Below are 64,418 nucleotides of genomic sequence, written 5' to 3' on the forward strand. Positions count from 1 at the left end.
CTGCTTGGTACATTTTAATTTTTTTTTTTGGCAAACTTAGTTTTCAAATTTCTATATTGTTTCCTAAACACAGAACTTGGGAAATATCAGTTCACTTAATTACCCCAGGAGTTCAATTAAAAACAGAAGCTGGTTTGAACAAAAATCTGCAGCCACCAGGGGTCCCCAGGACCAAGTTTTGGAAACACCGATTTAGGGGAAGACGGGAACCTGGGAAATAAAAACAGTTATAAAGGAATGTAATGAATAGTGAAGACCCCTTAAGACAGGGGTGTCAAACTCCAGGCCTAGTGGGCCTCAGTGGCTACAGGTTTTCATTCTGACCCTTTTCCTAATCAGTGACCAGTTTTCACTGCTAATTTACTTCTTTTCCCTTTATTTTAATAGCTTTATTTTATAAGGAATCAGTCCTCTGAATTGATTCTTTTCTTCATTAAATGATAGCCAAACAGAAATGAGATGTGAAGCGACGCGACAGATGACCAGCTAAATTGATGCTTCAAACTCCAACCAATTTCTTAATGAGAAGCCAATTCTTTCTGTTAATTAAGCCTGTTATTTAATTCCATGGCCCGTTGCTGATCTCATTCGGCCACGGCAGACATTTCCAAAACTGTTGATTTTCTGTTTTTTCTAAGAACATCGTCAAAATGTTTTGGTGACCTGAGAGATCAACCTTACCGAAACCATCACCTTTCTTTATTTTCAGATATTGTGTGATGGGCGCAAGTGAGTTGGTCATGTGGCAGCTTTTTTCGTGTCTCATTATTGTTTGGCTGCTAATTATGGAAAAAGAAACAACTTAAGGGGCCTGAGTCGAGTTAATTAAAACTGAAGCATAAGAATTTAATTAGCAGCAAAAACTGGTCACTAATTAAGAAAATGGTTAGAAAGAAAAACTGTAGCCACTGTGGCCCTCGAGGACTGGAGTCTGACACCCCTTCCTTAAGACAATTAATCTATCCTGGTGAAATGGAGCCTGGCGATATAATTAAACTCATTCCCACACCCACATGGAGCCATTTTGGAATTCTTTGTGTATTTTTGGGAAGTGGCAAGGAAAACCACTGTACCTGGAGAAGAAGCCCACAGGGGAACATACCCACTCCACACAGACAACGACTGGAGGTAAGGTTTGAACCCGGGGATTTGGGATCCATGAAAAAGAAATACTAACCAATTTATCACCCATATTCTTCAGGAATATGAGGCTCATAAGAAGTTTGCATCCACCATCATGCTGGATATGAAAATGATAAGACATATTTAAGAACCTGCTTAGCATGAAAAGACCTGAAAGAAAAATAAATAAATAAATACAATTACTGTCCCAGGGACATTCCCAGAACGGAGTGTGACACTTCCTGCTTGGGGAACATTTCATGAAAAAGACTCTCATTAACATAAAATGTGCATAAAAATGTGGAAGAATGATGAATAAATAGCACGGCTGCAAGAAGTTCTAACAAACACATTCCTCTTTCTTGATTCAATCTACAACTTAATTGTTAAATCTGCATCGTCGGAGCTGTCGATCCATTCCAGGAGTATCAGACACAAGACAGGAACCCACCAGAGGGGGCGCCAGAGGAGTCATTAGTAGAGAATGAACTAGTGACTCAATTAAATTGCCACTAGGAGACGCACAACCTGTACACATTTGATTGCTCATTTTTACTACCCACTCTTTCAATTCAAGAGCTTATCCTGGCAATATAAAACCGTAGACGGGACGCTGCAATCCACATCCGCTCGTACCCACGCACAAATGTAAGGACGAAATAACTTAATCCATGTATCTGTAGGATACCGGAAGAAAGCTAAACTACATAGATAAAAAAAAATAAACTCTGGCATGGGAAGAACATGAAAATTCCCATTTAGATATTAAATTGTGTGTAACGTCCCCGAGGTACGAGAGACAGACATCCAGCAAAATATCACACATACTGTTGTGATGTAAGATTTTGCATATAACTTGATAAATATTTTGTATGTCTTTGTTTGTAATTTAGGCAAAGCAATGTGATTTAGTGTTACATTAGTAAGTGTGTACCCCCCCCCCCCCCTTTAGGAATGGGTCGCTCTGAATTTTATGACAGAGTTGGGGGAGGGTGTGCCTTAAACCAGTTTGGCGAGTGTTTCTCTGCTAAAGTCTTTCAACCCCCCCAAGAAAGCCATAAAGATATATGGTCTTGGGGGTGGCAGGTTTTAAGATGTTGTATTCCCCCATTGGTCTGAAGTCTGGCAGTTTGGAATTGGCTTGGATCAGAAGCTTTTAAGTATCATGATGTCCTATTGGCTGTAGGGGCTGGACAGAGAATCTATAAATCTGCTTGTTCAAACACATTCTCTCTCTCTTACTAACCAACATATGATGAAGAAGTATCTCTCTTACCAAACTGAAGTACTAGGGTGTTGTACCGTGTTAGCCATTATGAATGTAGAGAAAAGCCAAGCAAAATGACACCTTTTATTGGCTAACTAGAAAGATTACAATATGCAAGCTTTCGAGGCAACTCAGGCCCCTTCTTCAGGCAAGATGTAATCAACCTCTTGCCTGAAGAAGGGGCCTGAGTTGCCTCGAAAGCTTGCATATTGTAATCTTTCTAGTTAGCCAATAAAAGGTGTCATTTTGCATGGCTTTTCTTTACCAAACTGATGAAGACCATCACACCATGAACTGAAAGAACGACACAATGGAGACCACAGCTTAGCAGCCATATTGGAACAGGCATGCGGCCTGTTCTGAAGAAAGCTCAGCACCAATGATGCCTTAACTAGAGACATTTTAAGTAACTACAAGTCTGTGTGCCGCCTGAAACTACACATCGCCATTTAATCAGGTTGTATAGTTGCCAGTATTCACTTGTACTTTTCATATTGTTATTATTTATGAATATTATCAATAATACATTATTTTATGTGTAACTTAACTCCTGCTTGTCTTTTTACTAGATCTAATTGCCTGAGGTTATAGATACAGAAGAGAAGGTGCGGATAAGTTATATACTTTAATACCTTATAAACAGTGGTAAGTCTGTGGGATTAGGCATTCTGGCAAAAGCTACTTATTAATAATACAATAGGGGAAAGTAGAGCAATATATTACTCTACCAAGATAAAACATATACAGTAAGTTCAGAAAGTGTGAGCAGACATCAACAGCACAGTGTGACATTCTCAAACCCACTGGGAAGTCTCACAGAAGAGGCATCATGGGTTTGAATTTTGTACCTGGTTGTTTGGTTCCCCTTAGGCCGGGTTTATACTTCATGTGACGCAATGCATGCGCCTGTGGACTCTGCTGCTATGCAAACAGTGTACTGTTTATACTTGCATGCATACTTTATGTAAATCTGGAAGATTCCACCAGGAGGCAGTGTGAGATATCATCACGGTGAGAAAAAGTTTGGCTTCCCTGTGTTGTGAATTGCCGGAAATATCCATTAAATTCTGAGGACACCTTGCCACAGTATCTCTTGTGACTTGTGAGTCCCTGTCTTGCACCCCAAAGCACGAGGCTGACTCTCAGTACTTTAGAAAAACCAACTTAATTCACTTGAAAAAAGCACAGCACGGTTATTTATTGTGGCGGGATCTACCACTCTCCTGTACACAGACACAGCAATCAGGAAGGGTCGTGGCCCGGTTAGTGGCCAAGTAATCCTGTTCCCTACATTTATAATGTTCCTCGCATCACCCATGGATGGCAAGCGCTTATAGCGCGACCGCGATCAACTCGGATCTGCTTTAGCTGCGAGCTGCTGCTGCGTTGGGAGCCTGCGGTTGCCCTGGCAACTGATAAACTGTCTTCCACAGACCCGACGATGACGCTTCGGGACACTCTTCGGAGTGTCATCCCATTAGGGGGGGCGTCCCAAAAGAGTTTTGAAACCTCAAACTCTGAAAAGGATGGATGTTTAATGATTATATTTATCAATCCAGGGATGTGCCCATTCCAGCAAGCATCGGGCGTTAGATAGAAATAAAAACGTGGACGGGGCATCAGCTGAACACAAGCACACACACACTGGCGTCATTTTAGCGTCACCAAATCCCCAAACCTTCATGTCTTTGGAAGGAAACTGGAGCACACTGTGGAAACACACCAGGAAAACATGCAAACTCCAGGCAGGGAACACCAGGGACATGACTCCATACTGCGGGGCAGCAGCTCTACTGCACCGCCACTGTACTGCCCCCACATGTAGAATTATTAACAATATTATTTAAATGAAGTTAACGATTTATATGTAAAACATAATATAAATACAGTTAGGTCTATAAATATTTGGACATAGACAACTTTCTTCTAATTTTGGTTCTGTACATTATCACAATGAATTTTAAATGAAACAACTCAGATGCAGTTGAAGTGCAGACTTTCAGTTTTAATTCAGTGGGGTGAACAAAACAATTACATAAAAATGTGAGGCAACTAAAGCATTTTTTGAACACAATCCCTTCATTTCAGGGGCTCAAAAGTAATTGGACAATTGACTCAAAGGCTATTTCACGGGCAGGTGTGGGCAAGTCGGTCGTTATGTCATTATCAATTAAGCAGATAAAAGGCATGGAGTTGATTTGAGGTGTGCTGCTTGCATGTGGAAGATTTTGCTGTGAACAGACAACATGCGGTCAAAGGAGCTCTCCATGCAAGTGAAAGAAGCCATCCTTAAGCTGCGAAAACAGAAAAAACACATTGGAAAAATTGCTACAATATTATGAGTGGCAAAATCTACAGTTTGGTACATCGTGAGAAAGAAAGCAAGCACTGATGAACTCAGCAACGCAAAAAGACCTGGACGTCCACGGAAGACAACAGTGGTGGATGATCGCAGAATCCTTTCCATGGTGAAGAGAAACCCCTTCACAACAGCCAACCAAGTGAACAGCACTCTCCAGGGGGTAGGCGTATCGATATCCAAGTCTACCATAAAGAGAAGACTGCATGAAAGTAAATACAGAGGGTGCACTGCAAGGTGCAAGCCACTCACAAGCCTCAAGAATAGAAAGGCTAGATTGGACTTTGCTAAAGAACATCTAAAAAAGCCAGCACAGTTCTGGAAAAACATTCTTTGGACAGATGAAACCAAGATCAACCTCTACCAGAATGATGGCAAGAAAAAAGTATGGAGAAGGTGTGGAACAGCTCATTATCCAAAGCATAGCACATCATCTGTAAAACACGGTAGAGGGAGGCAGTGTGATGGCTTGGGTGTGCATGGCTGCCAGTGGCACTGGGACACTCGTGTTTAGTGATGATGTGACACAGGACAGAAGCAGCCGAATGAATTCTGAGGTGTTCAGAGACATACTGTCTGCTCAAATCCAGCTAAATGCAGTCAAATTGATTCATGATACAGATGGACAATGACCCAAACCATACAGCCAAAGCAACCCAGGAGTTTATTAAAGTAAAGAAGTGGAAAATTCTTGAATGACCAAGTCAGTCACCTGATCTTAACCCAACTGAGCAGGCATTTCACTTGTTGAAGACTAAACTTCAGACAGAAAGGCCCACAAACAAACAGCAACTGAAAGCCGCTGCAGTAAAGGCCTGGCAGAGCATTAAAAAGGAGGAAACCCAACATCTGGTGATGTCCAGGAGTTCAAGACTTCAGGCTGTCATTGCCAGCAAAGGGTTTTCAACCAAGTATTAGAAATGAACATTTGATTTCCAGTTATTTAATTTCTCCAATTACTTTTGAGCCCCTGAAATGAAGGGATTGTGTTCAGAAAATGTTTTAGTTGCCTCACATTTTTAAGCAATCGTTTTGTTCACCTCACTGAATTAAAGCTGAAAGTCTGCACTTCAACTGCATCTGAGTTGTTTCATTTAAAATTCATTGTGGTAATGTACAGAACCAAAATTAGAAAAAAGTTGTCTCTGTCCAAATATTTATGGACCTAACTGTACTTTAATGCATTTCATCATGAAAGTGATATCAAGTATAAATCTAAGGATTCTAAATCGGCAGAGAGCTGGAATATCAGAAATGTAACGTGTTCTGTGTGGCGATCACCACCTGCTGCTGCTGTCAGTTCAGGAGGAAGCTCCAGAAGCAACTGGGTTCATTTTAAGATGACATTTATGATGTTCTACTTTAATGACAAAATAAACTATGAGATTAAAGTGGACATTTCTAGATTTAAGCCAAAAATTTCCACTCTAATCACAAAATAGATCTTTTCACCGTGTCCCTAATTTTTTTTCTCTGTGGCTCAAATACACCGCTGTACGCTCTGATGCTGTTGTGAAGGTGCAAAAAAAAAAAGAAAAAATGGTATGCAAGACTTTTAAAATGTATTGTGTCATTACGTTGGGTAATATGCAACGCTTGAATATAAAAGCCCCACGAATGCATTTGTTTGTCGGCATCTTTCTTCACCACATCTAACCATTCATCAAACATCTAAGAAGGCACATTGATCCTGTAGGATGCGCAAAGTACCTTTCTGTGACATTTTGATTTTAAACGGAGACTCTGATATCACATTCTGACTTGATCACACTGCATACCCCCCAACCCCACGATTTTAAGCTGGTATTACAACTCCTGCATGAGTCACGTTAAGTTTTGAGGACGTCCTCAGAGAATGCGTCAAATGAATGCGTGGCAGCCATGATGTGTGTACGTACGCGTTCTGAGCATGAAGTATAAACCGGCCCTTGTGCTAAACTGCGCAATCAGGGAGAAGAGCCTCATGGTAGGAGTGGTGACCAGGAGCCTAATGGTCATTCTGATTGAGCTCCTGAGGATCTATGTGGAAATGGGAGAAACTTCTAGAAGCACAACCATCACTGCAACATTCCACCAATCTGGCCTTTATCGAAGAGTGACTGAACCACACATGAAAGGCTGCTCAGAGAAACAAGATTTGTTCAGTCTTTGAAAACCAGATTGAACTATATGATATCAACTCCAAGTGTCATGGCAGAAGGATACCTGGCATCTCCTATCACCTGGGCAATACTAGTTGTCACACACGTGTGATTAGGAGGAAGCTGAGTGGACTGAGTGAAGGTAATTACCCACCAGGCCAGGGGGTGGCAGGGTGCACTAAACCTACTTCTGTTGTCTCTGCAGGCCAAATACGGGAAAACCTACCTGATTCAACATCAACAATGTCACTTCCGGTTCTGACCCTGGATGACATCACTTCTGGTTTTGGCTTTTAAAGCCACCATCTTTTCTCTGTTCAAACAGTTCAATTTTGGAACTCAAACAGATCACATTGCTACTTATTTCAATACCCTTTTGCAGCCAGGGGCAATATAAGGGTGGCTGCCCCAAACATTTTTCGTGTGTTGAGACTGATTCTTTCACACAATCCAATGGTGAAGCATGGTGGTGGCAGCAACACGGGCTGGGAGACTCGTCACGGTTAAAGGAAAGGTGAACGGACCAAAATACAGAGATATTCTTAATGAAAACCTTCTCCAGAGCACTGAGGACCCCAGACTGGGCTGAAGATTCACCTGTCCAACAAGAAGGTGATCCTAGGCACAACAACACAGAGACAGCACTAGGGCGGCTTAGAGACAACTCTAGGGATGTCCTTGAGTGGCTCAGCCAGAGTCTTGACTTGAACCTAATTGAACATCTCTGAGCTCTGAAAATAGCTGTTGTCACACACGTGCGCTTAGGAGGCAGTCAACAAGCCCGAAGGTGAGTGAAACATCGCGAGACAGAGGTATGATTTGTAGTACTAACGCCTCTCTCTCTCTAATCAGACAAAAAGAAGAGAAATAATAGGTACCGTACTTCCAGGTTCCAAGATGGCCACCCAGACGCCACTTCCGGCTCCATCCGATGACGATACTTCTGGCTCCATCCGATGACATCACTTCCTGTTATTACATCACTTCCAGTCTCTCTTTGATGATGATGTATCCGTCCAACAGTTTCAACATCATCTCCTGCCAACTCATTTCCATCCTCCATTTTGTTCCTGTATAAAACGCCAACTTTCTGTCACATGATGTCAATTTCTGTAAATGCTTTTTGATCATTATTCAAGTCTATTGCGTTTTTCTTTTGTCCAATGGACATTATATGGAGATGGTCCCCAACTCTTTTCCGTTTGTGGAAGTGCTTTCTTTTTCCACTTATTACTTCGTCCACTGATGAACACCATCCGGCCTGAGAGAACTTGGCAGGATCTGAAGAGAAGAAGGGCAGAAAAATCCCCAAATCCAGGTGTGCCAAGCTCTCCGTGTCAATCCCAAGAAGACTCCTGGCTGCGATGGCTGCCAAAGGAGCTTCAATGAAGCATGGCGTAAAGGTTCTGAATACTTGGATTAATGTCAGATTTCACTTTTCTTATGTTTTATTAAGTTTGAAAAAAATTCTACAGTCCTGTTTTTGCTTTCATTCTGGGGTATTGAGTGGTGCTTGCTGAGGGGTAACAAATGAATTTAAGTGATTTTAGCATAAGGATGTAACAAAACAAAATGTAACATAAGTGAAGGGATCTGAATACTTTCTGAAGGCAGCGTAGTTCAGTTCCTCTCCAAGTAGTCACATTTTTCTATGACATTGCCAAAAAATGCCTGTCCACTGGTACTGTGAGTGCTGTGCAGAGTGGAGGCAGGACCTCTGTGTTTTTCCGAGTTGATTCTGGGGTCCATCAGGTGTGTGTGTTCTGCTCCTACTCTGTTCAATGCTTGCATGGATTGAGTGTTAGTCAGGGCCGTGGGGTCCAGCGGCTGTGGGGCATCTGTTGATGAAGAAAGATTCACAGATCTTGACTTTGCTGATGATGCTGTGATCTTCACAGAGTCAATGGAGGCTCTGATGGGGGCTCTCTGGGAGACTGAGTGAGGAGTTTGAGGGTCTGGGCTTGTGAGTGTCCTCATAAAAACCAAGAGCCAGGCCTTTAATGACCTCTTGGGCACGGCCATCAGCAGTGTGTCTGTCTGCGGAGAGAGTGTCGACCTTGTTGAGATGTTTACTTACATCGGCAATGACATTCATGTCTCTGGTGACTCTTCCTATGAAGTCAGTAGACGGCTTGGGAGAGCATGGGGGGGTCATGAGGTCACTGGAAAGGGGTGTTTGCCGCTTCCGATATCTCTACAAAAGGATGAAGGTCCAAGTCTTTAGAGTCCTGGTGCTTCCTGTTTTGCTATATGGTTGTGAGACATGGACGCTATCCTGTGACCTGAGATGAAGCCTGGATTCCTTCGGTATTGTGTTTCTTTGGGGAAACCTTGGTTTGACTTTGTGTTGCTCACGGAGTCCCGAATGAGTCACATTACCTGCATTGTAAGGGAGTGTCAGTTACGGCACTATGGCCACGTGATGCGATTACCCGAGGGTGATCCGCCTCACAGGATCCTCATTTTTGAGGGTCCGAGTGGCTGGACCAGGCCAAGGGGATGCCCACATAACACCTGGCTGTGGCAAATAGATGATATTTTTCAGAAAATTGGGCTGGACCATGTGTCTGCCTTTCCTTTGCCAACGAGGATCCTGAGCTGTTTCGTCATGTGGTGGGTGTGACAATACGCTGTACCAGTGTATGCTCCCCAGCCTTACCTGACCTGATTCCCAAAGACATGCAGATTGCGATCAGGTGATTCCCAATTGTCATAAGTGTGAATGAACCCTGCTGTGACAAACTGGCATCCTATCCAGAACTGTTCACCATGGACTGCTAGAATGAGTTCTCACTTCATGATCACAAAAACAACTTACAATTAAGGTATAGCTCTATAATGAGACATCTAGCTTTAGGTATAAAATACTCATTAAGAAGCCGTGATGGTTTTTGAAATACAGTCTATTAATGTCATTCAAAATGCACCAATGTGCTTGTCAGCTCTAAAATTACTGTTGTAGCCACCTCTGGAGACATTTTGGCTAGTCTGAAAAATTCTCAACAGTTCAGTCTTTGAGAACATAGAATGGTCAACAAAAATTAGAGACAGTCAAAGGGAACAAGAGATGATCTCAGAAACTGGTGCAATATGTAAATAAATTGGGTGTAAATTTCAAAATATGGGCCAAGTGAAGCTTTTCTGAATGTGAAATGCCTCTACTGTAATACACAGAAGGCACAGTAAACACTAGAGGACAAAAGAACAGCGACTGGAGCTCAGATGAACACAGAAGCCTTCAATACTCTAAAATGATGGATGAACTGCAACACGACCCTTCTATAATGAGACATCACAACAGCAGGAGCTTTTCTCAGTCCAACAAAGCTCCCCAGTCCTATCCATTTAATCATTTTAAATGTAGCATCAAGTTGAGTTTGGAAAGTCCCTGAAGTCCTCCTGTCGACCACACTACTTATTCCAAGTATCTGTGGTTCTCTGTGTGAAGAATAACTTTCTAATGTTTAGGTGAAACTGCCCTTAACAAGTTTCCAACTGTGTCCCTGTGTTCTTGAACTCATTTTAAAGTCACAGTCTCAATCCACTGGACTAATTCCCTTCATAATTTGAAACACTTCAGTCAGGTCTCCTCTTAATCTCCTTTGTCTTAAACTGTAAAAGCTCAGCTCTTTTAATCTTTCCTCATAACTTATCCCCTGTAGCCCTGGAATCAGCCTAGTTGTTCTTCTCTGGACTTTTCTAGTGCTGCTATGTCCTTTGTGTAGTCTGGAGACCAAAACTGCACCCAGTACTCCAAATGAGGCCTCACCTGTGTATTATAAAGCTTGAGCAGAACCTCCTGTGACTTGTACTCCACACATCAGGGAGCTATGTAACCTGACATTCTGTTAGCCTTCTTAATGGCTTCTGAACACTGTCTGGCAGCTGATACTGTTGCGTCCACTTTAATTCTTAAGTTCTTCTCATAAGGTGTACTTTTGATTTTCAGACCTCCCATTGTGTGTTCAATCTAATATGTTTACTTCCTACCTTTAATACTTCACATTTACTTAAATTAAATTTTATCTGCCACAAATCTGCACAAGCCTGTATGCTGTCCATGTCCCTCTGTGGTGATTCAATGGATTCTAGATTATCTCCCAATCCACCTATATTGGTGTCATCTGCAAAGTTAACCATCTTGTTACTTAAATTCCTTTCCAAATTATTTATAGATATTAAAAATAGCAGCAGCCCCAACACTGGCCCCTGCTGGACAACACTCTTAACATCACCCAATTCTGATGAGGTTCCTTGCAGCATCAGCCTCTGGTTCCTGTGTCTGATCCAATTTTGTTCCCTGGCCTGGACTGACACTTCTTTTATTTTGGTGCCCTATAGATAGATAGATAGATAGATAGATAGATAGATAGATAGATAGATAGATAGATAGATAGATAGATAGATAGATAGATAGATAGATAGATAGATAGATAGATAGATAGATAGATAGATAGATAGATAGATAGATAGATATGAAAGGTACTATATGATAGATAGATAGATAGATAGATAGATAGATAGATAGATAGATAGATAGATAGATAGATAGATAGATAGATAGATAGATAGATAGATAGATAGATAGATTTAATTTAAATTTTCAAAATGTGTATACACCAGTCATTCACAACATTCAAAACCCCTGCCTAATATTGTGCAGGTCCCCCTCATGTGACCAAAACAGCTCTGACCTGTCGAGGCGTACACTCCACAAGACCTCTGAAGGTGTCCTGTAACACCTGGGATGAAGATGTTAGCAGCAGATTGTTTAACATCTGTAAGTTGCAAGGTCCCCACCTTGAACTCTTTGTCATGTTCTTCAAAACACTCCTGAACATTTTTGTAGTGTAGAAGGACATGTTATCCTGCAGAAATAGACCATTGCCATCAAGGGATACTATTGCTGTGACTAGGGTGTAGGTGGTCTGAAACAATCTTTAGGTAGGTGGTACATGCCAAAGTAACATCTACATGAATGCCAGGACCCATGGTTTCCCAGCAGAACATTTCTCAGAGCATCACCCTGCCTCTACCGTCTTACCTTTTTCCCATAATACATCCTGCTGCCACCTGTCTGTATGATTTAAAAGAAAATGTGATTCATCATACCAGACCACCTTCTTCCATTGCTTCATAGTCCAGTTTTGTTGCTCCTGTGCCCATTGTAGATTGTATACAGTATAGTATACAGCATATCATATAAAGAAAAAGTATTTAGTTACTTACATAGTACTTCTGATACATTTTTTATAAAATGCATTGTATTTGTCATTCCAACAGATGGTACATCACAAACATTTTTTTTAAATGAATTGCATTTGTCATTCCAATAGATGGCACATCAGAAACATTAACAGTGATGTTATGAATCCCATACCAAATGAAATAAAACAGAGACAGGTACATTGTATTTGTCATTCCGACATATGGCACACCATAACCATTTTTAATAATAAAATGCTTTTCTTTTGCCATTCCAATAGATGGCACATCACAAACATTTAACACTTCAAATGGCATGTAACAGAGACATATATATTGCATGGTGCACTGCAAATGTTAAAGGTCTAAGTTGATTATTTAAATTTCAGCTCATCTTAGACGAGAAGCATAGCCAGTACTTTATAATGCGGCTTCTCTGAAAAACGTTGCTTTATATAACACAATTACAGTTCATACAGCATAAGGACAGGTCATATTGATTTTTGAAATTCAACCAATTTGCCAATGTATTCCATTTCTTCATGTTCTCTACTAGTCATTAATTTATTGTAAATTAATTGAATAAGTATTGATCAAAGATCTAATGCTTGATTGTTCCATAAAGGAGAGCGTAGTGACACAGTGGCTATTCGTTTCATTTCTTTTTATCTTCTAATGATCATTTCATTTATAGTAGATCATTTTTTAAATATACATATTTCTCAAATCTCTCTTGATTAATTATGCTTATTTATAGGTGAAGTGCGGTGACACAGTGGTGAGCGATGCTGCCTCACAGCCCAACATTGAGTTTAAATCCCGCTCAGAGTCTCTGAGTACTCTGTTCTTAAACGTGCACGCGTGTGTTTCTCATCCAGTTTTCCTTCCACATTATAAAAGAACAAATGTTGTGTTCAATGGACTGGCCCTGCTAATGACATTTTAAGTTACAGGCTCCGTTCCTGCCCGAAACTCACTGTGTGACTGGAGCAATTACCTCAACTGGCTCTCCTCAAAACGTAAATTGGTGCGTGGTTAAGGCTCAAACAATGAGGTTGTGGGTTCAAATCCCACCCCTGACACTGTGTGTCCCTGAGCAAGTCACTTTAACCACCTGTGCTCCAATTGGAAAAGAAAATAAATGTAACCAATTGTAACTCAAATGTTGTAATTCATTTTGGAAGAAAAGCGTAGGCCAAATAAATGTAATCTAGTAAGTGTGTGCGATATTAATAAAAATAAATAAATGTAATAATTTGTATCCAATCGCCTTGGGTAAAGGCGTCAGTTATACACAATACAGGAAAACAACAAGGCAGAGAACACCAGGCCATCTACATCTGCGGCATAGAAGTTGAAAGGGTTAACAGCTTCAAGTTCCTCGGAGTAAACATCACCAAGGATCTCTCGTGGACCCTTCACATAGACACTGTGGTCAAGAAAGCTCGCCAGAGGCTCTATTTCCTGAGGAGGCTGAGGAAGTTTGGCATGAATGCCAACATCACCTCAAACTTTTACAGGAGTGTGGTCGAGAGTCTGCTGACGGGCTGCATTACCGTCTGGTATGGGAGCTGCTCTGCCAGCAGCCGGAAATCACTACAGAGAGTGGTGAAGGCAGCAGAGCACATCACGGGCAAGAGTCTTCCTGCCATTGAAGACATTTACCTCCATCGGTGCTTGCGTAAGACAAGCAGCATCATAAAGGACCACAGCCATCCAGCACGCCAGCTGTTCTCCTTGTTACCATCTGGCAGACGATACAGGAGTCTGGCTGCTCGGACTACAAGACTTAAGAATAGTTTTTACCACCAGGCCATTCGACTCCTCAACAGCAACACCTGAACACTTACATTCACTTACATTACATCTACATTGCATTACATCTACATTGCACTACTCACACACACACTGTACCTGCACACACTCTGAATACTGACTGGAACATGCATCTGCACTTTATAACTTATAACTTCTTTTAAAACATACACATTTTATTTTATATGGCTTGTCTATTTTTAACTTGTAATCTTTTTTTTAAGCTTTATTGGATCTAGGCTGAGTGACTTGTTTTTTCTCGTCATACACATTTCATTGTATGTTGACCCTGTGTTAACCTATATATGACAAATAAACCTAAACCTAACCTAAACCTAATACCTGCTGATGAAACGCGGGCTGGAGCAGCTCTCAATGCGTAGCACAGCGCGCCTTTAGTAAACGACTCCTCCTTAACCCCGCCCTCTGACGTCAAATGAGCCTTCCTCGCGTTCCTATTTCTCCCCCACGCCGCCGGCGCTGCTTCTAGTTTATAGAAGGATGGTGTACTGAACGCCTGTTTTACAGAACTCGGCCACTCCAAACACTTCGGGACCTTTTCTTTCTTCGGTTTACATACTGACTTTTAGTTATGGCTGATATCGCAGACGAAGGCTTCAACAAGGCACAATCCAACGGTGAAATTCACCCTGAAGCCAACGGCGCGCCGACTTCTCCGAAGTCGGGTAAAATGGGGTGCTCTGTGGAAAGAGTCAAGAGGATCATAAAGGCCAACCTGCTGGTCATCCTGACCGTGGCCGGGGTCATCCTTGGTGTGCTGATTGGACTCGGAGTGCGGAACCTAGAACTGACCAAAGCCCAGGTCATATACTTCGGTTTCCCCGGGGAACTCCTGATCCGCTTGCTAAAAATGATTATCATTCCTTTAGTGGTGTGCAGTTTAGTATCGGGGGCAGCCAGTCTGGACCCTAAGGCTCTGGGCAAACTCGGCGGTTGGGCAATGCTGTTCTTTCTGGTCACCACGCTTATCGCTTCGGCTATCGGCGTGTCAATGGCTTTCATCGTCGGCCCGGGCAGTGGAGCCAGCGCCAAACCGACGCTGTCAGGATTGGACGGAGGGATCCCACAGTCCAAGGATGTGGTGGATTCATTTCTGGACCTTATTAGGTGAGTTCGTGTTTAATCTCTTAGTAGGTTCGGGGTTGGCTGTCGCCGCGTTCAGCTTCATAGGAGAAAGCGCGTGCGAGACACGTTATGAAAGCTGCAAGTAAATTGCATCATCTTGTGCTTCCTGATGGATTCCTGGATACCAGCTTCCCGACAACTGGCCTAAATTAAAATTATATCGTGGAAGCGTTTACATAAATCAGCATGTATTACGTGTGCATTTAATTAAACGCTTTTTAATAAATAGTTTTCTGACAAGGGTAAATTTTTACTTTCGGCACGTGGATCAGTCGCTGTTCCACCCTGCACCATGGCGAGGACTGAAATTGAAGTGAAAAGTGGCGAATCAGAGAAGGGTAGCGATCTATTGCTTCACTAACTTATTTTTTCGTAAATTTTATAAACCTGTCTGGCTTTCCTAAACCTCACAAATAGTGCATCTGTCACTAAGGTGTCGTGAAGTGGCAGTATTGCCAACTGTCACTATACTCTCGTGTCTTAAAAAAAATACCCATTGACATCTCAAGGATTCGAAATATTCTGAACTATTGGGAATAGTTTATCCCGTAACTTGAATTTCATTACGCCAGCAGAAAAGACTTGTGTGTTTAGCAGTCGTTTATTAAGGAAATGAAACGTTTAATACAGCGCCTTGACGATTTTGATAATGGTGATGTTTCTGTATTTAGTAGACTCCCTTAAATAAAACGACGGAAATAACCCATCAGAACACACAGTCTGAAGGATGACAATTAATACATATAAAGTTAGAGTACTTTGTGATTTAATACTAGTGTCAAATAATAGCCTATAAACCTCCATACGCAAATGCAACTCCTGTTGCTGCGTGTACTAAGTGGATTATTGAAATTAATCGTTTCGTACAAAGCCATACAACATTGCGATGATTATGATTAAGTTTTTAGTAGCTATCCAATACAAAGCGACGGAAATAAACCGTTATAGATACTGTTTGAGTAATAAGAATTAAAGTAGAATATTATGTGATTAAGTATTGTGGTCAAATGAGCCGCATGTACAAAAGCTTTTAATTAGATCAGCCGCCAAAAGCGACGTGGAGGCGCAAACAGACGTCGCATATCCGGGTTTGGTGTGCTGGGTGGCGGGGATTTGCTTTGTGATGTGGACAAAATCCTTGTCGTGGCGACTCTCTTTAGCTACATTGGGATATTAGACTGAAGTCATTCATAATTCAAATCGTACTTTTGCTTTAAAATACAGGGAAATGTGTATTCTTACCGAGCAACGGATACAAAACGTGAATGACTTGGTTACATACTCTTTTTGGCAGAAGAGTAGATGATCTGATAGTGTTTTTTTTTTTTTTTGTTACCTCTCACCTTCTCGGTGAAGGTTACAAGTAACCAGACACCGGCTACTCGCAGGCGAGCCCCCTCTGAGCCAGGCGAGTCGCGTTCCCCCGTCTTGCGCTCTGGTTTGCCGTTTCACGCAACGTCCACGTCAGACGACCACATGTGCTATGCTTGTGCTGCTCAGGGAATATGATATATAGATCTAGAGAGAGAGATGTATGTGTGTGTGTATATATATATATATATATATATATATATATATATATATATATATATATATATATATATAATAGAGAGAGAGAGAGAAAATACACACACTGCACTTGCTGCTTACGTCATGCCATCAACTGAGAGGAATATGTCTTAACTCCTGGCGTATCCGTCACATGTAATCAGTAGTGCAATTTGTTCTTATAAAGTGTGTTTGGCATTTAGATCTGCTTGGCACACCGCGAGGGCACGCATCTAACGATGACAGCTGCGTATGTGTTTTATTTTGTGCGCTTTGCTTTTAAACAGACGATCATTATACAACTAAAAGCTGCCTCCGATGACCTGATGTCCCACGGGATTGACTCCCTTGTGGCAGACGGATGCGCGTGTCTGCGTTCAAGAGGCTCAGATCCGCCTCTCAAGGATTTTGAAGCAACCGAAATGACGTTTTAGAATTTTCTCTGACTTATTTTTAGGCAAAAACGGAGATGTGCCACCTAAATGTTTCCTCATTCTCCAACTACCAAGGAAAGCATCGCCTACTTCTACAATGACATATTTGTGACGTTTCTGTGACACTGTGTGTAAACCTCCACTGAAGTTGCATCAGCACATTTGACCTCGACAGAGAGGGGATCATTGGCGACCTGGGATGGGCGGGGGCGAAGTGGAAGATATGCAGGGAGGGGGCTTTGTTTTATTGGGTCACTGGCAATCCTGTATGTTTTAAGTGTCTGCTTTTGCGTTGAATCTGTAAGAAGTGGCGCGTGTAGAAAGACTGACACACATTTGTACTAATTTAAAATACGAGTGATCTATGGGAGTATACAAAGTGATCTATAGGAGTATACAAGTGTATATAATTATCTCACTATTTTCATATATTTGCATATTTATGTTAGAGGTTATATATAATAAGAGGCCTGTGTTTATATGTACTGTATGTATGTATATTTGGGTATTGAGAGCAAAATAGATAGAACCTCAATGATTTGTGATTACCTTTCTTTATGTGTGTATGTCATATAATGTGTATATATTGGTACAGTGTGTACGTATGTATAAATATGTACATAACTGACAAGTGTCTTTTTTTTCCTCAAACTGTCTAAGCTTTAGGTCTACATACAACATGGATATACTGTATATGAATTGCATTCCTCGTTCCAACATAAGGCACACACATGCACTTTTAGCAATAAAATGCATTGTATTTTTCATTCATCAGAAACATTAACAGAGCTTTTATGAATCCCATACTAAATGGCATATAACAGAGACACATGCATTGCATTTGTCATTACAACAGATTGTGCATCACATTTTTTTAAATGTATTGCATTTGTCTTTGACATTTTTTTTTAAATGTATTGCATTTGTCTTTGCAATAAGTGGCACACCACAAACATTAACACTGCATTTACAAATCCCATACCAAATGGCATATAACGGACACATGCATTGCATTTGTCGTTCCAACAGATGGTGCATCACAAACTTTTTTTAAATTCATGCGATTGATCATTGCATTAGATGGCACATCTGCTTTTGCATTGAGTCTGTAAGATGTTCTGTGTGTGTGTGTGTATATATATATATATATATATATATATATATATATATATATATATATATATATATATATATATATATATATATATATATATATATATATATATATATTGAGGAATGCGCCCCGGACACAGACAGGCAGACATGTTCTTTTGCACCACCACACATTTATTTACATTATTACTATTATGTACAATGTCCAAAAGTGCTCCATAAACCCCAAAGTCCAGGCCAACCACACTGCCTCTTCTTTGGACTGCCTTCTTCTCTGTCTCTCTCTGACCTCGTCCTGCTTCCACCCAACTCATGCCTCGAATGAAGGGAGACGGCCCGTATTATCCATACCTGGATGTGCTCCAGGTGTGCACCAGCAATAATAATAATAATAATAATAATTCATTACATTTATATAGCACTTTTCTCAGTACTCAAAGTACTATCCACACAGGGAGGAACCGGGAAGCGAACCCACAATCTTCTGGTTTCCTCCCACAGTCCAAAGACATGCAGGTTAGGTGGATTGGCGATTCTAAATTGGCCTTGGTGTGTGGTTGTGTTTGTGTATGTGTGTGTCCTGCAGTGGGTTGGCACCCTGCCTGGGATTGGTTCCAGCAGACCCCCGTGACCCTGTGTTTGGATTCAGTGGGTTGGAAAATGGATGGATGGATGGAAGATACAATGAAGGGAGCAAACTGCACAGAGAAAGGGCAAAATATAATGAAATCAACTAAAGAGAGTTAAGCATTTAAATCTATAGCAAAAATATTTCTGAATGTCTTATAAATGTAAAAATCGTGCTGCTGTGCTTTTCTGAATGTAGAATAAAAGAAAAATAATACCAGCTAATTAAGCAAGATCAATGTTATCAGGTGTTGTCACTGATTAGGAATCTGGTTGGAACAAAGACCTGTAGCTACAGGTGGTCCCCAGGACCGAGGTTGAGAAACACTGTTCTAGATTGCCCCTTGCACGATTTGGCTGAAAAAAAATGTATCTGCACATCATTATCTCATAACAGGCTTATTTTTCCATCCAGTTGTTTTAACTCTAGGCAGTCCTCAAGAAGCTGTGACACACACCCATCATCGAGATTCCAATGTTTTCGGTATCGGGGGGATTTTAAAATGTCAAAAACCGGAGATCAAACCTTTTTGACTAATCTAAACCTTTTGCTTCTCCCCTACCATACCATACCATACCATAGACAGTAGGTTATAGTAGAGGACAGCACAAAGTAAAAAAGCTGAAATCTTTAATGTATGGTAGGCTAACTAACAGGACACTAACAGATTAAGAAGACCTGAACTTGACCCGTTTCATTGTATGCAGCGAGTGTCCTTTCAAAAATCAAGAGCTATTGGTGTTCCCATCTCTTCATGCTTATTTACTTGCCCGTTCTTTCTGGAATCTTCATGTAAGATGGAATGGTTCCCATATGGCATTGCCCTGAAGAACCACTCTGGGGCGTTTATTTGTGAGTCCATTTGGATTTGCTCCTGGGTCAGGGGCTCGTCTCCATTTGCGTCAAGGACACAGTCCTAGAGGTCCATCTTGTGTGTTAATACTCGGCCATCCCCTTTACTACATCCTTTTTACCAAAAAATCTGTTGCACATATTTTCCATCACTTTTATCAATTTCTCCTTTTTCAGATTGTTTTGCCCCTTATGGCTCATTTCCTTCTGCCCATAAAGTCCCCCTGCTGTTGACTTCATGCTATATATTATTGTCTTTCCTCACCCTCCCACATATTACGCTGGTGTCTGACATAACCCCGCTATGGCACTGTCATGCTAATTAAATGGGACCCTGTCCCCTATAGCTTGGGAGGTGGTGGTGGGTCTGAACTGAATCAATAAAAAGAGCTTTAGGTTTTCTCTGTCACTGCACTTGAATGAAAGTTGACTTGTCTCTAGTGCCACCACTGCCAGTGCCGGTGTCTGACGCAGCCCAGCTATGGCAATGCCACACCAACACACAAGATTTAGGGTGAACCCTTTGAAGTGAAACCATAAAGGAGTGCAGGCTTTCTCTGCCACTGCAGCTGGGTGACTTGGGTGAAAAGTTCACTATTGCCAGTGCTGGTGTCTGACAAAACTCTGCAGTGGTACTGCCGTACCCACTCACGAGAGAGGGAAATCGAAAGAGAACCCTGTCCCCAAAACCTTGGTGGTACTCTCTGAGCTGAATCCATAAAGGAGTTGTTGGCTTTCCCTGCTACTGCACTTGGATGACCTTGGTCGGGAGTTCAATGGCCGTCAGTGCCACTTGAATATTTATGAATTGCGGTGGTTTAATTTTATTCTTAGCCCAGCTCTGCCAACCCTGTCTTCTCTCGCTTGTTATTCCTGGTGATTGGAATGTGGTAGAAGGTTAAAAGCGGGAGTGAGAACTGGAGAGTCTGGTTTCACTTAATGGTCACTGCCCGACATGCACCTTTACTGCAGTAATGTAGTGGCCGTGGTCATTGGGCTTCCTCTTATTATATTTTTTTTAATTTTTTGTGGTGGTTTCATTGACACGCCCAATGTGCCAGGTCACCGTTGGCCTGGTGCCCATCCTGCCAGCTGGCTTGTTTTGCCAAAGCAGAGGAGTCACGTTGCCCTGGCTGAAGTGATCTGATCCAGCTGGACTCTGCCAGTGCCGACTGGTTGGCTGTTTTAGTGTTGCGTAAAATGAGAAGATGGCATTTCTTCATAAACTGTAGGAACAGACTGTTCCATTTAGCGCTGAGGCCTTAGGTGGGGTCTGAATGTCAAGGAGCTGTAAATATTTAGAATGATTTCATTGGCTTGAAGCTTTTTTTTTTTTTTTTTAAACCTAAAACAAGACCATTTAATGCTTCTAAACTAAGTTTAAATAGAGAGAGAGGCCACATGCCCATTATCTGCACCCTAGTGTCCAGTTTTGTTTTCTGCAGTGGGTAGCTCCTGAATTTAATCTCATTAGCTTTGCCCCCATAATGGTGGAATTTGTTCTGCTAGTTTTACTGCATGTGGGTGCTGCTGTGAGAGAGTGTCCTTGTGTAACCCATTATCAGCGCCATCTAGTGGTGTCCTTGTATCTCCCAACATGAAGTGTTGTCTGCAGTGGAACAGCACCTTCATTTAATCCAGCTGTGCCCCCCTAGTGCTGGGTGGGTCTTTTCTTTATTTACACATTTTCTGCAGTCGGGCCTTTCCTTATCTATCAGTGGTGTGTATTCTCTTCTAGTTTTATTATTCCTACAGTAGAGCAGAAACCTCTTATTTACACAAAGAGCTACACCCTCTAGGGGTGGGATTGTGCTTTCATTGTTGTGCATTTTCTTCAGTGGGGTTTCTCATTTTTACCCATTAACTGCTCATTTTAGAGGTGGGATTGCCCTTTCAATTTCTCACATCCATTAGATATGGCATCTAGTGGTGGGATTGTTTCTTCAGTTTTAATGTGTTGTTGTTCTGCTTTGGGTATTCAATCGTTTAATTCATAAACTGCACACTCTAGTGGTGGGATTGGGCTTTCAATTTTAGGCATTTTCTGCTTCAGGTCCTTTCATTAACCCATTAGTGGTGCCCTCTAGTGGTGGGATTGTCTGTCTTTCCATTTTTCTGCCGTAAGAGTTTTCCCATGTATTCCATTAAATGCTCACTCTAATGGTGGGATTGGGTTTTCAATTTTAGGCATTTTCTGCTTGAGCTACGTTGTTTGTATGAAAATGTGCTATATAAATACATGTTGTTGTTCAGGTGCTCCTTCATTTAATCCAGGCATCGGCAAGACCACCGTGGCTGCAGGTTTTCATTCTAACCTTTCTAAGTGGCGGAGTGGTGGCTCTGAGGCTAGGGATCTGCACTGGCAATCGGAAGGTTGCCGGTTCGAATCCCGTAAATGCCAATAGGGACTCTGCTCTGTTGGGCCCTTCAGCAAGGTCCTTAACCTGCAATTGCTGAGCGCTTTGAGTAGTGAGAAAAGCGCTATATAAATGCAAAGAATTATTATTATTAACCTTTATTCTTTTTTTTAAAAAAAAGTGCCTTGTTTGTGCTGTTAATTAACTTCTTGTGAATTCGTTTTAATTGAATTGCTTTTTTAAGATTTGTTCCCATGAATTTCTGCATCATTCCTCTGAGTTTCTTAATTTCTTTCCTTAAATGGCACCCAAACAGAAATTTTAATGTGAAGTGAGTGAGCCGACAGAAGACCAGCTAAGTCAGGGCCTCAAACTCCAACCAGTTTCACTCCAACCAGCTGCTTAATAAGGCGTTGATTCTTGTTATTAATTAAACTCGTTCTTTAATTCCATTGCTTGTTGCTGCTCTCATTGTGCAACGGCTGACATTTCAGAAATTTTGGATTTTCTCTTTTCTGTTGAAATGTTTTGTGGTCCTGAGCAGATCAACATTCCTGAGACCTTCATCTTTCTTCATTTTCAGATATTGTATGATGGACACCAGTTGTTTTGGCTCATTTTGGATCTCGTTATAGTTTGTCTGCTAATTAAGGAAAAGAAAAATTAAGGTGTCTGAGTCTTCAAGAACAAGTTAATTAAAATTAGTTCAAAAGAAGTTTAATTAGCAGTAAAAACAGGTCAGTCATTAAGTAAAGGGTTAGAATGAAAACCAGCAGCCACTTTGGTCCTCTAGGACCGGACTTGGCGACCCCTGATTTAATCATTTAGTGGTGCCCTCTATTGGTGGGATTGTGTTTACAATTTTTTGCATTTTCTGCTTTGGGTAGCTCCCTCATTTAACTTAACCCACTTTTTTCTGCAGTAAGAGTTTCCCCATGCATTCCATTAAATGCTCACTCTAGTGGTGGGGCTGTCTTTTTAATGTTTTGACTCTTCTTCTTTGGGCATCTCCTTTAATCCATTAGCTACACCACCTTGTGCTGGGATTGTTTTTTCAATTCTAGTCATTTTCTGCTTAAGAGAGCCCCCACTGTAGTGGTGGGATTGCCCTTGTAGTATCCTGAGTTTCCTGTGTTGGACATCTTGTTTAATCCATTAGCTATGCCATCATGTGTCGTGTTTTCTACTTAAGTGGCTTTGCTTATTTAATTCATTAGGTGTGCCCTCTAGTGGTGGGATTGTTTTTCCAATTTTCAGCATTATCTTCAGTGGGGTTTCTCATTTTACTCATTAACTGCTCACTCTCAATTTCATGAGTTTTCATGTCCTTTAATCCATTTGATATGCCATCTAGTGGTGGGATTGTGCTTCCAATTATCTGCATTTTTGGGCAGTGGGTTTCCCATTTATTCACTTATCTGCACAATGTAGTGGTGGGTTTGCCCTTTTAATATTCTGAGTTTTCTGCTTTGGGCATCTTCTTTCATCCATTAGCTACACCATCTTTCAATTTCACGAGTTTTCATATCCTTTAATCCGTTGGATATGCCATCTAGTGGTGGGATTGTTTCATCAGTTGTATGCGTTGTTGTTCTGCTTTGTGTATTCAATCATTTAATTCATAAATTGCATCCTCTAGTGGTGGGAGTGGGCTTTCAATTTTAGGCATTTTCCGCTTCAGGTTCTCTTTCATTAGCCCATTAGTGGTGCCCTCTAGTGGTGGGATTGTCTGTCTTTCCATTTTTCTGCCGTAAGAGTTTTTCCATGTATTTCATTAAATGCTCACTCTAGTGGTGGGATTGTCTTTTTAATGTTTTGACTAATCTCCTTTAAACCATTAGCTACACCATCTTGTGGTGGGATTGTTCTTTCAATTCTAGTCACTTTCTGCTTAGGAGAGCCCCCTTTAATTCATAAGCTGTGCCTTCTCTAGTGGAGAGATGTTTCTTTCGATTCTATGCGTTTTCTGCTTTGGGTAGCTCCCTCATGTAATCCATTAGCTGTGCCCTCTAGTGGTGGGATTGTGCTTCCAATTTTCTGCATTTTTGAGCAGTGAGTTGCCCATTTATCTCATTAGCTGCACACTGTAATGGTGGGGTTGCCTTTTTAATATCCTCGGTTCTCTGCTTTGGACATCTTCAGTCCATTAGCTTTGCCATCTAGTGGTGTGATCTTTCAATGCGTCGTGGGTTGCCTTATTTAATCCATTAGCTGTGCCCCCTAGTGGTGGGTTTGTTATTCCAATTTTATGTGCTTTCTCCAGTACGTTTATTCATTTATCCCAATAACTGCTCCATCCTATCGGTGGGGTTTGTCTTTTTTAAATGTTGAGTTTCCTGCTTTTGAGTATTTTCTTGACTCCATTAATTACGCCATGTAGTGGTGGGATTGTTCTTCCAATTTGATGTGTTTTCTGCTTTTGTGCCTTTCCCTTATTTAGCCCTTTTGGCTGCAGCATCTAGTGGGGGGGCCGGGGAGCTGTTCTTTCAATTTGTTTTTGCTGCAGGGGGACGACTTTCATATTGATTCCAGTAGAGGCGGCCCCTCTAGTTGGTGGGATTATCCTTGCAATTCTATGTATTTTCTACAGTGACACTCTCTTTATTTAATCCAGCATTTAGGCCCTTTGTTAGTGGGATTGTGCTTCTAATTTTTTTTTAGCTTTTTGTAGTGAACTCTGAATTTTGAATTTCTTGTTGCATTACAGAGGCCTGACGTATTCTAACCTGCATGTCTGACCAACATGCAACACCTTACCAGTGAAAGTCGATAACAGAAAGGACCACTGGACAAATCCTCTGGAAAACGTTGAACTCGGCGTATCCCAAATGGCACTTTTACACAAACGTTTGGCATGTTGAGTGCCTTCCATTTACTTTGTTTGCCTGTAAGTAGCCCCCAAATGCCCTCCAGGGTGACTGTCTACATGGCCCAGAAGTAATCCATTCAGAAACAGAAACCCAATTCCTTGCAGCAGAGACATAGCGTCACTAACCGCTGCCCCACCATGACTACCGTCCATATTCCAGAGATTCATTTTCCTACAAACTTCTCCAGGTTAATAGGGAGCCGGGAGCCCAGCAGAACTGAAATGGGTCCTGCTGCAGACCTCCACGGCTCTGTGATTCAGTAGCTCTGCTGGACAGCCAATCAGATTGCAGGTTTTTGTCACATGGTTCACTCGAGTTGAATCAGATTACTCCTCCCCTTCAGCCCTAATCTTAACCACAGTGTAACCTAACCGGGTGTTGTCATTGTGATGTGTAACCTAAAGTGACCACCTCCTCGATGGAGTGGAGCTGTGGAGGTCGGCAGCTACAGTTGTGGCCAAAAGTTTTAAGAATGACACAAATAGGAATTTTTACAAAGTTTGCTTCCTCCATTTTTATGATGGCATATTTCCATTTACTCCAGAATGTTCTGAAGAGTGGTCAGGTGAATTACAATTAATTCATTGCAAAGTCCCTCTTTGTCATGAAAATGAACTTCATGCCAAAAAACCCATGTCAGCCCTGCCACAAAAGGACCTGCTGATGTCATCTCCGTGATCATCTTGTTAACACAGGTGAGAGTGTCGACAAGGCTGGAGGTCACCCTGTCCTGCTGATTGAGTTTGAATAGCAGAGTGGATGCCCTAAAAGGAGGCTGGTGCTTGAAATCCTTGTTCTTCCTCTGTTAGCCAAGCTTACCTGCAAGGAAACGCGTGCAGTCATCATGGCTTTACACAAAAAGGGCTTCACCGGCCAGGCTATTGTTGCTAGTAAGACTGCACCTAAATCAACCATTTATCAGATCATCAAGAACAGAGGTTCAAATGTTGTGAAGAAGACTTCAGGGCACCCAAGAAAGTCCACCAAGTGCCAGGACCATCTCCTAAAGTTGATTGGGCAGTGGGCACCACCAGTGCAGAGCTGGCTCAGGAATGGCAGCAGGCAGGTGTGAATGAGGCAAAGACTTGTGGAGGATAGCCTGGTGGGTGTCAAGAAGGGAAGCAAAGAAGTCAAGAAAAACTTTAGAGATGGACTGATATTCTGGGATTGGACTGCTGGGGTCCAGTCATTCTCTTTCTCTCTGATGAATCCCCTTTCCGATTGAGATCTGTCACAGAGAGGTCTAGCACTTCGAATTGGGTTAAAGGTTCACCTGCTAAAGCAAGAATAAAAGAGGAAATGGCTTGGGGACAACTCTGAGAACGTCCTTAAGTTGTCCAGCCATATTTGAGAAGAAAAGGTGAGTGCTTCCATCATCAGTCCTGTGTCATGCCAACAGTAAAGCATCCTGAGACCATTCTTGTCACTTGGGGTTGCTTCTCAGCCAAGGGAGTCGTCTCACTCACAATTTTGCCAGCCATGTATAAAGAATGGGACCCAAACATCCTCCGAGAGCAACTTCTACCAAGCATCAAAGAAGAGTTTGGTGACCCACAATTCCTTTTAGATAGATCGATAGATAGATACTTTATTAATCCCAAGGGGAAATTCACATACTCCAGCAGCAGCATACTGATAAAGAAACAATATTAATTAGTGATAACAATGCAGGTATAACAGACAATAACTTTGTATAATGTTAACATTTACCCCCCCGGGTGGAATTGAAGAGTCGCATAGTGTGGAGGAGGAACGATCTCAGTGTGTCAGTGGAGCAGGACGGTGACAGCAGTCTGTCGCTGAAGCTGCTCCTCTGTCCGGAGATGATCCTGTTTAGTGGATGCAGTGGATTCTCCATGATTGACAGGAGTCTGCTCAGTGCCCGTCGCTCTGCCACAGATGTCAAACTGTCCAGCTCCATGCCTACAGTAGAGCTCGCCTTCTTCACCAGTTTGTCCAGGTGTGAGGCGTCCTTCTTCTTAATGCTGCCTCCCCAGCACACCACCGCATAGAAGAGGGCACTCGCCACAACCATCTGATAGAACATCTGCAGCATCTTATTGCTGATGTTGAAGGACACCAGCCTTCTAAGAAAGTATAGTCGTCTCTGTCCTTTCTTACACAGAGCATCAGTATTGTCAGTCCAGCTGCACTCCCAGGTATTTATATGTCTGCACACAGACACCTCTGATGATCACGGGGTCCATGAGGGACCTGGGCCTCCTAAAATCCACCACCAGCTCCTTGGTTTTGCTGGTGTTCAGCTGTAGGTGGTTTGAGTCGCACCATTTTAACAAAGTCCTTGATTAGGTTCCTATACTCCTCCTCCTACCCACTCCTGATGCAGCCCACGATAGCAGTGTCGTCATTTTCCAGCATGATGGAGCACCAGGCCATAAGGCAAAAGTGAGAACTAAGTGGCTCGGGGAAGTAAACGTTGATGGCCAGGAAACTCCACAGATTTTAATCCCATTGAGAACCTGTGGTCAATCCTTAAGAGGCGGGTGGACAAGCAAAAACCCACTAATTCTGACAAACTCCAAGCATTGATTATGGGCTGCCATCAGTCAGGATTGGGCCAAGAAGTTGATTGCCAGGGTGAATTGTAGAGGTCTTAAAAAACAATGAAGGGCCAACACTGCAAATATGGACTCTGTGCTTAAACTCCTTGTCATTGTCAATTTAGTCTTTGAAACTTCTGAAATGCTTGTAATTCTACTTCAGTACACCATAGAAACATCTGACAAAAAGATCTACAAACAATGACTCAGCAAACTTTGTGAAAGACAACACTTGGTTCATTCTCAGAACTTTTGGCCATCACTGTACTTCGACAATACTAACATGAAGCACAACTTTGAACCCCAGCCAGGGGAGAAATGCTGACTGAAACATGAGAGTGACCGGCTTTGAAGGCAGGAAGGGGCGGAGTCAGTTGCCCTCACTGGGCATCTCTCCTCAGTGCTGCGGAGGGAAGATAAAAGATAAAGGTTAGCGTGAGCGCCCCCTCTTGACTCAGGGTTGTAAGTCCTACTCCTTGGTGATCCTGACTCTTTCGTCAGAACTGGATCCAAGGTCGTCCCAGCTGGACGACTCGACACTTTCGAGCCAACTGTACCCACCCCAGATGGACTTCCAGTTCTCTCACAACTTAGTTGCTTGGGGTCTGCTTAGTTTGTCATTGTCAACATTGAGGGAGCATCCAAATTTCTTCACCTCGGAGCTGACTGAAGTCTTTTTGAGATGGTATGCGTCACACAGGCTGATGGACCCAAAGGTTGTGAGGCCACATCCGTTGGACCCTCAGTGTTGTCCATGTAGAGGTGGGCGGTATGACCAAAATTCTATATCACGGTATTTTTCTAAATTCTGCTGGTTTCACGGTATTAGACGGTATTTTTTTCCCCATGCATGAGTGGATGTTAACCACATTTTCCACTGCAATTACTGCAGTAGACTGGCTAAGAATAACCTATTAGACTGTTATGAGAATTGTACATCGTACAAAAAGACATTTTAATGTGCACACAAGTATTAATCCAGGTTTGCATGGCCCCATAAAGTGATAGTTTTCAAGGGGGTGGCACTAAAGAGAAGGAATCGCATTGCATGACAGATGCAGTCAAAATATAGAACCTTTAATTGAACAAATTTTGCACAAGCTTAAACTATGATTTTGATAACATTTTCAACCATCCAAAGAGGCATTTAGACTTAGTAAAATATCCAGAGGTGCTTGTCAAAAGTTGGATTGCACTGAACACGTCTTAGAAAAGGAATAAATAGTAAATATTTTTTGTAAACCAACTACACTTTCTGTTAATGTTAACCATCTCTGTCCACTGACACGTTAAAGTGACTTTTTAAACAATTTTACCATCATTAAACTGCATAATATTTAAACTAATAAATAATAACAATAAAATACATAATAGTATTACTGATAGTTGCACCATTACTTCAAAGCTTCAAGCCCAGGTGCATTACACAGTATTCACCAAATTAAAATAAAATAAAACAAGTGCAACTTGGTGATGACATCTTACCAACTGTACCATCATTTAGGCAAACTGCATTAATATGAACCTTGCTTCAAGCTAAGCTATATACATAAATAATAAAAACTACAACTTGCATTTATGGGCGGCACGGTGGCGCAGTGGTAGCGCTGCTGCCTCGCAGTTAGGAGACCCAGGTTCGCTTCCCGGGTCCTCCCTGTGTGGAGTTTGCATGTTCTCCCCGTGTCTGCGTGGGTTTCCTCCGGGCGCTCCGGTTTCCTCCCACGGTCCAAAGACATGCAGGTTAGGTGGATTGGTGATTCTAAATTGTCCCCAGTGTGTGCTTGGTGTGTGGGTGTGTTTGTGTGTGTCCTGCGGTGGGTTGGCACCCTGCCCAGGATTGGTTCCTGCCTTGTGCCCTGTGTTGGCTGGGATTGGCTCCAGCAGACCCCCGTGACCCTGTGTTCGGATTCAGCGGGTTGGAAAATGGATGGATGGACTTGCATTTATAATGCTGTTTGTGGTATAGCCCTATGGAAGCGCATTAGGGCCACTGCGAAGAAAAAAAAAATATGGACACGGAAGAAAAAAAACAAACTATATGTCGAGAATAAATTCGACATGTTGACTATGTCAAGATTAAAGTCGACATCTCCACTTTATTCTCATAGTTTATTTTATAATTAAAGTAGAATGTTGTAAACTAAACTTCATCCTAAAATCAATGTTTAATTTACTAGATTTTTTCAAACCCCGTCACAAGTTAATGCAGCACATCAAATACTTTGTGTTAAGTGTTCCCCGACCCAGTCGTTAATCACTACGCTTCTTAAACTGACTTCCTCCACACTAAGAGCAGGCGCCTGCAGCAATCACCTCACAGAATCCATTCACTTCATGATATTCCTGCTCTCTACCAAAACCCCAGTTCCTATCTTTCCTTTTTCTTTCTTCACATTACCAATCACCACACGATAAACGTCTTTGTGAAATTAACCCTTTAACCGCCAACTCCCTAAATATTTCCCACGCCAGGCGAAATCTGAACAATTTTCGTTTTTTTACTTTTTTACATTTATTCAAGCAGTATTGACCACTAAATGTTGTGCAAGTTCTAGAAATGGGCAAACACATACAACTGGAGTACCAGTTATCCATCCAAATGGTGTACCCATTGTCCAATAGTGGTAGGGCAAGGTACACAACAATTTTCTCTGAAAGTCCAAAGTCCTTACATTCATCTGGCAACACTGCTGAAATACTACTCATAGGATCCTCTTTGCCAGTGTATACACGAAATCTATAAATGTAATCTGAATTCTCAGCTAAGCAAAACATCTGATACCAAACCGTGCCCTTTTCAATGGTAGATACTGTCGAAACTGTAAGCGGCCCTTCCACAACAATAAACTTTCACCAACTTCAACTGACGGTCCTGGCATGTAGGGCAACTGAAATGCTTCAAATAAATGATCAATCAAAGGACGTAGCTTGAACAAGCGGTCGCGGTTTGGATCTTTCTTATCTGGCTCATTTCTGTTGTCATTCAAATGAAAGAATTTCAGCAGCAAAGAGAATCGGTTACGTGTCATGACAGCTGCAAAAATAGGTGTTGCATACATAGGATCTGTAGACCAGTACATCTCAATATCTGGTTTTCTGATTATTCCCATCAACATCAAAATCCCAATGAATTTTTTCATTTCGTTTTCATCAGTGTCTACCCAAGCATGAACACGGGAATGTGGAGGTAAATTGGGATTTTTCTCAATAAACTGTGCTGCATACAGATTTGTCTGATGAGCAAAATGTCTGATCAAATCAGGTGACACAAACAGCTCATAAAACTGCTCAGCAGTGTAATTGTTTACATCAACAGTAAAGCCACACGTTGCCTCAAACGGATGCAGAAAAGGTAGTTCACCTCGGGCAGCAGTCCAGTTGAGATGCTGGGGATACACCCACTCATCGCCGTCATCCGATGCGTCTTCATTCACAGTATCATGCAGCGCACGTTGCTGCTCATCATTGTCGCTAAAATCTTCTTCAGAACTGCTACAATCATGATCAGAATTGTCCAAAATTGCCTGCAAAGCCTCACTTGAAGTCAGTTTACGTTTCGCCATATTCACAGCTGTCACTTCCGAATCACGTCACATAACCGGCCAAAACAACCACAGAGTTGTCGAAATACAATGTAGTAATAATACCCATGCCAAACCGTCAGTTATACTACGCGCCAGGCATTCATATAACCATAGGCAAATGTGCCGGATAATTCCGGCAGTATGGCGTTAGCAATAAAACAACGATGCCGGATATATCCGGCAGAGGGCGGTTAAGGGGTTAAAACTAGTTATTAACTTAGCCGACGGAGTGTTCAGAACTTTAAAAATATCTTCGTTCTACATGTTTAATTATGCCATCCATTCAGAGTTGCGCCCATCTCTGAACGAGTCGCCAGCACATCGCAGGATAAATACAAGCAAAACATACACTAGCAAGTACAAAAACAAGTACAACTTGGCTTGCAGTATTATCCAGTAGTATAGAAACAGTATTTACACATCTGACCTTTTAAAACTAAAGTATCTCCAGGCAACGGACGTGACTCCTTTTTTTCGACAAAAGTTTCGGAGTGCTCTCTGTCCATTTTCACTGCACGGCATACCTATTTGGTGGTGTAGCAGTGAAAAAGAGCCCTAGTGCAACAAATCTGTGTTTAGCGGTGTAGCAGTGAAAAAGGTCCCCACTTGAACAGTTTCCCGCCAACGTGAATGTGCCCAGAAAATGTCTGTTAAATTGGCAGAGAGAGAGTGTCCCTCTTACAGGATTCGTTTTTCAATCTCGGTCCTTGCTTTGTAGGGTGGCATTGTGGCTAAGGCACTGGACTGTCCACCCCAGGGCTGCCCACTTTCCAATTGTGTGCCATAAAGGTGTAAAATACACAGAGGTGCCAGGGAGCTCATGTGTCTTGGGATAGTTTTTTTTTATAGAATGTTAAGTTTGGTCTTGTGTCAAAATGCTCCTCATGCCAGGGATGAATTCTGGACCCCCCCCCACATACTGGCTGTATCAGCCTGCCTACCTGCTTTCTATTTTTGTTCCCATGACCCAACTTAACCCCTTCAGTGTGGGAGCCTCTGGTTATATTTATCATAGGTGGTCTTATTTACCTTTATGAAAAGTCGCATTAATGGTGAGAATTCTTAACTGGAGATTGAAAATAAAATAAAGTTAGCCATAATTCAAATACGGGTTAACATGGGAGTGTCTGTCGTGTACTTCCCGGGTGGCCCACTCGCTGGTACTAATCCAGTTCAGTGAGGTGATCCTCCACCCATCAAAATTCAACATTTGTGATTTATTTATTTTTTTTGCACATTGTTTGGCCAGTTTATTAGGTACAAAAAGTTCTGCACATCACACGTCCCTATATAGTGGTTGCATGTGTGTCGCTTAAATTGGGCAGACGGCGTGTTTGGCGGGCACTTCTTCCTGCCCGCTTCAGAACACATCATGATGCGAAGCTTGTCACCAGAGGCTTCTGGGAGCCCGACAAAACAAGTGTTCCTCTTTATCTTCATGGGCCCAGCGCCTCATCCCTGTTGATCACCTTTTGGGGTGAAGTGGAGGCGGGGGGGTGTGGGGAGGAATGGGGGGGGGTGAGCCACAAGACCTGGGCGGCCATCCGACTGGCCGCAACTGTGGGTTCCAACGTTCCTGAGCTGCACATCCAGCATCTCGTAAAATCCGTGGCCAAAGCAATTAATGGTGTGCTGAAGGAGGCCCAACACCCCATTAGACGGGCGTACCTAATAAACTGCCACTTGGTGTAAATTGTCTAAATGAGAAGAAATAAGTGGCAGGTCCGGAATATATGGTGCGTATTCAGACCCCTTCGTGTATTTCACATTCTGTTATGTTGTGTTAATATTTAAATTTATGCGCCCCCTCCCCCCCACTTCAAGCAGCACTCTATACCCCAGAATGACCAATCAAAAACTCACATTTCGAATGTTTCGCCAAATTTATTTAATAATAAACTGAAACGTCACATTGAGTATTCGGACCCTCTGCTTGGCACTTCGCTGAAGCCCCTTTGTCGGCGATTCCAGATGGGAGTCTTCTTCGGTTTGTTGTGACAAGCGTCACACTCCTGGATTTGGGGGATTTTTCTGCCATTCTTGTCTGCAGATCTTCTCAAGCCTTGTGAGAAATATGGCTGGACAACTTAAGGACGTTCTCAGAGATGTCCCCTTGGTTAATGCCAAGGTGGTTAATAAAGTGTGGGATTTGGCGCCACCAATTGGCTTAATGCCTGCCCTGCAGTAAATCTTCATTTGTATTTATTTGCTTGACAGATGCTTTTTATCCAAAGTGATTTACTAAGGAGGTCAATGTAATTGAGTAACGTCAGTCTAGGAACTGTTTTGAACAAGCATAGCAGGACGGGTTTTAAAAGTGAAGAGCTATAAAGCTAGTGTAAACCTAAAGTGTGAGTCTTGCGACACTGGGAGGGAAAATCCACATGAACACCAGAGAATGTAGACAAAGGCAGACAATGATCAGGTGTGTGAATGCCCAGGATGCTAGATCTGTCTGGTAGCAGTAGTACCCACTGTGCCACCATGCTGCTGCCCTTTATGGATGCAGAAAGCGTTGGAATCCGAGTGCTTTAGTTTTATGGGAGTAATGACTGTCATGGAAATGAAGGTTAGTGCAATTGGATTCAATGTGTTTCAGGTTTGTGGAGTTTGGTGCCACCTTCTGGTGGATTGAATGATTGCTATGAACAAACTGATTTTACTCGTTTTGGATATAAATGGCACTGTGTGGTTTGCTTGTGTGTAGCTGGTATGGCATAATAAAGGGCAGTGTGGTGCTTTAAATAAATGCAGGCAGCTACAGTGTGTCCTGCATTATGAACACCCGCTACATGACTGAGACTCTGTCCTTCTTTTCCACAGGAATATATTCCCATCGAATCTGGTGTCTGCTGCATTTCAGTCGGTGAGTACACCTTTTTATTTTTATTTTTTTGGTGGTGTATGGCATCTGAAAATCACTTTTTGGTCATGGAGAAATTTTAAAGTGGCTGTATAGTACAGCAGGAGTCCATACCTTTTTAGGTGAAGCCACACCCCCTTGAACCCCGGTTCTGTTTACTTTTGATGGAGAAAAAAGGTTAGGATTTGAATTCTCATTAAAGGTCCAAATAAGGAGAGAATTCAGTTTTTGATTTTTCTGCAAACCAGAAAACGTGTGCATTTTGTTCTTTTGGGTTATTAAGTGTGGATTGATGGGCAAAAATGGCAAATGTATTTCCATTTACAATTAAATTGGCAACACAGAGCAGAGAAAGTGAAGGGTCTGAATAATTTCTAAATTCACTCTGTGTGGGTGGGTGTTTGTGTGTGGAGAGAAGGGGTACATAGATATACACATCTTCTAGATTTCAAGCCTCTCCTATACAGGGAGCATATCTAAGTATTCAACGTAGACCTACATGTATTTAGCATTCATGTTTCCCATGCACCATCTGTTGGAATTTTTTTTGGAATGCATGTAGGAATAAATGCATTGCATTTGTCATTCAGACAGATGGCGCCTCACAAACATTAGCACTGCGTTTGCGAATCACATACCAAATGGTATACTCCATAATTGAGACATACTAACTGGACAGACACACAGATGCAGACACTTGTCCCCTTTATTAAGGTGGATAAGATGTATGTCGATGGAGATACGTGGCACTGCCCTTGGTGAGCACTAACTTCATTTTGGAACTAAGACAGCCTATGATGTTGTCTTGTACAAATAGGAAATCCCCTGTGAAATGTGGCAGGGGGGAAGCGTGACGGTGGGGAATTTCACACCAGCCAAACCTACAAACACACATTCAGCTTTATATCCTAAATCTCATCATGTTTCGGTAGGACTGAACGTGTGCCAGTGTGAGTGCATCCCCCACCATTCCCTAACCTCCTTTCACGGCAGCCCTCCTCTTCAAGTGAGGATGCTGAAGTCCCTCTTGCCCGGCCGTCACTTGGGCAAATAACAAACATCCCCAAGCTCCAAATAAAAATGTGTATGCATAATTCCGCCTGCTCACTTGTCTATGTTGATCTTTGTCCTCACCATGGGTTTTCTCAAAAAAAATCCAGTCCACAGCCCAGTGATGAGGACATCTTTGAACTGGCCTAGTTTGTGTGGACTGGTGCCCACCTTGCACACCATGATTCTCTCATAGGCTCAGTACGTCCATAGGCATCCATTCTTAACCCTCATGTGATGAGGACATGTATCTTCTTCATACAGAGTCTAGTGAAAAGTCTTGCTTGTGTGTGCTAATCAGACACGTCACCATTCTCCAGTGCCATGATTAGCTCATGATTGGCAGGTTTTAAGTTCTGCACTTTACTAAAAGATTTGAATTTTGTATTTTGCAGTATGCCACCAGCTACCGATGGATCACAACGGAGAAGAATGTCACCAAGGCAGGAGTTGTCGTCAATACCACCATTGTCACGGAGAAGGTGAGCGGCTGGCAGTCCCGAGGCCTGCTTCGTCAGATCGGATGCGACTGATCATTGTGCCTTTAGTGTTTCATTTTAAATTGCAGGATTAGAACCTGTTTGTGTTTTGTGTGAAGGTTCCTGTTGGAATGGAAGTTGAGGGCATGAACATCCTGGGCCTGGTGGTGTTTGCCATAGTGTTTGGAGTGGCACTGAGGAAGCTGGGGGAAGAAGGAGAAATCCTTATTAAATTCTTCAACTCCTTCAATGAGGGGACCATGGTGCTCGTGTCTTGGATTATGTGGTAAGTGACAAGGACACTGTAGGGACACAGAAGCCTGAGTTGAAGCTTATGCCCAACATTGTATTTAATGCAGAATTCTATAAGGAGCTCAACATGTTATGTGATCTCCATATCCCGCATCAGATTGTCAGTTACTGTAAAGAAAGCTGCAGCTTGTAAACTCCTAGTTTGATGCTAAATAACAAGGAATGCATAAAACTAATGCCAAGTGTCCCATAATGCCTAGAGCCGTTTATGTAGTTTCACAGAAGTAAACCCATCCAGACTCCACACCAATAGTAATCAGATCAGAAATTCATAGCCAAGATGCCTGATCTAGAAGTCGGCAGTGCTAACCTCTCTTCTCACAAATATCCACTCACTGAGCAAATTCTTAGGACCACTAATATTAATATCAGGGTAGGACTTCCTTTGCTCTCAAAATATACCCGGTTGTTTGTGGAGTGAATTCCAGGAGATTTTGGAAAGCGTTTGAGATTGAGGTCCATGTTGACATGATGGCATCGCACAGTTTCTGCAGATTTGTCCACTACACATTCATGCTGTGAATCTTCTCTTCTACCACATCCCAATGGTGTCCTACTGGATTTGGAATCCTTTGACTGGGAAGGCCACTAAAACAACCCTGAAACTCATTGTCCCGTTCATGGAACCGGTTTGCTCTTTTGACGTGGTGCCTTGTCATGTTGGAAGTTGGCTTTAAGGGATGGGTAAATTATGGACTTTAAGGGATGCACATCCAGTCAGGTCAGGTTGGGGGGAGCCATGTACTGGTACAGAGCATCACCACACCCACCAGACGACAAAACGGCTTGGGGTTCCAGTTAACAACCCCCTAGACAGACACATGGTCCGATCCCACTCTCCAGAAATAACCATCTGTCTGTCTGTCATCCCCTTGACCTGGCCTGGTCCAGTCACTCGGGTCCTCAACAGTAAGCCGGATCACCCTCAGGGAATCGCGCCACATGGCCGTAGTGCTGTAACTGACACTCCCTCACAATGCAGGTCATGTGCCTCATTCGGGACTCAACACAAAGTGAAACCAGCGGTACCCAAGGATTCTCTGAAGAGACCAAATACCGAAGGAGTCCAGTCTTCATCTCGGGCCACTGGATAGCGTCCATGTCTCACAAACGGGAAGCACCAGGACTCTTAAAGAGTTTAGATGCACATAGTTGGCAACAATACTCCAATCGGTTATGACACTGAGATGATCGATTGGTATTAACGGGCCCAAATTGTGCTAAGACAACATTCCCCACAGCATTACCCCCACACAGCCTGGCCTGTTAACACAAGGCAGGCTGGCTGGATGCATGGACTGGTGCTGCCGTTGCCAAATTCTCATCCCTACTGTTTGTGCGCCTCTAAAGAAATCGAGGGTCATGTGACCAAGCTACGTTCCCCCACCACCTCCAAGTCTTCATCTGTCCAGCTTTGGTGAGCCCCCTGCCCCACCGCAGCCTCCACTTTTCAATCTTCTCTTCTCCTGTTGTAGCCCATCCACCTCAAGGTCCAATGTGTTGTGCATTCTGAGATTCCTTTCTCAGTTGTGATCACAGCTGCCACAGCCCCCTCTACCAGCTTCAACCAGTCTGTCCATTCTGACCCCTCTCATCAACAAGGGGTTTCCGTCCACAGAACTTCCACTTACTGGATGTTTTCATTTTCCTTTTTGTAGCACCATTTTAAGTAAACTCTTGAGACTGCTTTGTGTGAAAATCCCAGGAGGTCAACAGTTAATAATTAAATAAAATAATAATTCTTTACATTTTATATAGCACTTTTCTTACTACTCAAAGTGCTCTCCACGCAGAGAGGACCCAGGAAGCGAACCTGGGTCTCCTAACTGCGAGGCAGCAGCACTACCACTGCGCCACCGTGCCCTTACAGTTACAGCAACACTCAAACCAGCCCATCTGGTACTAACAATTACTCCACGGTTGATGCCACCGAGATCCCATTTTGTTCCTCATCCTGGTGTGATGTGAAAATTACCTGAATATTCTGACCTGGACCTTCGAGTTTTTATGCATTGTGCTGTTGCCACACGATTGGCTGATTTAAATAATGTTCCAGATGTTCCTAATCATTTGCTCTGTCAGTGCACATTGAATGGTTTTGACCAGAAAGTTGTGGTGGCAACACATTAATTAATTCACAGACAAAGAAAAAATCGGTTCAAATGCCAGCCACCGTATTCCAGCACCCGTGCAGATCCCATTGTTCAGTGGAAGACTTGACCCTTGTGGTGCCCTCTTTTGTTCTTTATCTCTTATGAGTCATCTGTGAATAAAATCCAGAGGCTCTTTAAGTGACAAATGAGGGGTATGGCTTGTACTCGGATGGCCTTTCCTCTACTAGAGAGATAAAAGGCATCCCTTCAGGGGGACCTGACCCTTAGGGGGTCCCCATGTTAAAGGAGACCTCCCAGAATAACAAACCGGTTCAAGTCAGTTCAGGGTGATGGTGGTCCATTGCAGTCTCGACTCATTAACACCCTCGTGGCGAAATGTAGACACCCCGATTATCTTAACTTGTCTAGTTTTGTGATTTTGAGGAAAACTGGCACCCCGTGTAGACATGGAGGGCATGTGACGACTCTACATGGTCCCTGACCAGCTTATGGATATGTGAGGTGGCAGTGCTGACCGCTATGCTGTTATGCCATGGCTTGGAGAATCACTAATAGAAAACTGTCCGTCATCTGGGGGAGTTAAGTGTTGATGACTGAGGGATTTCCCAATAGCTTGCACTGGGGGTGATGCAATGTCGGGAGTAAAAAAGGAGCCCACCCATTTTGCTGGCAAACAATTTGTAAGTGCAATAGAAAACTTTTTGACAATAATCTGTTTTTTTTTTTTTGGTCACCTCACTCCTCCAATCAGGTGGGCCCCTCCGAGTTGTCCTCCTACTTGCCTGGTGTTACTACTTCAGATTTGCAGTTTGGGCTGGCGTGGGTATGTGTAGTCCTTGTGCTCCGTTCACGTCGTCTTTCTTGCCTTGCCAGGTATGCCCCCTTCGGTATCATGTTTCTGGTGGCTGGGAAGATTGTAGAAATGGAGGATGTGGTCCAACTCTTCACCAGCCTGGGCAAGTACATCATCTGCTGCATCGTCGGCCACATCATTCATGGCCTAATCATTTTGCCCGTCATCTACTTCATCTTTACCCGCAAGAACCCTTACGTCTTTCTGTGGGGTATTGTGACGGCACTGGCCACTGCCTTTGGCACTTCCTCTAGGTAACTGCATGTGCACGGTAACATTTGGAGAACATCTGTAACATTGGCAAGGGGCACATCTCACTTCTTTTATTTTTGTCTATACAGCTCAGCCACTCTGCCCCTCATGATGAAGTGTGTTGAGGAGAAGAACCACGTCTCCAAGCGCATCAGCCGTTTCATTCTACCCATCGGTGCTACCGTCAACATGGATGGAGCAGCGCTTTTCCAGTGTGTTGCGGCGGTCTTCATAGCCCAGCTCAACAACTATTCTCTTAACTTCATCCAGGTCATCACCATCCTGTAAGTAGATGGGTGGGTTTTGTGTGGCACCCCAGTGGAAAGTCTGTCCCTGGCACGTGTTCTTATGGTGAATTCTTTCTGCACCCCGCAGGGTAACGGCTACGGCTTCAAGCGTAGGTGCAGCTGGTATCCCAGCAGGGGGCGTCCTGACACTTGCAATCATCCTTGAAGCGGTGGGTCTGCCCACCAATGACATCTCGCTCATCCTGGCTGTCGACTGGCTGGTGTAAGTACAGCAAGATCGTCTTTTTAACTCTTTCAAGGCTAATTCATTTTTTTATTTTCTCTCCGTCTGAATATTTAACCCCAAACACTGTTTTCTAAAAAGCATACAAACCAAACACGATATGCTTTTAACATTTAGCTTTTTAAGATCGGCTGTAACACTACTTACATACTTGCATTACTTACAGGTGCATCTCAATAAATTAGAATATCATCGAAAAGTTAATTTATTTTAGTAATTCAATTCAAAAAATGAAACTCGTGTATTCTATAAATTCATTACACACACAGTGATACATTTCAAGCGTTTTTCTTCTCATTTTGCTGATTTATAGCCTACAGGTAATGAAAACCCAAAATTTACTCTGAGAATTAGAATATTGGGCGGCACGGTGGCGCAGTGGGTAGCGCTGCTGCCTCGCAGTTGGGAGATCTGGGGACCTGGGTTAGATTCCCGGGTCCTCCCTGCGTGGAGTTTGCATGTTCTCCCCGTGTCTGCGTGGGTTTCCTCCGGGCGCTCCGGTTTCCTCCCACAGTCCAAAGACATGCAGGTTCGGTGGATTGGTGATTCTAAATTGGCCCTAGTGTGTGCTTGGTGTGTGGGTGTGTTTGTGTGTGTCCTGCGGTGGGTTGGCACCCTGCCCAGGATTGTTTCTTGCCTTGTGCCCTGTGTTGGCTGGGATTGGCTCCGGCAGACCCCCGTGACCCTGTGTTCGGATTCAGCGGGTTGGAAAATGGATGGATGGATGGAATTAGAATATTACATAAGACCCATCCATCCATCCATCCATTTTCCAACCCGCTGAATCCGAACACAGGGTCACGGGGGTCTGCCGGAGCCAATCCCAGCCAACACAGGGCACAAGGCAGGGAACCAATCCAGGGCAGGGTGCCAACCCACCACAGATTACATAAGACCAATAAAAAAAATTGATTTTTAATACAGAAATGTTGGCCTACTTAAAAGTCTGTCCATGTACGCACTCAATACTCGGTCGGGGCTCCTTCTGCATGAATGACTGCATCAATGCGGCGTGGCATGGAGGCGATCAGCCTGTGGCACTGCTGAGGTGTTATGGAAGCCCAGGATGCTTTGATGGCGGCCTTCAGCTCGTCTGCATTGTTGGCTCTGCTGTCTCTCCTCTTCCTCTTGATAGATTTAGGTCAGGCAAGTTTGCTGGCCAATCAAGTCCAGTGATACACACCATGGTCATTAAACCAGGTATTGGGATTTTTGGCAGTGTGGGCAGGTGCCAAGTCCTGCTGGAAAATGAAATCGGCATCTCCATAAAGCTTGTCAGTAGAGGGAAGCACAAAGTGCTCTAAAATGTCCTGGTAGACGTTTGGCTACGCTGATGTGACCACACAGTGGACCAACACCAGCAGGTGACATGGCTCCTCAAATCATCACCGACTGTGGAAACTTCACACTGGACCCTCAAGCAACTTGGAATTCTGTGCCTCTCCACTCTTCCACCAGACTTGATGTCCAAATGAAATGCAGAATTGACCGTCATCTGAAAAGAGGACTTTGGACCAGTGAGCTGTTAACAGTCCAGTCCGTGTTCTCTTTAGCCCAGGTAAGACACTTCTGACATGGTCTCTGGTTCAGGAGTGGCTTGACGCAAGGAGTGCTGTGACAGTTGTAGCCCATGTCCCGGATACACACGTCTGTCTATGTGAGGTGGCTCTTGAAGCACCGACTCCAGCTGCAGTCCACTCTGTGTGAATCTCCCCCATATTCTTCACAATCCTCTCAAAGCTGCCATTATTATCCCTGTTGCTCCTTCCACTCAACTTTCCATTAATGTGCTTGGATACAGCACTCTGTAAACAGCCAGCGTCTTTAGCAATGACCTTTTGTGGCTGACCCTCCAATGACTGTCTTCTGGACAATCGTCAAGTCAGCGGTCTGATTGTGTGGCCTACTGAACCAGACTGAGAGACCATTTCAAGGCTCAGGACCCCTTTACAGGAGTTTTGGGTTAATTAGCGGAGTGGAGTGGGACACCAGGAGTCTACAAGATAGAACTTTTTCACAATATTCTCATTTTCTGAGATACTGAATTTTGGGTTTTCGTTACCTGTAGGCCATAATCGGCAAAATGAAAAGAAATAAACGCTTGAAACATATCACTCTGTGTGTTATGAATCTACAGTGCATCTAGGAAAGTATTCACAGCGCATCACTTTCTCCACATTTTGTTATGTTACAGCCTTATTCCAAAATGGATTAAATTCATTTTTTTCCTCAGAATTCTATACACAACACCCCATAATAACAACGTGAAAAACGTTTACTTGAGGTTTTTGCAAATTTATTAAAAATAAAAAAAACTGAGAAATCCCATGTCCATAAGAATTCACAGCCTGTACTCAATACTTTTGTCGATGCACCTTTGGCAGCAATTCCAGCCTCAAGTCTTGTTGAATATGATGCCACAAGCTTGGCACACCTATCCTTGGCCAGTTTCGCCCATTCCTCTTTGCAGCACCTCTCAAGTTCCATCAGGTTGGGTGCACAGCCATTTTAAGATCTCTCCAGAGATGTTCAACCGGATTCAAGTCTGGGCTCTGGCTGGGCCGCTCAAGGACATTCACAGAGTTGTCCTGAAGCCACTCCTTTGATATCTTGGCTGTGTGCTTAGGGTCGTTGTCCTGCTGAAAGATGAACCGTCGCCCCAGTCTGAGGTCAAGAGCGCTCTGGAGCAGGTTTTCATCTCTATACATCTCTATACATTGCTGCAGTCATCTTTCCCTTTATCCTGACTAGTCTCCCTGTCCCTGCTGCTGAAAAACATCCCCACAGCATGATGCTGCCACCACCATGCTTCACTGTAGGGATGGTATTGGCCTGGTGATGAGCGGTACCTGGTTTCCTTCAAACGTGACGCCTGGCATTCATGCCAAAGAGTTCAATCTTTGTCTCATCAGAGCAGAGAATTTTCTTTCTCATGGTCTGAGAGTCCTTCAGGTGCCTTTTGGCAAACTCCAGGTGGGCTGCCATGTGCCTTTTACTAAGGAGTGGCTTCCGTCTGGCCACTCTACCATAAAGGCCTGATTGGTGGATTGCTGCAGAGATGGTTGTCCTTCTGGAAGGTTCTCCTCTCTCTACAGAGGACCTCTGGAGCTCTGGACAGAGTGACCATCGGGTTCTTGGTCACCTCCCTGACTAAGGCCCTTCTCCCCCGATCGCTCAGTTTAGATGGCCGGCCAGCTGTAGGAAGAGTCCTGGTGGTTTTGAACTTCTTCCACTTACGGATGATGGAGGCCACTGTGCTCATTGGGACCTTCAAAGCAGCAGAAATTTTTCCGTAACCTTCCCCCAGATTTGTGCCTCGAGACAATCCTGTCTCGGAGGTCTACAGACAATTCCTTTGACTTCATGCTTGGTTTATGCTCTGACATGAACTGTCAACTGTGGGACCTTATATAGACAGGTGTGTGCCTTTCCAAGTCCGGTCCAGTCAACTGAATTTACCACAGGTGGACTCCAATGAAGCTGCAGAAACATCTGAAGGATGATCAGGGGAAACAGGATGCACCTGAGCTCAATTTTGAGCTTCATGTCAAAGGCTGTGAATACTTATGGACATGTGCTTTCTCAATTTTTTTTTTTTTATAACATGTGCTTTCTCAATTTTTTTTTTTTAATAAATTTGCAAAAACCTCAAACTTTTTTCATGTTGTCATTATGGGGTGTTGTGTGTAGAATTCTGAGGGAAAAAAATGAATTTTAATCCATTTTGGAATAAGGCTGTAACATAAAATGTGGAGAAAGTGATGCGCTGGGAATACTTTACGGATGCACTGTACATAATACAGGGGGTTCTCAATCAGTCCTGGAGGGCCACAGTGGCTGCAGGTTTTTATACCAACTAGTTGCCTAATTAGAAAGCAGTCCATCCCAATAATGAAACATGGCACTGAACTGTTTGGCTTGTTAATGCGTGCATCCAATTCCCCTCTCATTCACTTCTAAACATTTTTTTTCACAGATACTTCATGGTAAGCATGCTAGGTGGAGAGCTGCTGGTTTATTGGTTAACTGCATTTCAGCATTAACTAATGTCTAGTTAAGAAAACAGGCAACAATTAAAACTTAAATGCAGCTGCTAAAATAGGCAATTAAAGGGTTCTGAATGGTAACAGGCAAGACAACTAAAATTATGCCCAAAAAAACGTCTTGCTTTAGTAGTAAATAAAAGGGTTCTGATAAAGAAATTGGTTATAAAATGAAAACCTGCAGCCATAGCAGATCTCCAGGACTGTAAATGAGGACCTCTGATCTACAAAGTAAGTAAAATTTGTATTTGATGGATGAAGGCACCAACTTTCATTATCAGCAAGAACTGAGTTCTAATTAGCACACTGGCTGGAATGAAAACTCGTAGCCACTGCGGCCCTCCAGGACCGTGATTGAGGAACCCTGATATATAGGAGTTTCACTTTTTGAATCGAATTACTGAAATAAATTTTTAACTTTTCAATGATATTCTAATTTGAGATGCATACATACAGTGGGTATAGAAAAGAATCCCCCCCCCCCCCCCCCCTTTGAAATATTCCCATTTTTTTGCTTTACAGCCTTAAGTGAAAACACACACACACTATTTCTTCCCAGCTTTGCTTACTCAATGCAACCTCTAACATCAAGTGAAAGATATCACAGCTACAGTTCAGAAGAATTATAACAACAAAAACAAGACGAATGAAGAGGAAATGAATAAGGGATCACCACCCAAGTGTCATTATGTTGACCCCCCTTTTGCTTTAATGACAACCTTGAGTCTGTTGGGATTCTTCTCTATCAGCTTTGCACATCTAGATTGAGCCCACTCAATATTTGCCCCCCACTCTTCTTTACAGAACTGTTCAAGTTCGGTCAAATTGGATGGTGAGCGCTGGTGGTCTGCTGTCTTCAAATCCTTCCACATATTTAGGTCTGGGCTCTGACCGGCCACACCAAGACATTCACTTTTTTTCTCCCTCAGCCACTGTGTGGTCAGTTTTGCTGTGCACTTCTAGTCTTCGTCATGTTGAAATGTGAACATTCTGTCCATCTTCAACTTTCTGGCAGAGGGTAGCAGGTTTTCCTCCAGAATTTGATATTTTGCCCCATCGATTTTTTTCCTTCTACCCTAACGAGAGCCCCAAGCCCCCCACAACAGGATGCTGGCCACCTCCATGCTTTACTACAGGTATGGTGTGTTGTGGATGGTGAGCTGCATTGGTGTACCGTTTGGTGTTGAGGCCAAATTGTTTGATTTTAGTCTCATCTGACCATAAGACCTTTTTTCCACTTGGTATCAGAATCTTCAAGGTGCATTCTGGCAAAGCTCAAACGAGCCTTCATGTGGCCTTTGCTTGAGAAGTGCGACCCTCCTGAACAAGACACACTTGTGGAGCGCTTGTGAAATTGTTGTCACATGCACACAATGACCACTCTTTGCCATCAACTCCTGTAACTCCTTCAAAGTTGCCCATTGGCCTCTCGGTAGCCTCTCTTACCAGTTTCCTCCTTGCTCTTCCATCCAGTTTGGAGGGACGGCCGCATCCCGGGAGGGTTTTAGTAGCACCAAACACTTGCCACTTCTTTATGATGGACTTCACTGAGCTCCTTGGGATTGATAAAGCCTTTTGAGATTTTTTTATCTGCATCTTCTGCCTTATGTCTGTCCACAACTCTGTCCCTGAGATCTTTTGAAAGTGTCTTGCCACCCATAGTCCGTTGTTTGCTGTCAGTGGCACTGCCAAGCAAGGGAATGAATGGTCCAGGAAGAGCTTCACTAATCACACTCATTACAATTGATCACAGGTGGAAGGAAGGCAGTAACCACAATAGAAATGGTGGGCACTGACACCTGATTGAGTTTAGCAAGGGGGGGGGGGGCCATTATTAATCTCAGTATTTCTTGTTCTTGATTTTTTGTAATTCTTCTGAACTGTAGCTCTGGTATCTTTCACTTGATGTTATAGATTGCATTGAGTAAGTAAAGCAGGGAAAAATATTAATTTGTGTGTTCATTTAAGGCTGTAAGCAAAAAAAAATGGGAATATTTCAAAGGGGGGGGGGGTTCTTTTCTATACCCACTGTACTGTACATACCTAAACATACATACAAACCAAAACCTTGTTTCTCTAACAATTCATATTCTGAAAGGTACTTTCTGGTGGGGGGGGCAGCTACCTGCCTTTTCGTTTTTGATTTCCACATCACTTGCATCAAAATCGGAGTTTGATAAGTCAGTCTGATTCAGCAATAATACGCAAAAAGCAAACAAATAAATAAATAATGCACAGAGTATTTTTTGCTTTGCCCATTCGCCTGATGTCAGCACCATTCTAGACGTTATTTATTCTAATGTTATTTACTCTACACGCTTCTCACACACACACACACACTCTCATGGGGATTTGATGTCAAGTCAATGAGTCCAACAGTCCTTCTAGCAAAGAGGGTCTCCCCATAACGTGATGGTGAGTTTGGTCGACATATACAGCGGATTATTACCCTCTACACCTGGATGTCAACTAAAGTCAACATCCCACCTCCACCCCTGCTATCCACCCTAAGAGTTACATTTCCATGCCCTCTTGGTAGTGCCTTTCTTAACAAACGCCCATTCCAGAGCAGAGCACCACAAAGACGAGGAATGTAAAAGATGGCTTTGCTGCCCCCTCCTGTTATCTATCTGAAATGCTTCAACTGCTTTATAAGTAGATGGTAACCTTATTTGAGAAATGTTGTTATTTACAGAAGCTCAATAAAGTTAGTATTCTAACAAATGCCCCCATCAGAGTAACTGAAAATTCTGCAAATGTCTTACTTGGTCTAAGATAAGAGAGCAGTGCTAGTGAAGTGCCATGGCGGTGCATTGCCGGAGCTCCAGTCGTTTGTCTTGTCACCCTTCCTGCACAGTAGGCACCATATACTGCAATACACAGATTATCAAGTGGTCTTAATCCACGTCATGAGTACTGAGCCACTCCATCCAGTCCCCTCACTGTGTGTTTTCCTCCTCCAGGGACCGCACCTGTACGGTGATCAACGTCGAGGGAGACGCCTTTGGGGCTGGCCTGCTGCAGAACTTCGTGGAGAGACAAGGACTGAGTGATGACACCGAACTGACGGAAGTCCGACTAGAAGGGGGCAACCATTCTGCAAAGAGCCCCCCTCCGCCGGAGGAAGAAGACCTGCCTCTGCTCAAGAAGGACACCGCCATCACGTTAGAAGGGGTCCTAGTTGCAGACCATGAGAAGGAGTCGGTCATGTAACTGGCCAGGGCCAACTGGCATCCTTTCCAAAAAGGACAACTTTGAAGACTGGCACCCTTGACCTTTCAATAAAGAATGGGGGTGGGAGGACTGGTAGGAAAAGACAGAAAGAAGAACTTTTAAAACTTCCATTGTTCAGTTTATGGGCCAGAAGGACTCCACAACCGCGATGGCAAGGAAGACTTGAGTCTTGTTTGAGAGACAGTTTCCCTATTTATTATCTGAGCCGGCCACCCCGGCGTTGGCTCTGCGCTCTCTTCAGACAATCCTTGGCAGACTCTCTGAGGTTTTTTTATTATTATTTGGCAGCATTCACTTGCTTTTATTATCATTTATTATTATTATTTTTCTCTTTTTGGATCACTCTCAGACAATCTGCTCACATTTCTCTTTGAAAGTTGCGTCAGAGCTGCCAAATTGGGATCTTCTTGCTCTACTTGAAGCTGGCTTCACCGACGGGACTTGTTCAGTTGTACAAAATGCAAAAGAGGCGTCTCTTCTGCCCCGTGGCTTTGATGGCTGCAGCAAAATGGGTTTCTTACCAATTTCTGTCTGTGTGTGAAACATATAGTGTGCATTTCATTTGTGTAGTCATCGACCTTGTGTGTGTGTGTGTGTGTGTTTGTGAGAGAGAGCTGAACATGTATGTATATGTAGTCTTACACACATGTGACCTGTGCCTATGGGGTGTGTGAGAGATAGCTGAACATATATGTATACTGTATGTAGTCTTACACGTGACCTGTGCCTATGGGGTGTGTGTGTGTGTGTGTGTGTGTGTGTGTGTGTGTGTAAGCGGAATGTGCACACCTATGGCACGCAGTGCGTTTTGAGTAGTGCAGTGTGTGTGGTGTGCACCAGTCTGTGTGTATATGCAGTGCAGACGTGCACTTTGCTCGGAGTGTTCACTTTTTTGTACACAGTACAGTAGTTTTCGTGTGTGTGTATGTGTAGTGTACATACCTTACATGCCCCTAGTGTGCACATCCTGCTGTGTGTGTGCATATTGTGTATATTTGTAGAAATAAAGCGCACTTTGCATTGAATTATAGACATACCGTTAACATAACGTCACATGCGTCTGTGTTTGTAGTGCCCAAGATTGCTGTTAATACAACCATTGACTGTGTGTGTGTGTGTGTATGTATGTATTTACATGATCTACATGGCAATCCTCTCAACTGTGGTCACATGTCATGCCTATGCAGTGATACTGTGATGCCCGAGAGGTCCCGGGGTTTTGATTTAGTGGAAGGTCATCATGATGGCATTCCCACTGTAGCTCTTTTTTTTTTTTTTTTTAATTCCACAATCCGAATCATTTCTGGAAATTACAAGTGGAGAGCCATGAAGCCAAGTGCCAAGAAGATGCCACTTGACTCTCCATCCACGGTCGGTCGCCCCACTCAAGACTAATGCCAGGTGTAGAGCCAGCCCCATGACTCTTAAAGAGATTGATGTCCTCTCTGCTTTTGCTGTTCCTTTTGTAGTTTTCCATGTGGAGTCTCCAGTACATGATGCCAGGCGGGCACTCAGGTTGTGCCAGTCTGGGCTGTGGTGTGTGTTGGTTGTTTTTTTTTTGTTTTGTTTTACCACTACCATTTCAGAATGGACCATGACAGCCTTTTGATTTTTCTTTTGTTCAAATTATGAAACCACTCCTGCCTGGGCTTGTACTAACTGAATGCCAGCGTGGCCATTGCCTGTGTGCCAACCGGGGAAGAACACTCCTGATCTTATTTATTTTTTATTATTCTCTCCAAGTAAAAACCTCCCTTTTTTGTGTGTGTTTTATGTTAATAGCAAAAACGGTGGAATATCCCACTTTGGCATCCCAAACCTCGTTCATTGATTTTTATTCTTCTATTCTCAATGTTCCATTTTCTTCTGAAACAGAAATAAAGACTTTGAAATAATTAATGGACTGCAGGGGCTTTTATTATTATTTATTTATTGGAACTTAGGCCACCTCACGTTTGCTTCATCTAGGTGATGGTGGTGGAGCCCGTCCAGGCAGCATCGGGTGAAAGGCAGGAGCCAACCCTGCAGTGGAGTGCCAGTTCACTCGGATAAGGGGGTCAGTTGGGCATTGATAAGTCTGGAAAATGGAAAATTGTACTTGTGAATATTTTTGGGAGCATCTTTATGAATGCGGCTTGATGATCACAAACCTTGCTTTTTCATTTTATTGCAACCACATATGAAGTGTATTTCGATTTTCTCTCACTGCATAAGTGAAGATTGTGATGGATGGCACACATGGGCAAGCATCCCTGCTGGACCAGGCTCAGGTTCCTTACCAGGCCAGGAGGCCAGGCTGATGCAAGGATTGGGTGGGCAGGACAATGTGCTCACCCAGTACACTAGGTGGCATCCTCCATGGGTGATGCTATTCATGCAAGGCATGCTGGGTATTGTAGTCCCATAGGACAGCCTTGTCGGGTGCTGTGGTTTAACAGACAGCCAGAGGACTTCTACCCAGCCAGGATCCCTGTAGAAGGGATGGACTAGGTTTGGGCTAGGGGATGGATTGGGAGAGCTGGCCTCCCCAGGGGGTAATGGAGGGGGGCTCAAGGAGAACAGTAGAGCCCTTCATGGCAGGACTGACGCCACACCCAGAAGTGCTGCTGGAAGATGATCATTGGACACCTGGAGCCCTTCTGGGTCCTCTATAAAAGGAGCCGCCTCACTCCATTTAGAGAGGCAGAGGTGGGAGGGAGAGGACAATACTTGCCTGAGGAAGAAGAGACTGAGGAGAGGCAAGAAGGTTTGTGCTTATCAACTGTACTTGTGCTGCAGGTGGGGGGAAGAAAGGAAAGTGTTTTAATAAAAGCCTTGTATGTGTCGAATTTGTGCCATTGTCTTGTGTAGGGTGGTCACAGTTGGTGCTGCCAGGAATTGCTGCAGGGAGCCAATATCCCTACTTTATGGGACTTCAGTTTCACCCAGAAATACTTGCATCAGGCTATGCCCTGGCACCGAATGTGGCCCTGGGACCAACTTAAAAGTTGGAGTCATGTATGGAGGATGGACAAAGCTTACCTGGGAGGTGAGGAGCAGAGAGAAGAATTGTTAGGTTGATGCCACTTTGGGTGCCATCATATGCACATGATTTTTGTTAATAAACCTTTTGTTTTTACTGTGAGGCTGTGTCTGGGCTTTGGGGCACTGCAGCACCCCCTAGTGGTCATAACATACACAGAACAACAACTGGAACATCTGTGGTGGTCTGCAATGGAGGCTGTAAAGACCCTCTTCACTGTCTGACCACTTTATTGGGAGGTAGATGTACTTGTCGGAAATGGAAAAACTTGGAGGCCTGGTTATGATATTACGGGACAAAGTGGGCATTGTCCATTCTGCCAGACTTTAGTGGCACACCAGGCCTGTGAAGAGAGCAGATAGAGCAGAGACCCAGGCATCCAACGCACAAAACCCCCCCTGGCATTCCAAAGTAAGTGGCTGAACTCTTCAAACCAGGATCTGCCAGGACGTCAAGGTGGGAATGAAATGTGGAGCCGACATCTGAGCAGGGGTCTCTCTGTAGACCACTCGGAGCAGAAGGAGCGAAATTCAAGAGCAACGAGGATGGAGATAAGAACTCGCCAATCAGAAGACACTCATTTTGACACTGGAATTGAGTTTAGTCCAATCAATGATATAGTATCTATCTATCTATCTATCTATCTATCTATCTATCTATCTATCTATCTATCTATCTATCTATCTATCTATCTATCATATAGTGCCTTTCATATCTATCTATCTAATAATTATACAGTGCCTTTCTTCTATCTATCTATCAATCATATAGTGCCTTTCATATCTATCTATCTATCTATCTATCTATCTATCTATCTATCTATCTATCTATCTATCTATCTATCTATCTATCTAAATATCATATAGTGCCTTTCATATCTATCTATCTAATAATTATACAGTGCCTTTCTTCTATCTATCTATCAATCATATAGTGCCTTTCATATCTATCTATCTATCTATCTATCATCTGTTATATAGTGCCTTTCATATCTATCTATCTATCTATCTATCTATCTATCTATCTATCTATCTATCTATCTATCTATCTATCTATCTATCTATCTATCTATCTATCTATCATCTGTTATAGAGTGCCTTTCACATCTATCTATCTATCTATCTATCTACACTGAAGCAGCAAACTTTGTGAAAACCAACACTTGGGTCATTCTCAAAAGTCCCACATCACCACACTGCACATCAGGACAGAAACCAAACCGTGTTTGTCCAAGAACTCTCTGAAGACCTCCGTGCTCAAATTGTGGTGAGACACAGAGCAGGACAAGGGGATCAAACCATCTCTAAAGTTTGGAGTGGCTTCAAGAATTTTGAGGTTTGAAACCAATGGGACCCCCTCCTAAGTAACTGAGTAACCAGGTGACCAAGTCTAAAATCTGTGGTGGGGGTTAGAAAGTGAGTTTTGTAGAATTCACCCAATCTGCAGACAAACTGCTAACTTCAACTGTATACTGTAACTCTACACCCATGACTGCGTAGCTAAGTACAGCTCTAACACCATCCTCAAGTTTGCCGATGATACCACTGTAATAGGTTTGATCAGTGAGGACGATGAGACGGCCTACAGGGAGGAGGTCAGACTCCTGGCAGAATGGTGTCAGGACAACAACCTCACCCTCAACATTAGCAAAACTAAGGAGATGATTGTGGATTTCCACAAACAGGCAACAGAGCACAGCCCCATCTACATAGGAGGTGAGGCTGTGGAGCAGGTCAGCAGCTTTAGGTTCCTCTGAGTCACCCTCACTGATGACCTTAAATGGGCAAGTCACACTGCAGCAGTAGAAAAGAAAGCCCAACAATGCCGCTACTTCCTCAGGAGACTGAGTAAAGCCCGGATGTCCCCCAAAACCCTGTGCAGATTCTACAGGTGTACTGTGGAGTCCATCCTGACAGGACACATCACATCCTGGTACAGCAACTGGTCAGTTCAGGACTGTAGAGCTCGGCAGTGTGTGGTGAACACAAGCACAGCAGATCACGGGCGCACAGCTCCCAGCGATCCATGACATCCACACTACACTGGAGGATCGCAGGAATCGTGGGAAGGATGGATGGATGGAAAATGTCCATTTCAAAATTAAATCAACAGCATTATGAAGTGCACAGAAAGTGAAGGAGTCTGAGGACGCACTGACTCCGCTGATTGAGTTATTGTTCCTCACTACGGAAACCACTAGATGGCAGCCTCGTCACGTCTGAGCAGAGCCGGAGGTCCATCCATCCATCCATTTTCCAACCCGCTGAATCCGAACACAGGGTCACGGGGGTCTGCTGGAGCCAATCCCAGCCAACACAGGGCACAAGGCAGGAACCAATCCTGGGCAGGGTGCCAACCCACCGCAGGACACACACAAACACACCCACACACCAAGCACACACTAGGGCCAATTTAGAATCGCCAATCCACCTAACTTGCATGTCTTTGGACTGTGGGAGGAAACCGGAGCGCCCGGAGGAAACCCACGCAGACACGGGGAGAACATGCAAACTCCACGCAGGGAGGACCCAGGAAGCGAACCCAGGTCCCCAGATCTCCCAACTGCGAGGCAGCAGCGCTACCCACTGCGCCACCGTGCCGCCCGAGCCGGAGGTCCAGTCTCTAAAAGTGACTCCCTGCACCGAGCTGTTATTTCAATGACGTCCATAATGAAAGCCATTTTAACATCACCTCGGCTTAACTCCTACAGGAATTCTTTAGAAAACTACAAGTAACTTCTTCTCCTAAGTTGCTCTGTCTTCCTATTTGTAATTAAACTACAAGACCCAAACCTTCCCAGTTGGTATGCATGGCATCTATCTAGACCTCAGTACACACAAGTCAGCAAACTGGCACTGTCCATCACAGGGCTCATTTTGGCCGAAGCCCATGGTGACTCCAAATTACCTCAGAAATAATTCAATCTGCGTATGTTTGGGGGGCGTGAGAGAGAAAAGCAGAAAAAAATGGTAGATCTATCCATTTCAAAATTAAATCAACAGCATTATGAAGTGCAAAGAAAGGGAAGGAGTCTGAGGACACACTGACTCCACGGTACTGTAGGGATTGAGTTATTGTACCTCACTATTAAGGAGTGGAGAAGAAGTGTACTGGTGCCAATATTTAAGAATTAAGGGAGATGTGCAGGACTGCAGTAACTACAGGGGTGTAAAATTGATGAGCCACAGCATGAAGTTATGGGAAAGAGTAGTGGAAGCTCATTTAAGAAAGATAGATGATGATTAGTGAGCAGCAGTGTGGTTTCATGCCAAGAAAGAGCACCACAGATGTGATGTTTGCTCAGAGGGTGTTGATGGAGAAGTTTAGAGAAGGCCAGAAGGAGTTGCATTGCGTCTTTGTGGACCTGGAGAAAGAATATGATAGGGTGAGGAGAGAGGAGCTGTGGTATTGTATGAGGAAGACGGGAGTGTCAGAGAAGTACGTAAGAGTTGTACAGGATATGTACGAGGGGAGTGTGACAGTGGTGAGGTCTGAGGTCGGAGTGACAGAGGTGGGATTACATCAGGGATCGGCTCTGAGCCCTTTCTTATTTGCAATGGTGATGGACAGGTTGACAGATTAGACAGGAGTCCCCTTGGACTGTAATGCTTGCTGATGACATTGTGATCTGCAGCGATAGTAGGGATGGTGGTGATCTCACCAGACCTGCCTCTACTGTAAAGAACCTTGGTGTCATTTTTGATTCCTCCCTCTCTTATTCCGCCCACATAAACCACATTAAGAAACTTTCTTACTTTCACCTCCATAACATATCCCATGTTCACTCCTTCCTCTCCTTTTCTAACGCTGACAAACTTGTCCATGCTTTTAGCACATCCCACATCGATTATTGTAATTCCCTACTGGCAGGTGCCCCTTCTACTCTTATATCTCAGCTCCAGCTTATTCAAAACTAAGCTGCAAGAGTCCGTACATGGACCAGCAGCAGAGAGCACATCACACCCATCCTGCTCCGCCTTCACTGGCTCCCTGTGTCTTACAGGATTGAATATCAAATCCTACTAATAACCTACAAAGCCTTAAATAACCTCGCGCCAAACTACATCAGTGACCTTCTCCATCACTATGTGCCTGTCCGCCCACTAAGGTCCTCTGATTCTGGTAATCTTGTTGTGCCCCTCACTAATCTACACTCCATGGGTGACAGCAGGGCCTTCAGCTGTATAGCGCCCAGACTCTGGAATGACCTACCAAAATTAATCAGGTCAGCTGACTCCATGAATTCTTTTAAAAAACAACTCAAAATAATTGAATTTAATATTGTTTTCTGTATCAGTAAGGTGCTGCTGGAGTATCTAAATTTCCCCTTGGGATTAATAAAGTATCTATCTATCTATCTATCTATCTATCTATCTATCTATCTATCTATCTATCTATCTATCTATCTATCTATCTATCTATCTATCTATCTATCTATCTATCTATCTATCTATTATATAGTGTATATCTATCTATCTATCTATCTATTATATAGTTTTTTTCTATCTATCTACAGTGGTGTGAAAAACTATTTGCCCCCTTCCTGATTTCTTATTCTTTTGCATGTTTGTCACACAAAATGTTTCTGATCATCAAACACATTTAACCATTAGTCAAATATAACACAAGTAAACACAAAATGCAGTTTGTAAATGGTGGTTTTTATTATTTAGGGAGAAAAAAAAATCCAAACCTACATGGCCCTGTGTGAAAAAGTAATTGCCCCCTGAACCTAATAACTGGTTGGGCCACCCTTAGCAGCAATAACTGCAATCAAGCGTTTGCGATAACTTGCAATGAGTCTTTTACAGCGCTCTGGAGGAATTTTGGCCCACTCATCTTTGCAAAATTGTTGTAATTCAGCTTTATTTGAGGGTTTTCTAGCATGAACCGCCTTTTTAAGGTCATGCCATAGCATCTCAATTGGATTCAGGTCAGGACTTTGACTAGGCCACTCCAAAGTCTTCATTTTGTTTTTCTTCAGCCATTCAGAGGTGGATTTGCTGGTGTGTTTTGGGCCATTGTCCTGTTGCAGCACCCAAGATCGCTTCAGCTTGAGTTGACGAACAGATGGCCGGACATTCTCCTTCAGGATTTTTTAGTAGACAGTAGAATTCATGGTTCCATCTATCACAGCAAGCCTTCCAGGTCCTGAAGCAGCAAAACAACCCCAGACCATCACACTACCACCACCATATTTTACTGTTGGTATGATGTTCTTTTTCTGAAATGCTGTGTTCCTTTTACGCCAGATGTAACGGGACATTTGCCTTCCAAAAAGTTCAACTTTTGACTCATCAGTCCACAAGGTATTTTCCCAAAAGTCTTGGCAATCATTGAGATGTTTCTTAGCAAAATTGAGACGAGCCCTAATGTTCTTTTTGCTTAACAGTGGTTTGCGTCTTGGAAATCTGCCATGCAGGCCGTTTTTGCCCAGTCTCTTTCTTATGGTGGAGTCGTGAACACTGACCTTAATTGAGGCAAGTGAGGCCTGCAGTTCTTTAGACGTTGTCCTGGGGTCTTTTGTGACTTCTCGGATGAGTCATCTCTGCGCTCTTGGGGTAATTTTGGTCGGCCGGCCATTCCTGGGAAGGTTCACCACTGTTCCATGTTTTTGCCATTTGTGGATAATGGCTCTCACTGTGGTTCGCTGGAGTCCCAAAGCTTTAGAAATGGCTTTATAACCTTTACCAGACTGATAGATCTCAATTACTTCTGTTCTCATTTGTTCCTGAATTTCTTTGGATCTTGGCATGATGTCTAGCTTTTGAGGTGCTTTTGGTCTACTTCTCTGTGTCAGGCAGCTCCTATTTAAGTGATTTCTTGATTGAAACAGGTGTGGCAGTAATCAGGCCTGGGGGTGGCTACGGAAATTGAACTCAGGTGTGATACACCACAGTTAGGTTATTTTTTAACAAGGGGGCAATTACTTTTTCACACAGGGCCATGTAGGTTTGGATTTTTTTTCTCCCTAAATAATAAACACCATCATTTAAAAACTGCATTTTGTGTTTACTTGTGTTATATTTGACTAATGATTAAATGTGTTTGATGATCAGAAACATTTTGTGTGACAAACATGCAAAAGAATAAGAAATCAGGAAGGGGGCAAATAGTTTTTCACACCACTGTATCTATCTATTATATAGTGTATTTCTATCTATCTATTATATAGTGTATTTCTATCTATCTATCTATCTATCTATCTATTATATAGTGTTTTTCTATCTATCTATCTATCTATCTAGTTTTTTTCTATCTATCTATCTATCTATCTATCTATTATATAGTGTATTTCTATCTATCTATCTATCTATCTATCTATCTATCTATTATATAGTGTATATCTATCTATCTATTATATAGTGTATTTCTATCTATCTATCTATCTATTATATAGTGTATATCTATCTATCTATTATATAGTGTATTTCTATCTATCTATCTATCTATTATATAGTTTTTCTCTATCTATCTATCTATTATATAGTGTATTTCTATCTATCTATCTATCTATTATATAGTGTATTTCTATCTATCTATCTATCTATTATATAGTGTATTTCTATCTATCTATCTATCTATTATATAGTGTATATCTATCTATCTATTATATAGTGTATTTCTATCTATCTATCTATCTATTATATAGTTTTTCTCTATCTATCTATCTATCTATTATATAGTTTTTCTCTATCTATCTATCTATCTAGTATATAGTGTATTTCTATCTATCTATCTATCTATCTAGTTTTTTCTATCTATCTATCTATCTATCTATCTATCTATCTATCTATTATATAGTTTTTCTCTATCTATCTATCTATCTATTATATAGTGTATTTCTATCTATCTATCTATCTATCTAGTATATAGTGTATTTCTATCTATCTATCTATCTATCTAGTTTTTTCTATCTATCTATCTATCTATCTATCTATCTATTATATAGTGTATTTCTATCTATCTATCTATCTATTATATAGTGTATTTCTATCTATCTATCTATCTATTATATAGTGTATTTCTATCTATCTATCTATCTATCTATCTATCTATCTATCTATCTATCTATCTATCTATCTATCTATCTATCTATCTATCTATCTATCTATCTATCTATTATATAGTGTATATCTATCTATCTATTATATAGTGTATTTCTATCTATCTATCTATCTATCTATTATATAGTGTATATCTATCTATCTATTATATAGTGTATTTCTATCTATCTATCTATCTATTATATAGTTTTTCTCTATCTATCTATTATATAGTGTATTTCTATCTATCTATCTATTATATAGTGTATTTCTATCTATCTATCTATCTATTATATATATCTATTATATAGTGTATTTCTATCTATCTATCTATCTATTATATAGTGTATATCTATCTATCTATCTATCTATTATATAGTGTATTTCTATCTATCTATCTATCTAAAACTCATCTGTTCAGGAAGGCTTTTAGCTCTATTTGACTTTATTACTCTTCTCTCAGTTTACTTCTCTGTCAAGATGCTCATGTAACCTGTGTGTGTGTGTGTGTGTGTGTGTGTGTGTGTGTGTGTGTGTGTGTGCGAGACCATCAATTATGTTATCTGTTAGGCTTTTTCTCTGAATTTACTGTTATAATCTTCTTTATTTATTTATACAACGCTATATACTGTATACCATGATGTTCTTTCTTATATTCTGTAAGTGCCTTGAGCATGGGAAAGGCGCTATATAAATAAAATGTATTATTATTTTTTATTATTAGGGAGCAGGTTGAGGAGACCCTGGAGAGGTGGAGATCTGCTCTAGAGAGGAGAGGAATGAAGGTCAGTAGGAAGAAGACATAATACATGTGTGCGAATGAGAGGGAGGTCAGTGGAGTGGTGAGGATGCAGGGAGTAGAGATGGTGAAGGTGGATGAGTTTAAATACTTGGGAGTAACAGTACAGAGTAACGGGGATTGTGGAAGAGAAGTGAAGAAGAGAGTGCAGGCAGGGTGGAGTGAGTGAAGAAGAGTGTCAGGAGTGATTTGTAACAGACGGGTATCAGCAAGAGTGACAGGGAAGGTCTACAGGGTGGTAGTGAGACCAGCTATGTTATATGGGCTGGAGACGGTGGCACTGACCAGAAAGCAGGAGACAGAGCTGGAGGTGACAGAGTTAAAGATGTTAAGATTTGCATTGGGTGTGACAAGGATGGACAGGATCAGAAATGAGGACATTAGAGGGTCAGCTCAGGTTGGACGGTTGGGAGACAAAGTCAGAGAGGCGACATTGTGTTGGTTTGGATGTGTGCAGAGGAGAGATGCTGAGTATTTTGGGAGAAGGATGTTCAATATAGAGCTGTCAGGAAAGAGGAGAAGAGGAAGGCCTAAGTGAAGATTTATGGATGTGGTGAGAGGGGACATGCAGGTGATGGAGGTAACAGAACAAGAGGGGACAGAAAGATATGGAAGAAGATGATCTGCTGTGGCAACCCCTAACAGGAGCAGCCAAAAGAGGGAGAAGACTATTGAAACCACTAGATGGCAGCCTCGTCACATCTGAGCAGAGCCGGAGGTCCAGTCTCTAAACGTGACTCTGTGCACCGGGCTGTTATTTCTGTGATGTCCATAATGAAAGCCATTTTAACATCATCTCGGCTTAACTCCTACAGGAATTCTTCAGAAAACTATGGGGAGATTCACTCGACAAAGGCCTTGAATATTCTGTTGTAACCCCCATTAGGATGAAGCAAACTGAACGAAAAAAAAATGATGTTCTATACGTTGACGTTTGTGTAATCAATTGCATTACATGCGATGTTGGAAGAGGTTTCTGTTTTCTTCCAGCGCTCCATGTTCCTGAATGTCTCAAGGGAGAATAGCAGCAATTTCACGTTAGATGTTTTCCTTCAAATTTTCCACAGTGTGAGGCTTGTCCCAATAGACTTTTCTTTTAGAGCAGACCCCAAAAGAAGAAGTCTGGTGGTGTCAGATCTGGCGACCATGGTGGCCAAAGCCCCTGTAGCCGAAGAAGGACTCCATTTCTGCCATGCTCCTTGCCAATGTGTGACACATTGCTCCATCTAACCTTCCGTTAACTCGTGATTATCCAGTTGATTCTGACATCACTTAAACAAACTGGTGACCCAATAGATTCGTGCTGCTCAATACTGTACACCACCATCGTGATGAGAGGTCAAGTGACTGGGTGAAGGGGTACAGGCGGGATGCACCCAGAAGTTACAAATGGAGGTTAAACGTCGTGACAGCTATTCGGTGCCCACCTCATCACTCCGACGCAGGGGCATCCCGGCTTGTTCGAAGCTCCATAAACCGAGGAGCACATTGTATGTTGATTCGTTCAGATAGCGAGAGTAATTACAGAAAATTCAGGGCCTTCATCGGCTTCCTGCAGTTTAGCAATCGAGCTAAACTCTGTGCGCCCATGGAGAAATACTGTATAAGTACAGGGCATCAAGGAAAGAAAGGAAGAGGAAAAACAAACAGAAAGAGAGAGAGAAAGAGAGGATGAGGGAGAAAGAGAGAGAATGAGGAAGAAAGAGAGAAAGAGAGAAAGAAAGAGAATGAGAGAGAGAGGCATAGAGAGAAAGAGAGAATGAGGGAGAAAGAGAGAGAGAGAGAAAGAAAGAGCAAGAGAGAGAGAAAGAGAGAACAAGAGAGAAAGAGAAAAAGAGAGAGAAAAAGAGAAAGAGAGAGAATGAGAGAGATGGAGAGAGAAAGAAAGAGAAAGAGAGAGAATGAGACAGAGAGAATGGGAGAGAGAAAGAAAGAAAGAAAGAAAGAAAGAAAGAAAGAAAGAAAGAAAGAAAGAAAGAAAGAGAAAGTGTGAGAGAGAGAAAGACAGAGCAAGAGAGAGAGAAAGAGAGAACAAGAGAGAAAGAGAAAAAGAAAGAGAGAGAATGAGGGAGAAAGAGAGAGAGAATGAGAGAGAGAGAAAGGCATAGAGAGAGAGAGAAAGAGAGAGAAAGAGAGAGAATGAGGGAGAATGAGGGAGAAAGAGAGAGAGAGAAAGAGAGAGAAAATGCATATAGAGAGAGAGAGAAAGAGAGAGAGAAAGAAAGAGCAAGAGAGAGAAAGAGAGAACAAGAGAGAAAGAGAAAAAGAGAGAGAAAGAAAGAGAGATAAAGAGAAATAGAGAGAAAGAGGTAGAAAGAGAGAGAATGAGAGAGATGGGGAGAGAAAGAAAGAGAAAGAGAGAGAATGAGACATAGAGAATGGGAGAGAAAGAAAGAAAGAAAGAAAGAAAGAAAGAAAGAAAGAAAGAAAGAAAGAAAGAAAGAAAGAAAGAAAGAAAGAGTAAGAGAGAGAGAAAGAGAGAACAAGAGAGAAAGAGAAAGAGAGATAGAAAGAGAGAGAGAATGAGGGAGAAAGAGAGAGAATGAGAGAGAGAGAAAGGCATAGAGAGAGAGAGAGAAAGAAAGAGAAAGAGAGAATGAGAGAGAAAGAAAAAGAGAGAAAGAGAGAGAGAAAGAAAGAGAAAAAGAGAGAATAAGAGAGAGAGAAAGAGAGAGATAAAGAGAGAGAGAGAAAGAGGTAGAAAGAGAGAATGAGAGAGATGGAGAGAGAAAGAAAGAAAGAGAAAGAGAGTGAATGAGACATAGAGAATGGGAGAGAAAGAGAAAGAAAGAGAAAGAGAGAAAGAAAGAAAGAGAAAGTGAGAGAGAGAGAAAGAAAAAGAAAGAAGGAGCAAGAGAGAGATAAACAGAGAAAGAGAAAGAGAGAGAATGAGGGAGAAAGAGAGAGAAAGAGAAAGAGAGAAAGAGAGAGAGCGAGAGAGTGCGGCATAGGGGCAGAGAGAGAGAATGAGGCAGTCGTCGAGAGAGAGGGCAGCGCTGTCGGTGGTCCCGCGATGGCATGAAGGATCAGCGCCCTTTGGACAGATCGCCCCACTGATTGGGCAGCGGAGTGGGAGCGGAGCGATCGAGGTGGCGTCCTCTTCAGAGATGATGAGAGGACCACCGACCCCGAGCGGTCCAGCAGATGGCGACAGTGGCAGCCATGACAGGGGGTCAGTGGGGAGCCTTGGACGGCGTTGAGCTCGGCTCGTGTGACCAGTGACTGTTGGTTTTTATTCTCGTTTCTAATCAGCAGGTTTTTCACTTTTTTTACTTTGATTTTTTTATCGTTTAATTAAAGCACTTGGACACTTTGCACCATCCCGTTGCCTGGAGTGTTTTGTCCTCATCCGCCGTGCCCATCCAGTTACGTCATCAGCGGTGTCAGGTTCAAGAGGCTCCCAAAATAAGGAAGATGGAGCGTGGCGTTGGACCCGCACCATCACGGTTGGTTAGATAATTTTGTTTAAATGAACACTCAAGCGAATGTCCTTTGAACGAAATATTGGCTTTGAAATGGCCAGCTGCCGGTCTTAATGAATGAAGCGGTTGGGCCGAATCTCCATTAATCTGCTGATATTAAAGAAGCTGGCGGATCAGCAGGGGGCTTGCAGACTGGAGAGAGACAGAAGGGCTAAGACAGTTGTATCCCTGAGCGGTCCCGGTGACTGACTAGTGTCCTGTCTTTGGCCCGATGCTGCTGAGATAGGCTTCAGCCCCGTGTTAACCCTGAACTGGACTAAACTGATTTGAGAATGTTGTGAGAACTAAATGAACAGAAGAGCGACAGACCTTTCACTTATCACAATGTGGCTCAATCTGAGCTTTGATGAAGGTGCACCAAACACTCAGTCCCCCTGACCTCATCTTTATAATGGCCCTTAATGAATGAGCCTGTGCAGCTAAAACTGCTGAACTCTGGAGGTCTCCGTTAATCTGCTAATACAAGAGAAGCCACTGATAAGTAGGAGCCCTGCTGAGTGCACAGAAAGATGGAGGCCAAGATTAGCTTAATTGGTGATTTCCAGATTCAGCCGCTGTGACTGTGGCTGTGTGCGGGAGCCGACCCAGAGATGGCCGATTGTCCCTTGTAGGGCTGCTTCCGGAAATTCAGAGCCTTAGGACACGCTGGGGCAGTTACCCGTGGCCCCACGAGCATAGGGGCCCCATGCTAATCTTTGTATGTTGTGACGTGTTGAGTGGTTGTGTAGGTAGGGGCCTCACCGCACTGCTTTTCCCGGGGGTCTTTAATGTTGTTAAGATGGCCCTGCCTTGGGAAAGTCTTCATCCCCCTCTGTGATTTGTCCTGTTTTGTCAAATTACAACCTGGAATTCAAATGAATTTTTGGGGGGTTTGTACCATCTGATTTACACAACATGCCTACCGCTTTGAAGGCCCAAAATGTTTTTGATTGTGACACAGAAATCCTGAGTGTGCATAAGTATTCACCCCCCTGAAACTCAATCCTTTGTAGCACTTCCTTTGGCTGCAAGTCTCTTGTTGAAGGTCTCTATTAGCTTAGCACATTTCACCATTGGGATTTTCACCTAATCCTCAAGGCCAAACTGCTCCAACTCCTTCAAGTACGACTGGTTGTGTTGGTGTCCAGCCATCTTCAAGTCATGTCACAAGATTCTCCATGGAATTGAGGTCTGGGCTTTGATTTGGCCATTCCAAGACATTTCAATGTTTCCAGTGTCACTTTAGCAGTCTGTTTAGGATCATTTATTGTCCTGCTGGAAGGTGAACAGATGGCACATCACAAACATTAACACTGCTTCTATGCCTCCCATACTGAATAGCATTTAGTAGAGAGATATGCATTGCATTTGTAATTCCAACAGATGGTGCATCATAAACATTTGTAGTAATTTTTTTTACTACAGTAATGGCTACATGTATTACAAGATACATTCCAACAGATGGCACATCACAAACATTAACACTGCTTCTATGCCTCCCTTAATAAATAGCATTTAATAGAGAGATAAGCATTGCATCTGTCATTCCAACAGATGGTGCATCATAAGCATTTGTAGTAATTTTTTTTGCTACGGTAATGGCTACATTCATTACAAGATACATTCCAACAGATGGCACATCACAAACATTAACACTGCTTCTATGCCTCCCTTAATAAATAGCATTTAGTAGAGAGATATGCATTGCATTTGTCATTCCAACAGATGGTGCATCATAAACATTTGTAGTGATTTTTTTTTACTATGGTAATAGCTACATGCATTACAAGATACATTCCAACAGATGGCACATCACAAACATTAACACTGCTTCTATGTCTCCCTTAATAAATAGCATTTAGTAGAGAGATATGCATTGCATTTGTCATTCCAACAGATGGTGCATCATAAACATTTGTACTAATTTTTTTACTATGGTAATAGCTACATGCATTACACTCCACATTAGTGGAGTGGTGGCTCTGAGGCTAGGGATCCGCACTGGCAATTGGAAGGTATCCGGTTTGAATCCCATAAATGCCAATATGGACTCTGCTCTGTTGGGCCCTTGAGCAAGGCCCTTAACCTGCAATTTCTGAGCGCTTTGAGTAGTGAGAAAAGTGCTATATAAATGCAAGGAATTATTATTATTATTATTACAAAATACATTCCAACAGATGGCACATCCCAAACATTAACACTGCTTCTATGCCTCCCTTAATAAATAGCATTTTTGTAGAGAGATATGCATTGCATTTGTCATTCCAACAGATGGTGCATCATAAACATTTGTAGTAATTTTTTTTATTATGGTAATAGCTACATGCATTACAAGATACATTCCAACAGATGGCACATCACAAACATTAACACTGCTTCTATGCCTCCCTTACTAAATAGCATTTAGTAGAGAGCTATGCATTGCATTTGTCATTCCAACAGATGGTGCATCATAAACATTTGTACTAATTTTTTTACTACGGTAATAGCTACATGCATTACACTCCACATTAGTGGAGTGGTGGCTCTGAGGCTAGGGATCCGCATTGGCAATCGGAAGGTTTCCGGTTTGAATCCCATAAATGTCAATATGGACTCAATTTCTGAGCGCTTTAAGTAGTGAGAAAAGCACTATATAAATGCAAGGAATTATTATTATTATTATTACAAAATACATTCCAACAGATGGCACATCACAAACATTAACACTGCTTCTATGCCTCCCTTACTAAATAGCATTTAGAAGAGAGATATGCATTGCATTTGTCATTCCAACAGATTGTGAATCACAAACATTAATATTGCTTTTACGAATCCCATACCAAAAAGGCATTTAGCAGAGACATCTGCATTACATTTGTCATTCCAACATATGGTACATCACAAACATGTGTAGTAGTAATGTGTTTTCTACAGTAATAGCTTCATGCATTGCAAAATACATTCCTACAGATGGTGCAGACTGCAAACATTAATGCTGAGGTCTACATTAATCATTTAAATTTTAACCTGTCTTTTTCGCTTAGCATATCTAGTAACATAATAACATAATATAACAGTAAATAGGGTAGAGAGGTGATGCTGTGGTTGAGCAGCTACCTTTCAACAAGGAGACTATCGTTCAGTCCTGGGTGCTCTCTGTCTACAGTTTCTATGTTCTTCTTGTGTTCCTGTAGGCTTCACCCAGGTGCTTTGGTTTCCTACTGCAGTCCAAAGATATGCAAGTTAGATGCACTGCTGAGGTTAAATTGGCCCATGGTCACCCTGTGATAGACCAGCACCCTCTCCAGGGATTGTTCCTCTCCTGTCGGTGGGATTTCCAATAGAAAGGTGTGTGCCTTCCCTAATCTGTGCAAT

At 42.7% G+C, this 64,418-nt stretch overlaps 1 protein-coding gene across 1 annotated transcript; it reads left to right on the forward strand.

Moving 5' to 3' along the window:
* Window positions 1-14,386: 14,386 nt before the first annotated feature.
* slc1a5 (solute carrier family 1 member 5) lies at window positions 14,387-48,632 on the forward strand. Its single transcript, XM_028791010.2, has 8 exons — window positions 14,387-15,037; window positions 33,826-33,868; window positions 35,311-35,397; window positions 35,514-35,680; window positions 38,694-38,927; window positions 39,015-39,209; window positions 39,301-39,435; window positions 46,463-48,632. The coding sequence occupies exons 1-8, from the start codon at window positions 14,502-14,504 to the stop codon at window positions 46,710-46,712; spliced, it is 1,647 nt and encodes a 548-aa protein (XP_028646843.2). The 5' UTR covers window positions 14,387-14,501; the 3' UTR covers window positions 46,713-48,632.
* The last annotated feature ends 15,786 nt before the right edge of the window (window positions 48,633-64,418 follow it).

This window comes from Erpetoichthys calabaricus, chromosome 1 (genome assembly GCF_900747795.2).
Source record: "Erpetoichthys calabaricus chromosome 1, fErpCal1.3, whole genome shotgun sequence".
NCBI lineage: Eukaryota > Metazoa > Chordata > Cladistia > Polypteriformes > Polypteridae > Erpetoichthys > Erpetoichthys calabaricus.

Excerpts from the sequence above, each read along its gene's own strand:
- slc1a5 (XM_028791010.2), top strand. The coding sequence starts at position 14,502 with ATGGCTGATATCGCAGACGAAGGCTTCAACAAGGCACAATCCAACGGT. Across the intron at positions 35,398-35,513 it reads CCACCATTGTCACGGAGAAG|GTTCCTGTTGGAATGGAAGT; the intron begins GTGAGCGGCTGG and ends TTTTGTGTGAAG. Across the intron at positions 35,681-38,693 it reads CTCGTGTCTTGGATTATGTG|GTATGCCCCCTTCGGTATCA; the intron begins GTAAGTGACAAG and ends TTGCCTTGCCAG.